Source organism: Lissotriton vulgaris, chromosome 7 (genome assembly GCF_964263255.1).
Source record: "Lissotriton vulgaris chromosome 7, aLisVul1.2, whole genome shotgun sequence".
NCBI lineage: Eukaryota > Metazoa > Chordata > Amphibia > Caudata > Salamandridae > Lissotriton > Lissotriton vulgaris.
The window spans coordinates 671,872,186-671,944,274 of NC_141695.1; the positions used below are offsets into that span (position 1 = coordinate 671,872,186).

Genomic DNA, 72,089 nt, shown 5'->3' on the forward strand with positions numbered 1-72,089 from the left:
CCAGTCCGCAACCAACAAGCAGCTCAAGCGTCGACGTCCATGCTGCCGCATCTGATACGAAGGAGTAGTCACAGTGCGGCCATTCTCATTCCTCTTCAGGGGGGAAATCACGGTGGGGCTCTTGACTGCCAGAGCCCAGATCATCTGGCGTGTCGTCTCCCTCTTGACGACAATGCGTTCTGGGTCTCCGTTCCTTTTTATTCACTGTTCGCCATCCCTCTAGCCACTCATGAGCTGCCTCCGGCGTGTCAAAAAACCAAGCCCGCCGTCCATCTACCACCCGCAGTTTCACAGGGAAAAGCATGGTATACGGTACCTCCTGCGCCCAAAGAAGTTTCTTGCCTTCAAAGAAGCTGCAACATTTCCTTGAGACGGCCGCTGTATACTCCGGGAAAAAGGAGATGGTTGAGTTCTGTATTCGGATAGGGGGGGAGATTATTGCTGCCTGCAGAATTGCATCCCTATCCCTAAAATTGAAGAGACGGGCAAGGACAGGTCTTGGGGGAGCTCCCGGCTTCGGCCGCCCCCCCTGGCACTCTATGAGCCTGTTCAATGGAGAGAGTCCCTTTGGCTGCAGCCTGGTTTTTATCAGTTCCTCAACATAAAGATCCATAGCCCGGGTCCCTTCCATCTCCGTAACGCCTATGATTCTCACGTTGTTCCGTCTTGCGCGCCCTTCTTGGTCATCCAATTTGTCTGCTAGCATCTTGTTGTCTTTTTCTAGGCGGGCCACTGACATTTGTAAGTCCGAAGTGTCCTGGACCAGGGATTTCGTCACTATCTCCACCTCCTTCACTCTATCCGCCATTTTGTGGAAGTCCGCCCACAGCAGGGAGACGTCCGTAGAGATTGTTCCAACCGTTGTTTGTACATTTTTCAGTGCCTTCATGATATCCTCCAACGTCCTTTTCTTCCCTCCATCGCCCTCCAGAGTCTTACCCTGCGGTGGCGTCGCATTCGGACCTTTATCATAAGCATATTTGTCCAGCTTACCCTGCACAGTCTGACTCCTGGGCCCTCTGTTCGCCATGTCGATGCGGATAGGAAGATACTTCACAGAGGCAAACGGCGTGTAGCTGGAAGGGGGCCCAGAGTATGGAACCGGGTTAGTCCGCAGTCTGCGCCGCGGATTCCAAAGTGCTGTGATCAGCGTGGGCCTGGAAGAATGGAGGGAGGGAGGCCAGTTAAATGGTGAGGTGAGCACCCCCTCAGCCATCGCGTGCTCACCCCTTCAATAAGCAGGAGGCTCCACAGACCGTCCCAAACAGGGCCAATATTTAAGCCTACACCTCAAGGTGGTAGGGCATGCCCGGCAATAGCAGCTGCCAGTGGCAAGGACACCGCTCAACTCCAGGGTAAACAACAGTCCAGTCCGGGGCCCACCAGAGCGCAGGGTCAGGATCACAGGGCCCGCACCCAAGGCACCCCACAGATGCCTCAATGCCCACTTGAGCCGGGGTCCATCCAGAAATCACGAGGCAGTGCAGTCCAGGGCACCCGGATCACAGCCCCCGCAGAGCAGTCTGTAACCACCAATAACGGGGTGAGGGGTTGGGGAGGACGCGATAATGCCCAAGACAACGCCACCACTCACCCGGTCCCATCCATCACAGAGAACCGGATAGCAGGGCAGGCCAGTGCCGGAGTGAAGCCCGGGGGACCAGTGTAATCTCCCAGTCCCTTACATGCAGGATCTTGATGGGCACAGTAGGTGGTACAAATGAAGTGGAGATGCCGTCCGATCGCCCCAGTGCTCCCCCGCTGCTGAGCAGCGCACCTCTGCGCGGCCGCTGTGCGTCTGTCTACGGCCTTCGCAATGTACTACAGCTCCCGGTCTTGAAGGCCGCACTAGGCCGCAGGTGTCCGGGGACGCTAACAGTAGACGTCCGCAGCCGTTCTTCACCGGAGTGGCAGTGATGCAAGCCGCCTGTGTTCCGCTGCTTGGGGAGCCCCTCAACAGACTCCAAATGGACGGATAAATGCACAGGTTTCAATATTAGGGCTGGATCGGCCCCGGAGCTCCGGGACTAGGTGGCCATTTTCATCGGCCGGTAGCCATGCCCCCCGAGGCTGCCATTTTAATAATGAAATAATTGGTCTAATTTGTGAAGCATTCAAAATTAAGCAAAAGCTGCACTGTGCATATCGCCCAGAGGCTTCTGGAGTGATAGAGCAATTGAATGGCACTATCAAGTCCAGATTAAGAAAGATGTATGAGTCTACTCGATTGGAGTGGCCAGATGCTTTGGCACTTGTTCTGATGGTACTTAGAAGTATTCTACACTGGAACACAGGCTTAAGTCCCCATGAAATACTGATGGGAAGAGCAATGAGGCAAGCATGGGTGCCAGGACACAAGCTGCTTAGTATATCTGATGATTTAGTACTGGAGTACTGCAAAGAACTGGCTGACCAAGTGCATGCTTTCTCTCACCAGGTTGGGGAAGACGCTGTCGCCAGACCAGCAACTCCAGCACATGATCTGAACCCAGGTGATTGGGTAGTGCTTAAGAAACATACTCGAAAAACTTGCCTTGCACCAAGGTGGGGAAAACCACTACAAGTAATTTTGGTTACCACCACGGCCGTAAAGTGTGCAGGAGTTCCACACTGGATTCATGCCAGTCATACGAAAAAGGTGACTGAACCTGATGAAACTGAAGCTGAAGGTTGTGCAGCTGAGGGGTCTCAAGATATCGATCCTGAAGTAGCTGAAGAGGAACAACCGAGCACCAGTCAGCATGATTGGATTCCAGTAATCAACATACCTGCAGAATATGTGAGAACGAGAAGTCAAACTTATCAAGATAGACAGAGTGATAGTGAGGACGAGACAGGTGTAGAAGAAGGTACTCAGATCATAGAAATACAAGTCAAAAGTGATTTTGGGAGGACCAGATAGGGAAAGATCAGGCAATTGACACTCCACCAAGAACTCCTGAGCCTGAAAAAAGACAGATAGAAATTTGGGCGGAGGCTCAAGCAGAAGAAAATCAAGAGTTCGAAGAGCTTGAGCAGGAGCAGACAAAAGTAGAAAATTGTGTTCAGGAAGAAGGAGGAGAATCAAACCAAAAACGAATTCAGCAGACACCTGAACAAGGCCAGCTTAGTGACCAGGCAGAAGAAATAGTAATAAGACCTGGACTTAGTCAGGCAGAGAGGAGAACAGAAGACAGCATTGAAATAGATGTGCCACAACTGAATGAAAATAAAAGAGCATTTGAAGAAGGCTAAAGCACAGTGCCAGCTAAGAGACTCAGAAAAAGAGACAAGTGGCCTAGATTTGTCAAAAGACTTAGACTGTGTTTAAAGACAATTAATGAAGAACCTGAACAAGTAAATGAAATAACAAGTCAAACTGATCAACCTGTGATACAACCAAGAAGGAGAAGTCCACGACTAAAGAGACTGAATAATAAGTACCAAGGCCCTGAGTGGACCTACATTGTTTTTGAAGATTTTGAAAACCTGGAAATAAGTGATGAAAGTAATGAAGAATTTATTACTGGTCAAACTGACGAAGAAGTGAGACCAACCTGAAATTCGCACAGGATAAAGGCTGTGTAAAAGTTACAAAGAGGGGTTGAATCTCCTTTAATCAGAAATGGCTGATCGTATTGTGAATGGAAGGCCAAAAAGAAATTGTTTAAAGACATGCTGCAGAGTATGTGTATGTAGTATCGCAATAGTACTCATAGTTTGGATAGGACTAACAATAGCTATTCCTTACATGATGAGTAAAGACATGAAGAATGATACTAATGAGCAACTGCTAGTAGATACAGAAGAAACTCAAAAAAGAGACACTCCAAAAAGAATAGAGATACAAGAGAAAGCACTTAGCATTAGACAACAAAAGGTAGACTTAGAAGCACTAGATGAGGAAGGACTGCATTATAATTGAATCAAAACAGAACTAATTTAAATGTATTTGCGAACCTATTAGTACACTATGTAGAAGCGATTTAAATAGAAGACTGCTATGTCTGTATGAAGTTACCTACTTTGGTAGCTGAAGGTGTAACTTACCACCTTTTGCCACTGACCTATGGAATTTCATGTAGTGTTTTAGCTAGTTTATTCTATAAGAAAGGACCTTTACAGTATTCTTACTCAAATTTAGAAGTGATATTTTTGGTACTTCCTATATGTAGAGACCTGAATCCTGTACATACTACTAGAAATGTAGCACGCTACATGAGTGAATATTTTCTAACTATAGGTACAATTGATATAGCTGACACACACAAGAATAATCTAACATGTTTATTACAAGAAAAAGAAAAGATATTTTTGAATATGGTTGAGAAAAGGAGAGAGAATTTCCAAAGAAAGGCAAATGATAAAAACCATACAATTCCTAAATGGACTGAAAGTACAGGGAACACTTCAAATGGTGGAGCTAATGCTGCTATGTTACTGGATTTTGAAAAGAAGGGGAAACTCTGTCTCAACAGAGAAAGAACTGGTTATTATAACAATATATTCATTGGTTCCAGTGAATGTGAACACAATTTTAAGGTAATTGGGGGATGGGGTTACAAAGATGGAACTGAACCTGTGTTTCCCGGAGTTTATTATATATGTGGAACAAGGCTTATTACAAATTACCAGATCACTGGTATGGGAGCTGCTATTTTGGAATAGTGTTCCCAAAGATATATCATGTAGACAAAATCACTGGAAACAATGAAGAAACTAATGGATTAGTACGTAGCAAAAGAGCTAGTTTTGGTGAAATAGTAGGTGATATATTTAGTGCATTGATACCAACAGTGGGAGTGGCTCTGAATACATACAGAATCAGCAAATTGTCAACAGTAGTGGATAGGTTATCAACTGACACTGCTGGAGGTTTCTTGATGGTCAATACCGAATTGGTTGCAATCAGATCTATGGTTTTACAAAATCGACTTGCTCTTGATACATTATTACCAAAAGAGGGCGGAGTCTGTAGAATGTTGAAAGCGCAACATTGTTGCATTTACATACTAAAGTGTTGAAATTAAGAAGTATGTGAGAAATATTACTAATTTTGAAAAAGAGCTTAAACCACTAGACGTTGATAGTGCATGGAAGAGACTTACTGATGGTCTCTCTTCAATAGGTTGTTGGTTTTCTAATGTAGGTAAAAGTCTTGTTAGTAGAATACTGATACCAATGGCGGGAATAGGCTTACTAGTTTTAGGAATAATAATTTGTTGCAAATGTCGAAAACATAAAAAGAAATACTCCGTAAATAGGCGAGGAGTAAAACGAAATATTGATGAACTCGAATTAGAAGTAATGAATAGCAAAATATATAAGAAAATAAAAAATTATCATGATAAAAATGAGAGGAAGCAGAATAGAAAGTTTGAAGAGATTGAATTGGGTGAAATGTGAAAAGTTGGCATCTGTTTCATTAATTGGTGATGATATAAAATATCATCATAGAGGGGATTGATGAAGCAAGGATTTGCACATAAAGCGACTTGCTTGTATTCACGAACCTCGAATAACGTTAATTAAAGTAACCAACATGTTTGTTTTATTAATATGCATATTTTACATCAACTTTAGGTGTCTGAGTGAAGCTTGCTTATGTGTTTACTAAACCATAATACGCTTGCATATAGGATGGCTGCTGCTACGCGAGGGCTTCTACTGCGCATGAGTCTGTCATACTCACGTGACATGACGTATTCTTTGCTTTGGAGGGAATCTGTTGCATCTGCACACTAGTGCTAATATGGCTGCTCTGTGTTCTCACATGCGAAAAGCTTGCACTGCTGCTTTTGCTAAGCTGTTCGTTCTGCCTAATCATAATGCTATAGTTAAATATAGGATAATGGGTATAGAGTGGAAATACATGGTATACAGTGTATTCATTTATTCTGTGTTCTAAAACTGTTTCTCTTCTACTTTTCATGTATCGAAATCTTTGGGCCTGGGAGGTGCTATTACTCCATTTTGAAAGTCCTTCTGCGCATGATAAGCTCCAGAGAGAAGCTGAAAAAATTTGTCATTGAATGGGAGCCAAAGACGGTCACAGCCAAGATGCGCCTGGAAAGCTGAACCTTAACCCTTCTAGAAGACGCTAAACTGTACTCAAAATATCACAATGTATTTCATGTTAAATTCGCCATTGTTAGGTGGAAGGAATATATCATGTGAAAATAAATTGATGGGTGGGAACGTAAAATTAATATTCAAAACTGAAGTAACAGAATTTGGGGTGGTGTGATGACCTCTCCTTCTCTCTTGTCCAATCGAAATTGGGGATCCTTACACTTGCAACATTGGGGGGTGGTAAACTAACCTGGAAAATAGTATAAATAGAGTAGGCTTAGTTGGTTAATTTGTCCGACTTGTATGAATAGCTGACCTGTCACTGACCCAACGCACTCAATAGGTGACTAAAAGCAGAGGGCTGCGGAGCACTCTGTCGGAAGATTCGCTGACACGATCGGGGTTCTGCGAAGCTGAGGTGCTGGTGAATCACTTTGTCGGTGAAATTGATAGCCCAATCGGGGTTCTGACTGTTAGCTGCAGAGAGGCAATTGAACTGCGGGTGCTGGTCTTAACCTTTGGTGGTCCTGTCCTGATCCAAATCTGGTTTTCATGTCTTGATTCTGATCTGCACCTGCTGCCCTACTGGCACTGCAACTTTTGGGGTTTCTGTCTTTCAACTGACCCGTGACCAGGTTTGGTCTTCACACCATTCTAGGTAAATATAAATCTGTGTGGGTTTTGTCATTATATTTTTTGTTCCTTCTTTTCACCCTCCATAATTGTTAAAGTTTCGAATTGCATATGTTTCCTTTTTCACCTTACCCTTGGTAAATGATAAGTTTGTTATTTGATTTAATAAGTGTGTTTCATTTTCTCACCCTTCCCATAGCTGACTGTTAAAATATTTTTTGTGATTTAAAATGTTGTGCCTTTTCTTACTCTCTTATAGCTGAATGTACAAATTGTTCTCGTGATTATATAGTATGTTCCTTTTCCTTACCCACCCTTAGAAAATTGCTTAAATACGTTTTATTAAATAGCATGTTCCTTGTTCTTACCTTCCCTTTAAAATTACTAAATGATTGGCATAATATATCTTTTGCATAGTTATACCTTATTTTTGATCTTGGGTATTGATAGTCTTATTGCCTTCAATCTTTGGATCATTACCATTTATGAAATTTACATAAAGAGTTTAAAACTTTCCTGAGTCTGTGGTTATTCTATGAGTGCACATGCTATTTTACCTTTTAAGCTAACACCCTGATCCAATAGGTTATAGGTACCAGTAACAAGAATTGGTAAATCAATGGTATAGGACCTAGTAGAATACAAATATCTGGTAGTTAGAGCAAAGGTTACCTGACTAGGAAGGTGTATAAATGATTATGGGTTCAGGTGAGTATGGTAAATTTATAGTCGGGTGACCTGCGCACTCTCTCACACGCATTCTCATATTCTGAAAATGAAATTAATATAGTAGAAATGGGTAAAGGGCACCCAAAAGAATGTCCCCAAAAACACAGGTGAGTGGATGAAACTGAAACAACAGCGAACACCCACACCAACAGCATCCTATATCAATACGAGTTTTGGGGAAAAAACTAAAACAAGGTTGACTCCTACCCATACAGCCGCTATGATCTAGGAGCAGAAAACAGTATGTGTGGCGCATGGTGACAATACACCACACAACCAAGTATCCATCAATGAAGGTTATGCAAACATAATTCGCACAAATGGGACTCGTACCCATTGGACACCCCTATGTAGAGGTCGGTATCATGAACAATTTGCATAAATGGAGCTCGTACCCATTGGACACCCCTATGTAGGGGTAGCACGAACAATTTACATACATGGGACTCGTACCCATTGGACACCCATATGTAGAACTTGGCAGCGTTAACATATAATTTACCTTCATGGAACTCGTAAAAATGGGACTATAACCTATTGCCTCCCCAAAAAATAATGGTAAAATGAAATATCAAAACATCCCCCATTAAGCCACCCACTTGCGTAAAGGTAAAGTGACTTACTGCATGGAGGCTAAAAGTATCTAAAACAAGTGTGGTAATACAAAAACAAATCTATGTAAGTTGAGCTCAACACTATGCATTTAGAAAGAAAGCACGTTCCAAGTGAGAGAACACTCAACAGAGAATACTCCACAAAACATGTATGAATAAATAGGCTATTCAAATATTATACATTCACGTAATTCTCCTACTAGCAGCAGAGAGAAGAAACAGGATTTAGAAGGAGCATCCAGCCGTGCTGTGTGGAAAAAATAAAACGAAAAGCAAATAGAAAGTGAGTGTTGACTTTCAAACAGCATCTGATGTTTTGTGGAGTAGAGTGTCTTCCAGCTCGACAAACTTCTAAAGCATGAACACACACAATCCTTTGAAACATTGTAGACCCAAAACTCCTGAAACTGGTTTGGAATAAGCGAAAACAGTTACTTCAGCCAAGTCTTTCACTGCTCGTTTTTAGGTCTTGTCTATTCCATCCCAAAGGGATGGTAGGCGAGATTTATTTATTTATTTATTTATTTATTTATTTTTATTTTTTGAGATTTGTAAAGCGCACAAATCCCCTGGGATGTCTCGGCGCTATGGACAGCAGTAGATAACCCTGATAGAGGTCTTATTGATTAAACAACCAGGTTTTTATCAACCTTCTAAATGTAAGCAAATATTGACAGGATCTGATCTCCAATGGGATAGTATTCCAGAGTTTAGCCGTGGTGACCACAAATCTTCTGTTGCCCCAGGAGGCTGTTTTAGTACGTGGCACCTTTAGTTGAAGAGCAGTGGATGCTATGCGTGTGAATTTTTAGGTGATTTATTAGGAATTCGGGTCCACATTTGCGAGATGCTTTAAAGGCAATGCAAAGTGTCCTGAACATTATCCGATTCTTTACCGACAACCAGTGATAGTTCTTGACAATGTGGGAGATGGGTTTAAATGTAGGCGTTCCTGATAAAATTCTAGCAGCTGCATTCTGAACTGTTTGAAGTTTTTGAATGACCTTCTTTTGAGCATTAGCGAACAGTCCGTTGCAGTAGTCAATGGAAGACATAACCAAGGTACTGATTAGCTTTTTTCCAGCGTTCAGAGTGAGGAATGGCAAAGGTTTTTTTAATCATGCGTAATTTGTGGAACGCTGCTGAGGCCACCGAATTAGCATGTGAAAGGAATGTCAGTTTATCATCAAATGTAACGCCCAGATTCCTAATCTTGGTTACTGGGATTGGTGGGGAGCCATGGAGGGGGGCCACCAGGTTTGAGACCAGCAAGGGAGTAGTTTACCAAAGGTCATGACCTCAGTTTTTTCAGAGTTTAGTTTAAACAAGTTGCTGGCCATCCAACTACTGATGGCGAGCATGCATTCCTGAAAGTTATCTGCATCCCTTTCTCCGTTGTTGTTTATGGCCAGCACCAATTGAGTATCGTCGGCGTAGGAAGTAAATGTAAATGTAAATGTAAATGTAAATGTCAAGGTATTTGTAGAGCGCACTGTCACCAAGCGGTTTCCTGGCGCTATTACTCATACCGCAGTGGAACCCCTCCTGGCGTTCCCTGTGAAGTGTCCACTCCTGGGCACCCCCAGGGTAAAGCCAGGCATCCTAGCGCTGTTGGGGCCGGTGTGGAGGTTAAGCAAGCTACTGCCCAGAGTTGCAGCGTGGGACCCATTATTAGAGTAGGCACTGAGGCCAGAATTAACAGGTCCGAGGAAATTGAGCCCAAGACCCGCCGAGGCGGGAATTGAACCCTGGTCCCGGGCCAGAACTCTGCATCAGGGTCTGCCGCTCTAACCATTGAGCCACACTCCTCCCATTAGCCTTGATGACTTTGGCTAGGACCGACACATAGATGTTGAAAAGAGTCAGACTCAGGGATGAGCCTTGAGGGACCCCACATGGTAGGGCCAAATTGGCAGAGTGGAAATTGCCTAAATTTACCGACTGAGTGTGATTGGTAAGAAAGGATTGCAGCAGTTCTTTAGCCTTATGTTGGACATGATCGATCAGAATAGTTTGATCGACCATGTCAAATGCCGCTGAGAGGTCCATCAAAATGAGCATTACCGTTCCTCCCTGGTTCATGAAAATTCTAATGTCTTCCGACGCTTCAATAAATGCAGTCTCTGTTCCATGGCCTTTACGGAACCCAAATTGAGTCTCATCTAAGAGATGATGGTCTTCTATGTACTTAGAAAGTTGAGTATTAATGAGTTTTTCTACAATTTTGGATGGGAAAGGTAGGCTAGCTATTGGCCTATAGTTTATGGTAGAAACTGGGTCCAGGTTGGTTTTTTTTAATAGAGGTTTCAAATTCGTCTTTTTCCAGGTTGTAGGATAAGTTCCAGAGGAGAACATTACATTAAAAATGTTAGCTAACACAGCTGCCACCTGCTCAGCAACTGGTATTAGTGTGTCAGGTGGACAAGGATCATTTGCTGAACCTGACTTTATAGGGGACATTGTATTAAGAATTTCTTCTGTTGTTATGTTTTCAAATTGCTTCTGACAATATTGTGGGGTATTGTTGATCAGAAGTTGATCGTTCAACTTGGTGTGTGATGCAAATTCCGAGTAGATGTCGTTAACTTTGTTGTAGAAATAATCCGCTAAGGAGTTACATAGTGACTGAGAGGGTGTTGCAAAAGCAATAGGTGTGTGACCTGATAGCTTAGAGACAACTTGATAGAGCTTTTTATTGGAGTTTTTTGCCAATTGAATTTGGGATACATAGTATTTGCTTTTTTCCTGTGCAATCATATGTTTATATTTGGTGAGCTGGTGTAGGATTTGTGCCATTGCCTTTCCCGATTTCTACATACTTTCTTTTGCTCCCTTAGGATTTCAGTGAACCATGGGGCTGAAGGGAGGGATCGATTTTTTTAAAAGGTTTTGCTCGGTGCCAGCAGATTAAAGGCATTCTGCAGCCAGTTGTTATAGTTGGCCATGGCAAGATTAGAGTCTGGAGAGGCATCTGGTCGGGTGGAGGACAACTGGGTGTTAAGGAGATGATTGTCTACTTTTATCCAAGCTTTAACTACATCTGGCCTATTTATGCTGGCTTTTGAGAAAGGGTTACTATAGGTAAGAATGTCAAATACGATTGCGTGATGGTTGGTCCGTACTAGGGGGAGTATTTTTTTTAAAGAATGTTTTGGTTATTTGTGAAAAGGCCAACCAGCATGTGACCCGCCGTGTGGGTGGCTTTAGGAACACGCTGTGACAGGTCTGCTGCTTCCAGGTCAGCAAGTTGTAATGTGGTGTCCTTATCTAAATGGTTTTCAAAAGGAAAGTTGAAGTCATCTAGAATGGAGAGGGTATCTTCAGCTACTGTGGATTCTAGAAGGTTACCTAGGCCGGAGAGAAACTCTGTTCTAGACACTGGGGTAATATTCCCTTAAATGTTTGAGATGGAGTGAGCACAATCGAGAAATATAGTGCTTTGCAAATGGAAGAGGGAATAGGATCTATTTTAGTGGTAAGATGGCTGCGAAAAATTATTGCCAGCCCGCTTCCTTTTTTATGCAGTCTATCTTGCTTTGTTAGTAGGTGGTCGTAGTTTAAGAAGTTCTGCGCGTAAGTAATGTATTTTCATTGTTTTTTGGGGCATAAGGCCAGGGGGGGTGGCCCTGGGCCCGGTCCAGGTGCGGAAGGGCGCAGACGGGCTTGCCTTTGGCGCACAGTCGGCGCGCCCGCTGCACGCGTCCGCTGCGCGTGCACATTAGCTCTGTCCTAAATAGAGGAGGGTACGCCAAAAAGAATGGAGCGCTAACCCCTGGAACCGGAAGTGAGTGTGCCTGCAAAGAGCCCTCCGCCCAACTGCACTTGCCGCATCAGACCGGGGCGAAGGAGGATAAGGGAAGCCTTATTTATGGTAAGGAGACCTAAAAAGTCTACCCACTGCGTATCGCGTACAGTTCATGTGAGCCAGGTGCGTGCACAGGAATTCGCTCCCCCTACCCCTCCCACAAAGCAAGACAAGACAAGAACATCAAAGCGACCGCTGCCGCTTTGATTCCATTTGCCACCAGCCACTTCACGCGCTCCGCAGGTCATAAACAGGACCATCTGCTCGTGAATCGGAATGCTGGCATGGTTGCCCAGCCCCCCTCAGAGTGCTAGTGGCACATGCATTCTTTTGTCGCCTCTTTTGCTGCTCAGCTTCAACCTGTGCCCGACATCGCACACCCATTTCTACGCTCCTCACATGTATCGCCTGGCCCCACTGGAGCTCTGTTTACCACCACTGCATGGCCCCAGCCCCCCTGAAACTTTGCAAAAGTGTCACTGTTGGTAAATCTACCACTCTACCGCCCTCACTCTACCACTCTACCGCCCTCACTCTATCACTCTCCTGCCCTCACTCTACCACTCTACTGCCCTCACTCAACTGCCCTCACTCTACCGCCCTCACTCTACCACTCTACCAGCTTCACTCTACAACTCTACCACCTTCACTCTACCAGTCTACTGCCCTCATGCCCTCACTCTACCACCCTTACTCTACCACTCTACTGCCCTCATGTCCTCACTCTACCGCCATCACTCTACCACTCTACTGCCCTCACTCTACCGCCCGCATGCTACCACTCTACCGCCCTCACTCTACTGCCCTCACTTTACCACTCAACTGCCCTCACTCTACCGCCCTCACTCTACTGCTCTACTGCCCTCACTCTACCGCTCTACCGCCCTCACTCTACCACTCTACCACCCTCACTCTATCGCACTCACTCTACAACTCTACTGCCCTCACTCTACCGCTCTCACTCTACCAATCTACTGCTCTCACTCTACCCCTCTACCACCCTTACTCTACCACTCTACCGCCCTCAATCTACCACTCTACCGCCCTCACACTACCACCCTCAATCTACCACTCTACTGCTCTCACTTTACCACTCTTTCGCCCTCACTCTACCGCCCTCACTCTACTGCCCTCACTCTACCACTCTACCACCCTCACTCTACCACTCTACCGCCCTCACTCTACCGCCCTCACTCTACCACTCTACCGCCCTTACTCTACCACTCTACCACCCTCACTCTACGGCCCTCACTCACTCTTTCACCCTCACTCTATCTATCTATCGCCCTCCCTCAATCTATCTATCTATCTATCTATCTATCTATCTATCTATCTATCTATCTATCTATCTATCTATCTATCTATCTATCTATCTATCTATCTATCTATCTATCTATCTATGTATCTATCTATCTATCTATCTATCTATCTATCTATCTATCTATCTATCTATCTATCTATCTATCTATCTATCTATCTAGCTGTCTATCTGTCTATCTGTCTATCTATCCATCTATCCATCTATCCATCTATCTATCTATCTATCTATCTATCTATCTATCTATCTATCTATCTATCTATCTATCTATCTATCTATCTATCTATCTATCTATCTATCGCCCTCCCTCACTCTATCTATCGCCCTCCCTCACTCTATCTATCTATCTATCTATCTATCTATCTATCTATCTATCTATCTATCTATCTATCTATCTATCTATCTATCTATCGCCCTCCCTCCCTCTATCTGTCTATCTATCGCCCTCCCTCTATCTATTTATCGCCCTCCCTCCCTCCCTCTATCTGTCTATCTATCGCCCTCCCTCTATCTATTTATCGCCCTCCCTCTATCTATCTATCTATCACCCTTCCTCTATCTATCTATTGCACTCACTCTATCTATTGCACTCACTCTATCTATCGCATCACCACAGCATCACTCAGCACCACCACAGCATCACTCAGGGGCAAAACAACATCACTATGCGCTACCACAGCATCACTGAACGCCACAGCATCACTCGTCGCCACCACAACATCACTCAGTGCCACCACAGCATCAATATGTGCAACCATTCAACAACAACTGGTTCAAATATGTTTGCTCAATGTTTCAAGCTTTATCACAAATGTCACAAAAAGATTTTAATATTTCACTACTGTTCTTGGATTTTCGCCGCAATAAAATACACTGAACAAATTCTTCACAAAAGTTACTTACAAAGGTTTAAGCTATTGCCATTATAAATTACAATAACTTTTATTTAAGTATTAATTATTTAAAAAAATTAAAAGCCACTGTTATTTGTAATATCAATACATCTAAGTCACGTAAATACAACACATATTGCATTACAAGTGCTATAGGTCTCACATTGGTGAAAGTTAAAACTATTGGAATAGTAAATGACAAAGCTATTAATTTAGCTATTTTCAAAACCAACACATAAATACAAAATTTGTCATTTACAATACCAATAGCTCAAACTTTCCTAATGCTCGACCTATTTGTAAAGATGCACTGTGTGCAGGAGTAATTACTCGTGAGGCAAAGGCAAAGGTGTATGAGTATTTATTTGTTTACACACATTCAGCAGGAGAGCGCCGAGGGTCCGGTGCTCTCCGATAATTTAACACGACTCGCGCTCCGAGCCCCAAAATATGCGCCGCACGTTCTACGTCATCACGAAGCGTGCGGCGACTAGAGCGCAACTCTACATATCTCCACCTTTTGCATTACCAATGGAAAACATACAGTCTATTATGAAGCACCCTATTTTTCTCCTCCTAGTTCAAAGTCTCAAAATCGGGTAGGCCTCACCACCGCTCTACCTGCTCGTGAGCGCCTTACCGGAGTGGTGGGAACTTCCCTGGGACTGTTCTCTGCTGGGCTCACCACCTTGTCCCCTTTTTTACGGGGCCCTTCTCTCCTCGGGGTCTCACTCTCCACTCCCAGCTGTTCTCCTGTCATGGGGATGTCACTGTCTCCAAACTCCTCACTGCTCACTCATGCTCCAGGATTCCCTTCTCTTTCAGGGGTTGTCTCCTCACTCTCCGGTGGCATCGGGTCTTGTAATGTCCTCCCACTTTCTTTATGGGACCATTGTAGAATCTTATTACATTTGAACATGCGGTCTTGGGACCATGCATTTCCGTCGCTAAGCAACGCTGCTCTGCTGTATACCTCTTTTACTTGCAGAGGTTGGCTGTATTTGCTGTCCCCTTTTTTTCGCAGCACTGCCAGTTTGACTCTAACCCATTCCTCTCTCTCAAGGGCTGTTTATTTCACATTCGGTCTCCTGTTATAATGTTCAGCGTATATAGTTTGGGCTTTCTCTAAATTGTGCTGCACCACCACTAGGGACCACTTTCTTTGTACTGTCTTTTCCTTCCACGCTAGGTTGTCTTTGGTGAAGGGGTCTTGCCCTCTCAAGATCTGGAAGGGGCTATACCCAGTGCTCGTGGCGGTGATGTGGTAGGCCCACATCATACTTTGGACCTCCTTTTCCCAATCCTTGCCCATCATGATGGCTGCTTGTATGAATCCCATTATGACCCTATTAAATCGCTCCACTTGAACATTTCCAACTGGGTGGTATATGGAGGTGTGTTTGGCTTTGATGCCATTCCTCTCCATGTACTTCTACCACTTCTCCGATGTGAACTGTGGTCCATTGTCGCTCAAGATGGATCTGGGAATACCTTCTCTGAGGTAGGTAGATGTAAGGAATCCGAGCACTGTTTCTGTGTCCATCTCTTCCTGTATGTGCACCTCCAGCCACTTCGAGTACCTGTCGACAAGGACACACAGGTATTTAGGCGTGCCCTGGGTGTCTAATATGGGTCCAAGAATGTCTATAGACACCTCCTTCCAGGTATTTATCGGGCTGGCAAACTTCCCTAAAGCTGGTGCTAGTGGCTTGCCTGGGGTTGGGCACAAGATTCTGGAAGACCCTAATCCCTTCAGGGCCTAAGTTGTGCAGGAGTATCCTCCTCTTCCTCTTACTGGGGAAAGCTTCCCCGTTCTCGTCTTCCAGAGGTTCTATGTAGTTCATGAAGTACTCTCTCCAGTCCTCCCACTTCATTAGCGGTTCTCCTGGTTTGGGCAGGAACGGGATGGGCGTCGTGAGTGAAGACGCCTGCGCACTCATTTCGGCGCGTCTTTCTGGTTCTGCCCCTGAACCTCTCGGGCTGCCCGGCGCGCTTGCGCCCTTTCCGTGCGCCTGGTTTGTTGGGGTCCCTCTGCGCCCCCTTCTCTGCTCTTCTCTGACTCCGCCAGGGCCTCAATCGTGTCCGGGTGCTATCTCATGGATTGGCCACCCCAATCTGGTGTCCCCTCCTCTGTCTCTTTAGTCCTTGTACTGATGGGGTCACTGTGGGGTCAATCCCTGGCTCCCCGCTCCTGTCGTTCTCTGCTCCTTGTACCTGGTACTCTTCTGTTTCCTTCTGCTGCTCACTCTACGTGCCCCTGTGCCCCTGCCACGCTCTCCTGCTGCTTATTTCTGTGTGTTCGTTTTCTCCTTTCCTCTCCTTGTTGCTCTTCATGGTGGTCACCTGAAATCTGTGTGCTCCACTTCTTTCCTTGTGCTGGGTTCTTCCTTTGTGTCTTTTCCTTGTTTTTCTTTTGTTTTTGTTTTTTTCCCAGCTCGTCGCCACTGTAAAGATGCACTGTGCGCAGGAGTAATTACTTGTGAGGCAAAGGCAGAGATGTACTTATTTGTATACACACATTCAGCAGGAGAGCGCCGGGTGTCCGGTGCTCTCCGATAATTTCCCCCGACTCGCGCTCGCGCTCCGAGCCCCAGAATGGCCGCCGTGCGTGCTACCTCATCACGCAGTGCACGGCGACTTGAGCGGAACTCTACACTACTGCATTGCAAATGATTCTTTAAAGAAAGGTGCAATGCCAAGGTCTTGTCTTGAAGACGGTAAGCAAACCAAACGTACTGATAAACCAGTGGATGTCTAATGTCGTTGCCCTGTTGACTGTCTCTGGGTGAAGCGGGCACTAGGTGTAGACGAGACATTCTTGCAGAAACACGGCACACCATAGTCCCTTAGAGAGTGTGCTGCACCAATCTCATGCAGTGGCGATGCTCACCAGGTGGTTCAAGGGCGTCCCTGGTGTGAAGTGTCTGATGTCAGCTTTGAAGTCGAACAGAAAGCAACGTAATAATGATGTCCTGCTGATCGACGCGTCTCCCAGCTTAAGGTAAACACGAAGTTCATTATTTTTTAAAAATGCCAATGACCTTCATGCCAAACGGTCCTTCATACCAGTGCTGTATTGCGTTTACATTTTACGAGAACCAAATAACAGATGAATCGCACACAGGCCTTTTGCGCACAGGTGGCACCTCAGCCGTACTCACGCTGAGACAGTGTCTAAAATAAATGACAAACAGTGTGGTGGATCACTGACCAGAAAGCCATGTAAAGTGGATCTATGTGATGCTTCTGTGCAGCCACTATCTGCCCACTCAGTTAGCACGTTCAGATATGCACAACATCATATAGTGAACTCGCCTTGAAAGTGTCCAGATGCTGTAGATAAAGGCTGAATTACACCGCTGTAATACCTTGCTGGGAAGACTTTTCCTCTTGTGCATAATCAGGCTCCAGACATAGACCATGACTTAACCAGTCACACACTGTACTTTGACAAATGAAATACGACAATGTAAAAGGCCCTAGGGCCGACTGATGTTGAGTTCACTGGTTGGGCTGAAAAGGTGCTGGGCATTGTGTCTCTAAATTACTAATGGTTTACTTATATTGACTTCGAAGTACTTTTTCCAGTAAATACAGTTGTAACACTCAGAGTTTCTTTACCTTCAGAGTCTTTTTAATCCAGTGATGCAGCCCCACCACGAGCAGTCTGCCTGCTGCTCAGCCCATACTCAAATTGTCACACTCAAGTATCCAAGCACCCAAACTTTCCATTCATGTACATAACACCAACATTCCATGCATCACATTCACACTGGCTGAGCAGTTAGAGAGAAAGTAACACAATAAATTAAATACAGGTTACTACACACTTTCATAAAGCAATACAGAGAATGAATTACAACCATGGCAATTGATATGTTAAGATTGCAATAATCAAGTGTACATATTTGAATTAATGTAAGAAGTTTTCGATTTATAGAAAAAGAATAAAAGGAAGGGAAGCAAAAGGGTGAAAAAGAAACAGAGAGGAAAAGGGATAAAAAAGGAGAGAAGAGAAAGAAAAGAAAGTGATAGAATTATGAGTGCAGTGAGAGACAGTTAGTGAAAGATGGCCATTATATATCAGACTAAGGGCCTGATTTAGATCTTGGCGGATGGGTCACTGCATCACAACAGTGAAAAATATCCTATCTCCCAAAACATAAATCCCATTTTATCCCTTCAGCCTGCCAAATCTAAATCAGGCCCTTAATCTTTGAGGATAGTGTTAGAGATGATACAGTATGGATTCTATGTTCATCCCGCATAATTCCACCAATTAGTTACAGATATTTTGATGAAATCTTTCCAACGTGAATGTATTACTTTGATTACAAAAGCAATAAAAAGATCCAGCAAGAAAGGTCTAGTAGTCACAGAATCCATGAATAATGAGCCAAAAAACATTTTGTTAGGAGAGAGAAATAGTACACTGTAAAATGAGAAAGCATTTAGAGCAAACTGAAATCCAAAAACTATGAACATGACAACAATTATATAACATGTGTATTAATGATCCAGTATGTTTGGAACACGACCAGCACAATGGAGAGGCTAACCATTGAACTTAACTTTCTGTTCGCTGGTAAGAACAGCTGTGTTATAGATAAATAAAAGTGATTGTGTTATATGATCTGATATAGAGGTTCTGAATAATTTAAGTCAAAGTTTATCTCAAAGTTAGGAAGACAAGGCAATATTTAAGTTTTCTTACTATAATAACTCAATCACGTTTTTAGGTTGAGAATCGGGTGGGGATAGCAGGGTTTTATATATAAAAGCAGCCTTTGAAAGAGAGGTTTTTAAAATGGTATTGAGATATGTAGTTCGTATTGGTGGAGAAACTCAAGGCTTATATTCGTTTTAAGCAAAAAAAGAAGGGAGGCTGAGATTAAATTATACACATCAAATCATATGTTGGGTAAGTGATATTTGGTTTGTAAATAAATCAAACATGATAATATGTGCACTATGTAGAAATTGATGTACATAAAAATTCTCATTTTAGTGCCAGTGTTGAAAATAAAATGATCTATTACGTATCTTGAAAAATGTATTATATCAAATCGATGAAAGTTAAAAACTGTGCTGGAATGAAAATTCATCAAAGAATAATTTAGGTCATAATTAGTGCAAGTATTTTTAAAAAGGATTTTTTTAAAAGGAAGGTACGATTGGACATAAAAAGTACATCAGTGAATGATAAATCATTCAGTAAAGATCATTTAAAAATAATACATGACGGAATAGGCTGATCTGGGTAATAGATATAATAAGATGAGATAATTTTAAATCAAAGAATATAACCCCGTCTTCATCTTTAAATTGTTTGAGTCTAGCAGTTGCAATACGTGGAGGTTTATTATGCCACAGAAATGTTATACAAATAGATTTAAGTTGTTTAAAAAAATAGGTAGGTATTTTAAAAGGCAGCATGGAATAGTGTATGAAACATGAAGTACAACCATCATTTTAACAGTATTCAATTTTCCCCACCATACCAAAAATATTGGCGACCAGTCCAAAAGTAGAGTTTATATTTCAATCAATCAATCAATCAGTCATTTATTAAGCCTGAGGGTCTCAAGGTGCTGGAGGGGGAGGTGAAGGTCGCTACTGATCAAACAGCCAAGTATTTACTATCCTCCTGAAGGTCAGCAGGTCTTGGGTCTGTCGTAGGCTCAGTGAGAGGGTGTTCCATGTCTTGGGGCGAGGTGGGAGAAGGATCTCCCGCTGGTGGTTGTTCTTCGGAAGTATTTTGAATAGTGAAATTCTAATTAATACACTCTTAGATAGTGGGTGAGAACCAAACACCAATGTATTTTATTTGTGAGGGGCACCATGCAAAATTGAACTCCGTAAACATTTTGACAGCAGAGGGAGTTTAAGGGGAATATCTCAGTTTTCGTAAAGTTAAGTTCATAGCCTAAGATGCTAGAGTACACTGAAATCTGGTCGGACTTGAAAAGCAAAGGTATAGCAGAATTTTAATGTGTACCCAGAAGTTTGGCAAATGTCTTACAATCATAATTGATAAGTGAAATCGGTCTGTAATTTTTCAAAATGTGGGATCTTTATCATTTTTAGAAATAATGGTAATCAAGACCCTAAAAAGGAGCCCAATAGCTTTAGAGCTAGAGATAAAGGATGTGAAAAGTTTATATATCTTAGGTGCAAAGATAGAAGAAAATGAGGAAAAGAGTTCAAAGGAAAACCCATCTGGACCAGGATCTCTCACTTTCTTCAAAGATTTAATGCCAGCTAAAATTTCAGGAAGTGTGATATCTGTCCCCAGATCAATAAACTGGAACATATTTTGCGTGAGCACCACAACTCATGAAGGAATCACCCGTTTAAGTGTTCAGCAGAGTGTCTGTGGACTTTGGTGGAAATATGAAAAAAGGACTGCCAGAACAGCTGCACCTATAAAGATATGTGGAACACGCCTTACACAAGTGACATTCCGAAATGGATTGGTGCCCATCACTGAGACTAGCACCTGCAAGACTACAATCTAAAAGCAAGGGCGGTAAAACTAGGGCGATAGAAAATGGCACTGTCACGCAATGGAGAGGAATGAACAACAAAAAGATCCTGATGTGTTCTGTTATTAAATCTGTCCTGCACTCAATGGGAAGGGAACACCTACAAAAGGTCCAAATAACCTTTTTGGGACATTAGTACCATAACTCAATTGGATGCTGAAAAACACATTATAACTGTAATGAGTAAACTGGCCAGTTTTGATAGGCAGTCCTTTCTCACTGTTGATAATCTTTAAGGGAACCTGTACTTAATGGGCGTCTGATGATGGTGTACATTGGCTTATGAAATTGACATGATTAATCCAGTGATGCTGAAATAAATTTGGAATACATTGACCGCTGAGTGCTCCGTTTGGCTCCTTGGGGAGCGTGGTTGGGACATATTTTGCGTGAGCACAACAACTCATGAAGGAAGAACCCGTTTAAGTGTTCGGCAGAGTGTCTGTGGATTTTGGTGGGAATATTATTCACTGTTAGTGCAATAAAAATTGAGTACAATGGCCTGGAATATGCCAATCCATGGCAGCTGAGGTAAGTAATGAATGCTTTTAAATGTGTTTTGTGTGCATGCTTGTGGGTGAAGTGTGTTTGTGTGTCAGAAAATGTATAGGTGTGTATTTGTGTGTATATGTAAGTATGTGTTTGAAAGGGCATGTTATGTTACTTTCACTACCCCTGGCATTTCGGTGAAATGACATTCCTTGACACAGAAGAGAAAAAACAGGAACAGGGATGATAACTTGCAAGAAAGGGGAGAAGGATATGTAACCTTGTTGGATAAGGAAGTCAAAGAATATACAATGCGAGTACAATAACAAGTAAATATCAAAAACGTAGTCTTAAAATGTGGGAAAAAGGGACAGACAAAGAAGAGATAAGAAGAAACATAAAAAGAGAGGCAAGAAATAAAAAAGTAGATCCTGGATAAATATCTAGATCTAAAAACACAGATAAGGAGGAAGTAAGTGAGACATGGCAACACCATAACAAGAAGGACAACAGAGCAAATAAACATAAAAACCAGATTGAGGGAAGACAAAATAAAGAACATAAAATATCAGAACATTAGTGTCCATTGCGTAAGAAGAACAATATTGGAGGAACAATTTGAGCTTAGAAGCATCATCCCCTGTCCTGATGTGCCCTGCCACTGGAATTCTGAAACCTTTCTCAAAGACATCACATTGCAAGCATGCATCTGTCTTATTGTTGCATTGGTTAGCTAGCTGTCTGAGCCTGTCTGTATTGATAGGGGTGAAAGCTAGCTGAAAGCCCCAATGCCATATGCATTCTATCATGCTCATACTTTTTCCTTGCCTTATCTTTCTTGTCTCTCTCTCTGTCCCCTCTACCTTTCTTGAGGGTAACTGGTGGGCGTCCCTCCTCCCCCAACAGGTAGAGTACACACGGATGAATTTACAAGTTGGGCCCCAGGTGCATTTATCCCGTCGTACTTGAAACATACCGCTGAGAATCCTTTAACTGGTGCTCCCCTTCCTGTTGTACCCTGATGAGTAATCTTGCACAAGCATGGATGAAGGATTCCGTAATTTATGTTCAAGTGTCCAATCTGCAGCCTCAAGGTGAGATATTCCTTACATCTGGTATTGGTAATAGTAGAAATATCTTGGTTTATTGCTTTTGGTCACTTTTGAATCACAAGGGAGATAGGTGAAGTCCAGAAAAAGCATTATAATACCTCAGCGTTTCAGTAAATGAGGATAAGGTCTACCTAGACAATCAGCAAGTTGTATTTTGAGAGAAGAGGACACTACATAAATAAGGAGGTCAGGAAAGAATTTCTGCAGAAATTCAAGAAGATTGGGACCTTCAACAGCCTCCGGCATATAAGTGAAGACTGTTGCAAAAACTTCTGTTTTCCAAGTCCTTATTATGGAGATCTTCTGTTTAAGGAGAGGTATCCTCACTGACATATCCTTCTAGGAACTGAAACGTTGTTCCATCTCCACCATCCTGCCTTCCATAAGAATCTATTGATCCTCAATCTGTTGCAACTTTTCATTGGTAACATTCATAGAAAGCTGCAGGCCTTTTCCTTCATTAAAAATAGTATCCAATATAGAGTTGGTGGAAGAGGCAATAAGTGAGGATGAATGATTCAACACATGATTTGCTTGTCATATTGAAGTGGATTCTGCATTTTTTTGAGAGACACGCAAAGGTTTGATTCTACCCATGCAAGGGAAGAATATGACTAAAACACTTGCAGATATATAGCAATAAGTATGTAAAGAACGTGTGGCACAAAAAAAAGAGGATTCAAGAGAGGCTGAAGTATAAAATGGTTGTCATTCTGCGCTGCAACTGCTGAAACCTCATAAATGAGTCAGACGAAATATCATGAGAAAAACTGCGGGAGCAATTATAAAAGTAAAACAAAATGAGTCAGCAGAGCTTTCATTATGAGGGAGAGATTGAACTATGTGCACAACAAATGGTGGTCATCCAATTAGCAGTAAGGCAACAGTGGAAGAAGAAAAAAATTATACATAAAGAAATATGGTGAACGCCAGGAGGAGCAGTTACATGACTGTAGGAAGGTGGATATCTGACTATGGTTACCCCCAAACTTTTTGCCTGGTGTTTAGCTGGTTTTTGACTTAGTTGGCCTGGGATCCTGCTATTCAGGGCCCCAGGCTGATTGCTCTCTCCTTAAAATGGACTCCATGTACCTTAGGTGCATAACACAATTGGAATTGGTTCACCTTATAGGCCCCTGTAACAGTGTACCATAGGTACCCAGGGCATAGGTGTAGCCAAGGCCTACCAGGGGCTGCAGCATGTATTGTGCCACCCCTGGCCTGGCCTCCATATTTGACACAACTGGCTGATCACTCAGCTGGGGTAAGTTGGTGTAACCACCTCTTACTTAGGTACAGTATGCCTGTGCCTAACCCTAAACTGGACACATATGTTCCTATCAGCCACTCCTAAGGAAGGCCTCATCAATCCTGGAGGCAGAGTGCTTGGAAATATGTGAGATGGTGCTCTAGCATGAGCTGAGCCTGTCTGCAGCTGTCGGGAACCACTCCCTAAGCTGTTCCGGGATATTGCCATACCATATACTCTTAAGTGCATTATAATCCTCGCGGTTAAATGCTATCTTTGGTTTGGCTTTATCAAAACATGTCGAGTAAGGTGTCATACGAATTGGAATACTATCCCCTCGCCAATTCTGGCGACGGGGATAGCATTCCACCCTTCTAGAGGGACACGACATGTGTGTAGCCTTAACCCTGGTTAAAGTTAACCAGAGCCTCAGCATCACAAAATGGATGCTGCCACCACAGACACATGTCTGACCTCCTGCTGCTGGGAGTCCTTCCAGCGAGGAGGGCCTGGACAAAGGGTTTCCTGCCTGGGGAGGTGCGAGCACCACCCCAGACAGGGTTTTGTGTATTGGGTAGGACAGGGCTGAATAGATTGAGACATGCCTGGGGCACACAAGGTGTCCCTGTGCATAAGCCAGCCCAAACCGGTTCTGGGGCTTTCCAGCCCCAGTCCTGGCGAGGAGCTGGACAAAGGAGAGGGGGTGTAACTACCCCCCTTCCTGGTCCCACCCATAGGGGAGGGACCTAGTAGGTGATCCACCCCTCAGATTGGGAATAAGAGAGGGAGCAGTGCCATTGCACAGCAGATCATCCTGAAATCAACTTTAAACTAAGAAGAAGACTGGACTTCGACTTTCTGATGAATAGAAGACTGAAGAGCATCTCCCTTGTGGCTTAGGAAGGGCCACCCTGTGAACACAGGCACCACCCAGCACCTCGACGTCTGCTTTGCCGCCGCCTCCCGCCGGAGCCCGAGCCCAGAGCCTGACAAGACCCAGCTTCCTAGACTTCTCACAGCCCGATCCACAGTCCCTGCAAAGAAGGGACCCGTGGAGGCACCGAGAGACGTGGGAGCGGCCATCTTGAAAGACCCCCGAGACGCTGACTGCGCAGCACCCGAGGCACCCTCGACTCTGTGCTTTGGGGTTTAAGAAGCCCCACAACCGAGCAGCATTTGCACCAAAGATCAGCCCTCCAGCATCTCCACGATCTGCGTGGGGCCCTTTTGCTTTGTGCCACTCGACTCGCCATCCCGGCCGCTTGTCACGTGGTCAGCGGCCATCTTGGCGACGAAACCTACAATTTACACTGTGGGTCTGGTTGCTCAAGACCTGCCCTCGCTCCTGTAGAAAGGAGTACTCGCTCTGACCTTGCTGGTACGAGTAATAAGCCTTTTTCACTTTTCCCGTGGCTTGCATTAGCCAAGGCTTGTTTGCTTCAATCGGGTTGCCGACACCGCCATCAGCTAGAGCCTTTGAGGGACAGCTCGTGATCGACTCCTGGACGTCCTTGACCTCTTCGTGTCCACGTGGCTGCAGAGAGAAGCAACACCTCATCACCTGTTTGCACCCGACTTTGCCTGGTTCCAATCTGGTTCCACGGTGGTCACTGGTCAGTGACTTTGAACATTGTCCCCTCTGCTTTCAGGTCTTCACCACTTCAGATCCACCCTTGGATCCACCGGACACTTCTCCTTCACATCGCCTGCAGCATCTTCAGCTTCAAGCGCCAAGAACCTGCGTGTCAAAACCCAACGCCACTTCGACCCTGTGCACCCACTTCCTGTGGGTGAGGTAACATTGCAAAGCCGGTGTCCCTACACTGGTACACACCTCTAGGGTCTGTGTCTTAAGTTTTGTTCCTCTAGGTTCAGCGGAAGTGCCCTTAAACTAACTTTGTACTTTTTACGCACCATAGACTTTGCATTGGAAAGTGCGTGCACTTTGAACACTGCACCCGAGTCCCGTGGGCATTCCCGACTTAATCATTGCTAGTCTCGAATAGCTCCAGCGATTCCCAAGGCCCTAGGCCTGTTCCCTTTCCTATTGGTATCTCTTATACCACTTTCTTAGTATATGGTTTAGGTGGCCCCTAGGGCTCATCCATATTGTGCAACTTTTGTGTATTTTAAACTGTCTTGTGATTTAACGCTTGTGCTTCTGTGCTCATAAAGAGTTCAGGGGATTTTAATAGTTAATAAATCAATATATATTTTCAATATATATCTGTGTGGTGTCCCTTTCATTTGGTATTCAAGGGGGTTGTGTATGGTATAACAGCTGGCTTCACATGCCTTTCAGAGTTTAGCCTAAGACTGCTTTGTCCACGTTACCACTAGGATAACTGGTCTACAAGGTTGAATTACAACCATCATCATAAGGGTTGCTTGGCATGGTACAAAGTGATCACTAGAATTAGTGAGCATTATGTACCAGGCCAACTTCTCACATTGGTGAGCAGCGGATTGGGATCTGAGCTTGCTGTTGTTTTACCATTACAATCTTTGAGATTATCATTTGAAAGATCATACAGGTACCTGCTAGGTACATATAAAACAAGACTAGTATACTTAAGTTCTACTGAACTTAGTTGTTGTAGAGCAAAGGGAGTAGCACACCCTAGCTACAACTACTAGATAGGTTTAGTAGGTAAACACCAGTGTAGGTAGATTGCAACACATCCACCCACACTAGAGCAATGTCTGGAACAGAGGGGTCCAGTGGACTTACTCCTGTTGAGAGTGACCCTCCAAGGGCACCATCCCAGTTTGCTATTTTTCCTTTTAAGGAATTAAGACAGCTTTGTGTCTTAAGGGGTCTGAAGACAGGGCCTTCCCCTACTACAGACCACATAAGAGAGCTCTTGGATCAGTCTGAGGCTCTAAAGACCTCTAAAGCAAACCCCACAGGGAATGCTGAAGGAGGCCATCCTTCAGAGGATGACACTGTAGACACCCCTGCCCCTATCATCCTAGTAGATGAGGAAGCCTCCACCACTGGAGCTCCTCAAGTAGATGTAGAGGAAGAGGAAGAAGAAGAGGAGGAGGAGGGGGAAAGCAGTGAGTCAGATGATGACAGAGATAGTCAGGTGCTGGTCAGTAGACTGAACCAGGCTAACTTAAGTCAACTTGGGAATGAATCAGGTAACAACCCATTCAGACCCCCAGGTGGACTTAACCAGGGCCATAGGAGGAGGAGGCATCACTCAGGTGAATCCAATACCTCCCATGTCTCTAGAGGCTCTCATGGTCACTCCAGAAAGGAGATGACTAGCCCTCAGAGAAGGGAACATGAGGCCAAGATGAGAGAGGCTGAGCTTAGGATTCAGAGGCAAGAACTAGAGGTTGCCCTGGCCCAAGAGAAACTTGCTAGAGCAAGACAGCCTAGAGAGAGTGGATTAGGATCCACTGGTGGCAGCACTATCCAGAAGGATAAAGACAGGTCCTTTGATACAAGAAACCTGAGTAAGATTGTGCCCCCCTACAAAGCTGGGGATGATATCCACAAATGGATGACTGCACTTGAGAGAGCCTGCATGGTACAGCAGATCCCTCGGGAGCAGTGGGCAGCAGTCTTGTGGCTCTCCTTTGAAGGTAGAGGCAGAGACAGACTCCTCACAGTTAGTGATGAGGGTTCTAGAAACTACATGGTCCTGAAGAGTGCTCTGATTGATGGGTTGGGCTTAACCACTGAACAGTACAGGTTAATGTTCAGAGACACCCAGAAGACACAGACTCAGGACTGGTCTGAATTTGTTGAGTGTGCCACTAAGGCTCTGGAGGGCTGGTTGCTGGGAAGTAAGGTTACTGACTATACAGGATTGTATAATTTAATTATGAGAGAGCAAATCTTAAGTAATTGTCAAAATCAGCTTCTACATCAGCACCTGGTTGACTCTGATCTGACCTCCCCACAAGAATTGGGTAGGAGGGCAGACAAATGGGTCAGAACCAGGATCAGGCCTAAGAACCAGGGTGGTGACCAAAAGAAAGAGACTACCAAGCCTCAAGAGAAGGGTGGGGATAAAAGTAAGGAAAAGACTTCCCCAGGGCCCCAAAACTCCAAGAATGGGGGTGGGTCCCAAGACACTTCTACATCCCAGAAAAAGCCTTATTGTCATACCTGTAAACGGGTGGGGCATTACAAAACAGATAGCTGTTGTCTTAAGAATGGCAATAAGGAGAATATACCTCCAGGTAAGGCTCCAACACCTCCTGTCACTGTTAGCAGTGGTCCCCCAGGTGGTGGGAGCACCCCCAAGAATTTGGGTGGGTTTACTTTTGGAGGACAGGTGGACTCTGGCCTATGCAGGTCCCCTAACTCAGATACTCTTGTCTATGAGACTGGCATGGGGTTTGCCAATTTCACAGCTTGCCCAAACACTTTGAGCAAGTATAGACAGGAGCCCCTCATCAATGGCTTGAAAGTGGAGGCCTTCAGAGACACAGGGGCTAGCATCACCATGGTGGCTGAATGTCTAGTCCCCTCAAGGCAACTTTTACCTGATGCCAGATATCAGGTGACAAACATTGATGGCATAGAAACCAATCATCCCATGGCAGTAGTCAATCTTAGCTGGGGAGGTGTCACTGGCCCAAAGAGAGTGGCAGTGTCAGCAAACGTGCCTGTAGATTGCCTACTGGGTAATGATTTGGAAATCTCAGCCTGGGCTGAGGTTGAACAGCAAACCCATTCTAGAATGGTAAATCCCCATGGAAAGGTTAGTGGGGCTGTAATGGCTACAGCCCCAATTCAAGATGTCCTTCCTGAAAAGGTTGGGAGGGCTGAGCAAACCTCAGCCCCATCTTTAGATAACTTCCCTCCTGGAAAGAGTAGCAGGGCTGTACTAGTAACAGCCCATACCCAAACTGAGTCTCCTCCTGAAAAGGTTGGTGGGGCTGTGATGGCCACAGCCCAAACTCAAACTGATACATGGGTAGTGAAGCCTGAAATGATGGATCACTCCACCCAAACAGAGAGCATTGAGGAGGAAGAGAAATCTCCCTCCCACCAGACTTTAGGAAAGGATCAGCCTCCTCAGGGAACTGATCTTACCCCTGATGAAGGAACTGTCCCAGAGGTTGTTAGGCCTGGCCTAACAGAGCCTCTGATGGCAGTGGACCCTTCTCAGGTGGGACCCAGTCTGGAGCAGGTAACCTGCCTCTCTCTACCTTGCCTTACTCAGCCCAGGGCTGCAGAGGACAAGAAGGACAGTGAGACCCAAAGGGCCCCCTGTCAAATAAGGCACCCCCATCCACAGATTAGGGGCACCGAAACTAGTAGCCCTAGTGAGGTGCAAACTTTAAAAACTCCTGAGGGATCCCCCTTAAAAGTAGTTAGGGACCTCCCCCAGATGGATATTGTTGGGCACAGCCAAACCTGGGACCCTAAGGGCCCAAACCTGAACTGTCCCTTCAGTAAGCCAAACAGAGGGACCCAGCCTCCAGCTTTAGGTAGCCAGAGGTTGACCCTGAGAGCACAGTGCAACTCAGTCGGAGAAAGAAAGGCACACATGGTGGAGAGTGATTGGAGGAAGCTGAGCCCTACAGAGGAAACTCACTTCAGTACTCCATCTCAACACCAGCCTTTGACTTTGCAAAGACACACCACAGGTAGAGATTCCCTATGGTGGAGACCCTCAGATACCCTTAGGGTGAGGGATTGCTTAGTGGACCATGAAACAGGGGGTTACCAAGCCAGAGCTGGTACTTCCTTATATGGCCACTTAGGCAATATAGGCTTACCTGGTCAAGGATAGCCTTATCTCCTTTCGTTTGGGGGGGGGGTTATGTAGGAAGGTGGATATCTGACTATGGTTACCCCCAAACTTTTTGCCTGGTGTTTAGCTGGTTTTTGACTTAGTTGGCCTGGGATCCTGCTATTCAGGGCCCCAGGCTGATTGCTCTCTCCTTAAAATGGACTCCATGTACCTTAGGTGCATAACACAATTGGAATTGGTTCACCTTATAGGCCCCTGTAACAGTGTACCATAGGTACCCAGGGCATAGGTGTAGCCAAGGCCTACCAGGGGCTGCAGCATGTATTGTGCCACCCCTGGCCTGGCCTCCATATTTGACACAACTGGCTGATCACTCAGCTGGGGTAAGTTGGTGTAACCACCTCTTACTTAGGTACAGTATGCCTGTGCCTAACCCTAAACTGGACACATATGTTCCTATCAGCCACTCCTAAGGAAGGCCTCATCAATCCTGGAGGCAGAGTGCTTGGAAATATGTGAGATGGTGCTCTAGCATGAGCTGAGCCTGTCTGCAGCTGTCGGGAACCACTCCCTAAGCTGTTCCGGGATATTGCCATACCATATACTCTTAAGTGCATTATAATCCTCGCGGTTAAATGCTATCTTTGGTTTGGCTTTATCAAAACATGTCGAGTAAGGTGTCATACGAATTGGAATACTATCCCCTCGCCAATTCTGGCGACGGGGATAGCATTCCACCCTTCTAGAGGGACACGACATGTGTGTAGCCTTAACCCCGGTTAAAGTTAACCAGAGCCTCAGCATCACAAAATGGATGCTGCCACCACAGACACATGTCTGACCTCCTGCTGCTGGGAGTCCTTCCAGCGAGGAGGGCCTGGACAAAGGGTTTCCTGCCTGGGGAGGTGCGAGCACCACCCCAGACAGGGTTTTGTGTATTGGGTAGGACAGGGCTGAATAGATTGAGACATGCCTGGGGCACACAAGGTGTCCCTGTGCATAAACCAGCCCAAACCGGTTCTGGGGCTTTCCAGCCCCAGTCCTGGCGAGGAGCTGGACAAAGGAGAGGGGGTGTAACTACCCCCCTTCCTGGTCCCACCCATAGGGGAGGGACCTAGTAGGTGATCCACCCCTCAGATTGGGAATAAGAGAGGGAGCAGTGCCATTGCACAGCAGATCATCCTGAAATCAACTTTAAACTAAGAAGAAGACTGGACTTCGACTTTCTGATGAATAGAAGACTGAAGAGCATCTCCCTTGTGGCTTAGGAAGGGCCACCCTGTGAACACAGGCACCACCCAGCACCTCGACGTCTGCTTTGCCGCCGCCTCCCGCCGGAGCCCGAGCCCAGAGCCTGACAAGACCCAGCTTCCTAGACTTCTCACAGCCCGATCCACAGTCCCTGCAAAGAAGGGACCCGTGGAGGCACCGAGAGACGTGGGAGCGGCCATCTTGAAAGACCCCCGAGACGCTGACTGCGCAGCACCCGAGGCACCCTCGACTCTGTGCTTTGGGGTTTAAGAAGCCCCACAACCGAGCAGCATTTGCACCAAAGATCAGCCCTCCAGCATCTCCACGATCTGCGTGGGGCCCTTTTGCTTTGTGCCACTCGACTCGCCATCCCGGCCGCTTGTCACGTAGTCAGCGGCCATCTTGGCGACGAAACCTACAATTTACACTGTGGGTCTGGTTGCTCAAGACCTGCCCTCGCTCCTGTAGAAAGGAGTACTCGCTCTGACCTTGCTGGTACGAGTAATAAGCCTTTTTCACTTTCCCCATGGCTTGCATTAGCCAAGGCTTGTTTGCTTCAATCGGGTTGCCGACACCGCCATCAGCTAGAGCCTTCGAGGGACAGCTCGTGATCGACTCCTGGACGTCCTTGACCTCTTCGTGTCCACGTGGCTGCAGAGAGAAGCAACACCTCATCACCTGTTTGCACCCGACTTTGCCTGGTTCCAATCTGGTTCCACGGTGGTCACTGGTCAGTGACTTTGAACATTGTCCCCTCTGCTTTCAGGTCTTCACCACTTCAGTTCCACCCTTGGATCCACCGGACACTTCTCCTTCACATCGCCTGCAGCATCTTCAGCTTCAAGCGCCAAGAACCTGCGTGTCAAAACCCAACGCCACTTCGACCCTGTGCACCCACTTCCTGTGGGTGAGGTAACATTGCAAAGCCGGTGTCCCTACACTGGTACACACCTCTAGGGTCTGTGTCTTAAGTTTTGTTCCTCTAGGTTCAGCGGAAGTGCCCTTAAACTAACTTTGTACTTTTTACGCACCATAGACTTTGCATTGGAAAGTGCGTGCACTTTGAACACTGCACCCGAGTCCCGTGGGCCTTTCCCGACTTAATCATTGCTAGTCTCGAATAGCTCCAGCGATTCCCAAGGCCCTAGGCCTGTTCCCTTTCCTATTGGTATCTCTTATACCACTTTCTTAGTATATGGTTTAGGTGGCCCCTAGGGCTCATCCATATTGTGCAACTTTTGTGTATTTTAAACTGTCTTGTGATTTAACGCTTGTGCTTCTGTGCTCATAAAGAGTTCAGGGGATTTTAATAGTTAATAAATCAATATATATTTTCAATATATATCTGTGTGGTGTCCCTTTCATTTGGTATTCAAGGGGGTTGTGTATGGTATAACAGCTGGCTTCACATGCCTTTCAGAGTTTAGCCTAAGACTGCTTTGTCCACGTTACCACTAGGATAACTGGTCTACAAGGTTGAATTACAACCATCATCATAAGGGTTGCTTGGCATGGTACAAAGTGATCACTAGAATTAGTGAGCATTATGTACCAGGCCAACTTCTCACAATGACAAATTCAAAAGACTCCTGAGAACACGGCTGAAAAGAAAAGAGCTGAGCGGCGTGCCTTACAAAATGGCGGCTGTGTAGAGAGACAACAGCTAAATGGTGATGAAGGGCGTTGTCAGGACGCTATCAAGTGGATGCCATCTGGAGGGAAAGAAATCTCGCATTGAAGGCAGGGACCAGGAAGCCAAAAATTAGGCTGGGCATCAGATTAAAAAAAGAAAATACCCTGTTGTGAAGATGAGCTCAACATTGCTGCTGCCATCTGTGCTGAATACACATCCCCTCCTAAATGAATTTTATAGCACAAGATTTACCAAAGCAGATGAAATACCTCATACATGATTTATACTCATGTACTTTAGAATGTTTCATTTCTAAGAATTGAGAACATAGGTTAGTGTGCATGTGAATGTTACAGAGACTGTCCTCCACAGCTCCATTTATTAATTGTCATAACTCACCTCCTCTGGATTACGATAATAGGGATATGTGAAGATCTTAAATAAGGACATCTGACAAACATGAGACAATTCAGCAGAAGAAGCCTAAATACAATGACAAGAGTATTTCCTCCGGAGCATTGAGTTTCAAATACAGAACTGAAAAAATGAGAGTTCACCAAAATATTGACTGCCAAAATATCATGAAAGTAAGTAGAACTGACAAGTATATGCTTGTGCATATAAGTACCTTGATGTAGATATATCTTCAAGGGATGTCGACAAGTTAAGAATAGTAAATCTATACTTATTATTATATACCTACCTTCAACTGTTGTATTGGTTGATATACTGGTGGTGATGCTTTGGTAGATCAGTTGCTTTGTACTCTATTGTGTGACACACGACCTGTCCAGGCAGTCAAATTGTTCAAGAAAGACATGGAACAGCTCAAGAAAATGTATCACACATATCAGTATTGCTGAAGGAGGTCCAAGAGCAGAAGGACAAACCTTAATGCACAGTCCACATGCATGGGCATCTGAAAGTAGTGCACAAGAACAACAAAGCACAAAAATAATATCAAATATGTTCAGCTTGTCAGGCAACCTAAGCTCTGCAACCATCAAATATTGCATATGTAGCATGGTGTCAACATTACAAATTGACTGAACACTTCAATCAGGTACGGTAGTATTATAATGTTTAAAGCCTGCAACTGCTGCGAAAAAATCAACCCCTAGACTGTTTAATTGTCCATGTCTAACCTCACATTTCCTAGCAATATCTGAGAAGTAGGGGAAACAACCGTTACAACGCAACTATTACAACGCACACCGTTACAACGCAAACCATTACAATGCAGATTCATTTACAACGAATGCCTTTACAACGCATGACATTACATATCAGATGCTATACAACGCATGCCATTACAACGTAAGTATAGGTAAGTATATCATTTTATTTTAGCTTTTTTTTATTACAAAAATATTAAAATTAATTAAAATAAATTAATTAAAGTAATTTTATATATATAGTTTGGGTTATGGGGTACTGGCGTATTTATAGGGTTTAAGGCTAGGTTTGGGTTTTGGGGTACAGGGGTATTTTTAGGGTTCAGGGCTGGGTTTGGGTTTTGGGGTACAGGGGTATTTTTAGGGTTCAGGGTTGGGTTTGGGTTTTGGGGTACAGGGGTATTTTTAGGGTTCAGGGCTGGGTTTGGGTTTCGGGGTACAGGGGTATTTTTAGGGTTCAGGGCTGGGTTTGGGTTTTGGGGTACAGGAGTATTTTTAGGGTTCAGGGTTGGGTTTGGGTTTTGGGGTACAGGGGTATTTTTAGGGTTCAGGGTATGGGTTTGGGTTTTGGGGTACAGGGGTATTTTTAGGGTTCAGGGCTGGGTTTGGGTTTTGGGGTACAGGGGTATTTTTAGGGTTCAGGGCTGGGTTTGGGTTTTGGGGTACAGGGGTATTTTTAGGGTTTTGGGGTTTGGGGAACTGGGGTATTTTTAGGGCTCAGTTTTAAAATAAATAATTTGAACTTAATTAAAAAAAATATTTTAATAATTTTATTATTTATTAATATTAGTTCTTTATTAATAATAGTTCTTTTAAAAATAAACTAAACTAAAATAAACTATTTTTTAAAAAATATATATATATATATGTACAAATTAATTATTTAAAAATAATTTAATTTATTAAATTAATTACATTTTATTTAATTACATTTTTTAATAAAATAATACACTTACCTATACTTACGTTGTAATGGCATGCGTTGTAATAGCATCTGCTATGTAATGTCATGCGTTGTAAAGGCATTCATTGTAAATGTATCTGCGTTGTAAAAATTGCGTTGTAACGGTGTGCGTTGTAAAAGTTTGCGATGTAACGTCATACATCCGAGAAGTAGCAATCTGTAAAGTTGAGAAACAGTGTGACTCACAAGCTTTGCATAATGTTTAAACTTGGCAGCTAGCAAAGTTAAAAAGTAAAAAACAGGCTACTTCTTTTGACATTGCCAATGGCTGACACTGTCACACCTTCACTAGTATGACTGACGGCCATTAGCCGACACGGCAGGCAGGCTAGAAAGGATCTTCTGATGCTCACACCAGAGGTTTTCTTTTTTCAAACCAATGGTTGGGGAAGAAGACAATAGAATATTTTTACATCACCCCCCCCAACCACCATCTGTAACGTCAGCACACCACAATGTACGCTGATATCATAGTTTCCCCCCCTCTCCCCCGGAGCAGCAGATTTGATTTGATTGGCAAATTTGTAGAGTGCAACGAATGCCCATGGGCGTCTCTACCCTAGAAATGGAAGATCTGAGCGGTCCAGGCAAGATATACAGGATGGATCAATTGTTAAAAAGCCAAGTTTTTAGTGCCTTTCTGAAGGACAAAAGTGAAGAGCTTCTCTTTATGGAAGTGGGCAGCTGGTGATAGATCTTCACTGTTCCCAGCAGGAAGCTTCTTCCACCCCAGCAGGCCTTCCATAATTTGGACTCTGCAGAAGTTTTGAAAGGGCAGATCTTAAACTTCTGGCCGGCGCATACCATTTCAGGTGCGTCCTCGAAAATTGCGGCACTTTACCCTGTAGAGCTTTGAAGGCCAAACATTGGGATTTAAACTCAATCCTCTTTTTCACTGGGAGCCAGTGGAGGCCTCATAAACCGTGGGAGATTGATTTGAACGTAGGAATATCTAGTATTAATCTGGTTGCATCGTTCTGCAAACTCTGCAGGCTTAGTAGATGTTGGTATTGAATCCCCATGTATAGGGTGTTCCCGTAATCCAATCTTGAAAGATTGTAGTTTTGATTGCATTGGGTGGGATAAATTGATGGATTTTTCTGATCATTTTTAAGACGAACCAGATGGTGGAAGAAAGCCTATTGATCTAACTATTGAATGTTAGTTTGTCATCAAAGATGACTACAATATTTTTGATGTGGGACACAGGTTGGACAATTGCCCAGATTGGCAGGCCACTATCTGGCTGACCAGAAGAATGGATCCGAGCCCAACAGCAAGACTTCAGTCTTTCCTCCGTTCAGTTTCAGGCAGTTGGACTGCATCCATGGATTGTCATGCCGCATGCAGCCATTAAAATGTTTGGTGGTCTCCTCCACATTGATAGAGACTGACACAGCCAACTTGGTGTCGTCTGCATAGGAGACAGCCGAGAATCCAAACGGCCTGATGATCAAGACCAAGGAAGCCACATATACATTGAATAATGTGGGGCTCAGAGATGAGCCCCGAGGCACCCACAAGGCAGTTTGAAAGATTTGGAAGAGAAAGCTCCCAAATCAACGGAGAAGTTTCTATTGGCTAGGTAGGACAATTACAGTGTGAGGGCGGAATCAAAAATCCCCAGCTCCACCAGTCTACTGGCTAGTATTTTGTGGTTAACTGTCTCGAAGACTGCCAATAGGCCTAACAGTATCAAGGAGGCCTTTCCCCCTGAAGCTAGTATTGTCCTAATTACCTCAGCCGCCATCACCAAAGCTGTCTCCATTCCATGTCATTCGAGAAACCCGTATTGTGAATGATCTAGGAGGTTCCTGGGAGAAATGTTTGCAGTGATTTGTACATTAAGAAGTATCTTGAGTACTTTTGCAGAAAAATGAATTCTGGAAATAGGATGATAGCTGCTGGGGTCTTTAGGGTCAAGGTTCTGCTTTTTTAAAAGAGGAAGAAGTCAGACTATCTCCAAGGATCTGGGAAGACGCTTGATTGGATTACCTTATTGCACATCAAACTTAGGTGTTCACTTAGTATTTCCGGAACCAGATGAAATACTTTAGGAGGCAAGAGTCTGATGGGGCTCCTGATTTGGATGTTTTCAGCACCTGAAAAATGTGTTCTAATGTGGGGGGAGAGAAGCTGGAAGCTGAAATGGTGTCAAAGGGATCTGAGGCAGTCGGAGTAATCTTGGCGACTGCGCTAGCACTATCCCTAAAGGAATTATACACCGTTTCAACTTTATCTATGAGTGCTCTCTCCTACATCAGTGTATAAAAAAGGCAAAGAACACCGCCCTTCATTTCCACGAGGCATCACTGAAACAGTTTCCTGGCTGTAGATAATGGTAGCGCCAAAATCTCAAGCCAGGAAACCCACTAGACCACCAGGGATTAAAGTTAGGAGTCAGTCCTCGGGGGAACTGGCTGATCACCTCATCCACTCTAGGGGAAGATTTTCTTTTTTTTTTTAAATGTTTTTTTTTCTATTTATGGGGTGCAATGGCACCCGGAGCGGACTGTTAAAAGATTTTGTTTTTTCAAAAACTCAGGGGGCTGGCCTTCCCTCCATAGTGTCTGATCCCCTGTGACCCCTGTGACCTCTGTCACTGCCCCCCACGCTCTTCAAACTCTCACCATTCGTCGGGTTGTCAGCTCACGCTGACACCCTTTATGTGGACTCCTGTCCCCCTGGCATGTCATCCACCAGCTTCACACCCACCGATGTAATTTCCTCCTACCTCCCATGGTTCTGACTAAAGGCTACCTAACCACCATCATGAATGCAGACCCTATCTAGGCAATTCCTTCCTACTCCCCTACCTTTCTGCCACCCCAGCCCCCCTTTCCAAACCCCCTTTCACCCTCCCTGACCTGACCCTTTTTCTCTGCAGCACTCCCTGAATCCGACAACCCTGTCCTGAAGACGATCCCGACTCACGGGGATCGAAACGCCGTCAACATCACAGCGCAACCCTGATGCGCATCTAACGTCTTTGGCTCTTGAAAAATGTTGAAACCATGACCTAAATGACTAAAAACTAAGTCTTGCTGAGCCAACACTGTATATTTCTTTGTCACCTTGCGCCGTTCACGCTGTTCACGTTCAGCACTTGCATCATCACCTTTCACTTATTGTATATATCCCTATTCAATCAATCAATCAATGAAACTTATAAAGCGCGCTACATACCCGTAGGGTCTCAAGGCGCTGGGGAGGGGGGGTGCCGCTACTGCTCGAACAGCCAGGTCTTCAGCTTCTTCCTGAAGGAGAGGTGGTCTTGGGTCAGGCGTAGGTCGGACGGGAGGGAGTTCCAGGTCTTGGCGGCCAGGTAGGAGAAGGACCTTCCTCCTGTAGTCGCTCTTCGGATGCGGGGGACGGCGGCGAGGGCGTGGTTGGCTGATCGGAGGTGGCGATTGGGAGCGTAGAAGTTGACTCGGCTGTTGAGGTAGCTCGGGCCTTGGTCGTGTAGGGCTTTGTGTGCGTGGGTGAGGAGGCGGAAGGTGATTCTCTTGTTGATGGGGAGCCAGTGAAGGTCTCTCAGATGTCCGGAGATGTGGCTGGATCGTGGGATGTCGAGGATGAGTCTGGCTGAGGCGTTCTGGATCCGCTGGAGTCTCTTCTGGAGCTTGGCGGTGGTCCCGGCGTAGAGGGCGTTGCCGTAGTCCAGTCGGCTGGTGACGAGGGCCTGGGTGACGGTCTTCCTGGTCTCTGTGGGGATCCACCAGAAGATCTTCCGTAGCATGCGTAGGATGTTGAAGCACGCTGAGGAGACGCTGTTGACTTGCCTGGTCATGGAGAGGGAGGAGTCCAGGATGAAGCCCAGGTTTCGTGCATGGTCTGTTGGTTTGGGTGCGGTGCCCAGGGCGGGAGGCCACCAGGAGTCGTCCCAGGCGGAGGGTGAAGAGCCCAGGATGAGGACCTCCGTCTTGTCCGAGTTCAGTTTCAGGCGGCTGGTCGTCATCCACTCGGCTACCTCTTTCATCCCGTCGTGCAGGTTGGCTCTGGCGGCGGCGGGGTTGTTGGTCAGGGAGAGGATCAGCTGGGTGTCGTCGGCGTAGGAGATGATGCTGAGGTGGTGTTTGCGTACGATGGTCGCGAGGGGGCTCATGTAGACGTTGAAGAGGGTGGGGCTCAGTGATGATCCTTGGGGGACGCCGCAGATGACTTCGGAGGCCTCTGATTTGTACGGTGGTAGGCGGACTCGCTGTGTTCTTCCGTCGAGGAAGGAGATGATCCATTCCAGCGCCTTGTCCTGGATTCCGATGTTGCTGAGGCGCTGCACTAGGGTGCGGTGGCAGACCGTGTCGAATGCCGCGGAGAGGTCTAGGAGGATGAGGGCCGCTGTTTCTCCATTGTCCATCAGGGCTCGGATGTCATCGGTGGCGGCGATGAGGGCGGTCTCGGTGCTGTGTTTGGCTCGGAAGCCGGACTGTGAGGGGTCGAGGGATCCGTTCGTCTCGAGGAAGGCGGCCATCTGCTTGTTGACGGTCTTCTCGATGACTTTGGCTGGAAACGGGAGAAGCGAGATGGGGCGGTAGTTCTTGAGGTCGGTGGGGTCCGCTGTTGGTTTCTTGAGTAGGGCGCTGAGTTCGGCGTGTTTCCAGCTTTCGGGGAAGATGGCGGTGTCGAAGGATGTGTTGATGATGTCTCGCAGGTGGGGTGCGATGACAGCGTCGGCCTTGTTGAAGACGTGGTGAGGGCAGGGGTCGGTTGGTGATCCGGAGTGGATGGAGTTCATCGTGCGGATGGTGTCTTCTGTGCTGATCGGGGTCCAGGCGTGGAGGGTGGTGGTGGGGGGGGGTGGCTGGTCGGTCGTGGTGTGCGTTGGTTGGTTGTTGAAACTGCTGTGTATGTCCGTGATCTTGTTGTGGAAGTATGAGGCGAGGGAGTTGCAGAGGTCTTGCGATGGGGTGATGTCGTTGTTTCCTGCGCTGGGGTTGGAAAGCTCTTTCACGATGTTGAAGAGTTCCTTGCTGTTGTGTGCGTTGTTGTCCAACCGGTCCTTGAATGCTGTTCTCTTGGCGGCGCGGATCAGCTGGTGGTGTTTCCGGGTGGCCAGTTTGTAGGAGGTCCTGTTGTCCGGTGTCGGGTCCCTTTTCCAGACTTTCTCGAGGGCTCGGCAGTTCTTCTTGGAGCTCTTGAGTTCGTCGGTGAACCATGGGGCCTTCTTGCTGCTGGGTCTGCTGGGCGGGGTCCTCAGCGGGGCGAGCTCGTCCGCGCAGATGCTGATCCACTTCGTGAGGTTGTCGGCGGCCTGGCTGGGGTTCGCTGAGCTGGCAGGAGGGTGTTGGCTCAGGGAGGTGGCGAGCTGGTCTGCTGTGATCTTGTTCCAGCTTCTGCGGGCGGTGTGTTGCTGGTGTTGGTGGGTCGTCGTTCTCTTGAAGGTGAAGTGGACGCAGCTGTGGTCTGTCCATTGAAGCTCTGTGGCGTGGCAGAAGTTGATGTCTGTGCTGGATGAGAAGACTATTCACCAAGTGCCTTCGCGTTGTCACATGATTTCTTCTGTACAGTGCTGCCTAACTGTATTTCCATTTGAAACACCCTTTTTTGAATTTGTGAATTACAAGCTCTTAAACCGCATGAGTCTCCTTGTCTCTTTCTCGTGTAATGCTGATTGCATACATTATTGAACTGCCTTAAATTGATACCTGTTGGGAATTGTTTCTTATACACATCCTACACCCATCCCGACGTGGTTTATGGGTTTTACTCCTGTTATTCTTTCACATGATCCCCTGTGGGGCACTGACATTTGTTGGTGGGAATATGTATTCCCTGGGGGGTGGATTGTAGCCCCCAGAGAGTCAAATTTCCCCCCAAAATTATAGAAATGTTGATAGGAGGTTGGCCTCCAGCAAATAGGTCAACCGCACTTGTGTGCCAAATATATATATTTTTTAAATCTGTGTTTTTCCTGGGGGCAGATTATGCCTCATGGGGAGGATACACACTTTGTAAAACAAAATTGTATACTGTATATGCCACATAAATCTACCATCTGCAGATTATGCAGCATATGGCAGATTTATGTGGCATATGCAGTATACTGCAACAAGATGAATGATTTGCACGCAGTGGAGGGCATACTCAAAGGAAAATAGTCAACTTTCAATTGTTTATTTCTTCATTTGGTTTCTAAACTGACACTAAGGAGGTGAAATGTTTGCCCAGACAGTATTACCATGTTTTTATATCATGAAATAATGAAGTCTTGCTATCAAAAAAGAGGCACATTATTATGCTGCATAATTTCACTTTTCTTGCTGCATAATTTAGTCAATCCTGTCTCATAATGTGGTCCTCACCTGCTGCATAATTCCATTGACCCTGTTTTCACAAGGATCACAATTGTGCACAAATGTGCAAGGGTTACTATGCGAATGTGTGCATCTTGAGATCAAAGGTAAATTTGTAGCTTTGGGGAATTACTTTAATACTAGCAATTGCCCAGCAGCTCCCCAATAGTGAGGTTTTGCCAAAGCCATGACATAAGTATGCTGTGGTATTGCATATGTTACCGGGAGGAGCAATGCTGTGTCTATTATGTCTTCTTTAGTGTCTTTGGAGAACCTGCAGTTTCACTATAACAGAGAGATAAGTCTTTTTAGGTCTCGCCTATGCAGCACGCCTGCACTACTAGAAAAAAAGACCTTTGGAAATCGATTCAGTTTTGCAGTCAAAAGCGTGCACGCATTGAATTGCTTTGAAAGGCAAAGCGTGCACGTTTGGCGATTCCCTTGCGGGAGAGAGCTTTTAAACCATCTGTTTATAATTAGCAGATGGTTCCTGCTCACTCCCGCAAGGGAAACAGGTACAGGCCCCCTCCTCTTTCCCCTCTCCCTGCTGCCTCCTCGTCAAACTTGTTTTTTTAATTTTAGCGCGAGGCGTGCAATCTTGTTTAAGATCTGCATCAATTGTTTATTGCCAAGTAGCACTGAGTACTGCCGAGGATGAGTAGCGTCCGCTTTCAACCTCTGCAAGTGATGGAAGGAGGGTGTGGTTGTTTGAAGTCCCTGCGCTTTAAAGCAGCTCGAGGGTGATCTGTTTTATGAATCTTTCCTATTCGTAGCAGCCTAGCGTGGGCTGGTGAGCTTGGCACCTTTCATCCACCCAACAATGTTGTGCCAGTCTCTCCTGTTTTTGTTCGCCAGTTGACTGCCACTCACCCCCCAGGGATCTCCGGCAAGAGCCTGCTCCTCTTTGCCCTGGTCTTCCCCACCCAATACCTGGATCTGTTCAGCACATTAATTTCCGTGTACCACACAAATAAAGGTATGTTCCGCCTAAGGCAGAAGTGGACACAGTGCTGCACCTGAGAAACTGACAGAGCTGCACCAACAAAACCGAGGCCCGCAACTGCCTGTACAAAAAAAGGGCAAGCCCTGCCCTCGCAAAGCCATCTTAGAGCACTGCACCGACAAAATTGGGGAATCCCTGTCTCTGACAGTACAAGGGCTCAAGGATAAAGCATTTGTTAAAATGAATGGCCTCTATCACTATGGTCTTGCAGCATGTCTGTTAGTTGCCAGTGGCTTGCATTATGCTGCCATCTAGTGGTTGAATCTGTAATAACTTCGAAAAGCATGGAAAAAATAGTGTACACCGTATTCCTTCACTTTTTTCAAAACCCCACATTGCTCTACCAGAGTAATATATTTTTAACACAAAACAGTCACTCACATTAAAGCATTCCGGAATATTGCAGCACTGGAAACAGCAAATAGCTGTCAATACACCTTAGCGCAGCACCAACAGAATTTAAGTGATGAGAATTCAAATTGAGCTCTTCTACAACACCTTAGCCCCCGCATGTTGACTGCAGCATTCCTGGTTCTCAGAACCGACTCTTGACACTTCAGAATTGCCACTCAGATGCTGGTGGCACAAATCCTGCTTTCCTAGCCTTTCCCCTCAGATGAAGCTCTGCTGATGCACCCTAATCCCAATCAGCAGCACTCACTGCCCGGGCTAGTGAGGGACTGCAGGAAGCTCTGCTGATGTCCTACAGTCCTGACATCCGGGCACTGCAGCCACACAAACTGCTGCACATGCACATCAATCCCGACCTGCAAAACCCCCTGATGTTGAAACTCCCAGGAGGCTCTTACTAAGCACCCTAACGATGACTTGCAGCACCCACTGCTATATCCATGCTTACTCTTAAACACAGTTCGACCATGTTCTCCAGCACCTGTGACATGCCACCTTTAGCATGCAGGTGCATCCCAGTCTGCTGCAGCCCCTGTTACTCTCATACTGAGACCCAAGCACAGTTCTTAGAATATACCCTACTCCACCAATGAGGCCCATGCACTGCTCTGCCAGGGCATCGGAGCTCTAACCTGCTGCTATTCCACACATGGAGTGAAATTGAGTGTTCTCTGCTTCTCCCCACAGATCGTCTTCCTTCTGTGCAGCTATTTCACCAAATATATAATCTATAGAAGGCTTCGGAATACCTACAACAGCGATAATGGCACCTTCCGCATTGAGTTCCGGCTGGTACCAGTTATTGGCCTCTTATTCCTGGAGAACAACGAGTTTGCCCCCTTGGAGGTACAGGCGCAGCAGTCTAAAAGACACCATGTCACAGTGTTTATAAGTTTAAAGATTTTATGAATTATGCTTTTAGTATGAAGTGTAACCTCTCCCAATGGTCAATGCTTCTTCATCTTCTCAGATCTTCTGGACCTTTTTCATATACCTCGAGTCTGTGGCCATCCTCCATCAGCAAGACGGGTGAGGCGGAAACCCTCACTACCCTCTACCTCTTCTTCCTGGGCCTCTACTGTGCACTCTTCCTCGCCAACTGGATCTGGCGCTACCATACTGAGGGCTTTTACAACCAGATCGCAGTGGTGTCCAGGGTGGTGCAGACCATCTTCTACTGTGACTTCTATGTTACTAAAGGTAGGAGGACGGGGGCATGGGAAAATTAGGTGGGGAACAGAGACTGGTTGAGGTGGTGGGACAGAAGAGGAGGTAGCAATGTAAGTTGACATAGAAAGGGAGGACAGGCTGCAGCAAGTAAGTGGAGTACACAAAGCATCTTCAGAGGTAGGGAAAGAGAAATAAAGTTACTGGCCTGTAACCAGAGTTCTCCCAAAAAACACTTCCTGAATTGATAATCTGCAATTATACTCCACTGTTGTTAGAACTCACTCCAGCAGGGTTTGAGGGTAAACCCATACCCATAGTGCTGTCAAGACTTCCACTGAGAGCAACGCACAATTTGGCAACAAAGTTATTCATAATGTATTTATGTAGCTCTAATCTTGCCAGAGCTGCCAGCTCCTTCGCCCTTTTTGAGTTGCTATCAACACATTGAGAGTGGGTGAAAGGCAGAACAAGCAATCTTCATCGTGATTTAGTTACTCTCAGTCCTTGGCCATTATTAGCGCCCTTGAGTCCCAACAACACCGTGACCATTTGCCAATAAATTCCCACCAATTCGATTATTTGCTGAGGAAACCGTCGGGAGAGTGAATATGGGCCGGGTTAGCGGGCTTGTCCACTTAAATGCACAAAAATGTGCAAACGCTGAGAACAGGAAGCTCTTCTATAACAATAGAAGCATTTTCATTTCCACTACTACTTGTCGGTTACCTATAAGTTGATACCTTTATGGTAGCAGGCTCGCACAAAGATAACTTTATCCTTTGTCACAATCTATATATTTTATAAATTCACATGACCATCACTCCCTTCCCTAAAAGGTGATAATAACTGGATGGACTTGCTAAAAATGTAAATGGGATTTGTGTGTGGAATTAGTTATTGTGCTGGGCCAGTAAAATACGGTGAAAAGAAGCTCTAGTTACAGAAGAAAAAATCCAAATGTAGGACTTGTATTTTACCTAGGTTTTGCCTGGGGGTGATGAGCAATAAGCATGTGTGTCTATAAAGTATCCCAGTTAAAAAAACTGTGCTATTGGCTGTAACACCACTAAGTAAAACATAATTACATGTCACCTAAGTACAATCTTTTCAATAAAACATAAATACACTCCACATAATACCACTCACTGACACATAATTAAACACAACACAATTACACTATACTCAATGCAACATAAATACAATCCACAAAATACCACTCAATACCACATGATTACAAATCACATAATTACACTCTTTTTAATGCAACATAAATACACTACACATAATACTCGATACCACATAATTACACACCACATAATTACACTACACTCAATGCTCAAAATAAATACACTCCACATACCACTTAGTGCCATATAAATACACATCACATAATTTCATTCTATTCAATGCAACAAATACACTCCACATAATACCACTGTAACACATAAGTACAAAAAAAACATTTTTTTTGTTAAAATATGTTTTAATCAGGTTGTTCAGTTGTATATAATGTCGTCTTGGTTGGTATAAAAGTAACAAAAATGCTTAACACTTTTCATTATAACTTTTTACATAATGGACATCAGCCACAATGCTCTACAACATAGCCAAAACTTCAGGATAAACACATAAGGTCCCTGAGCACTTCTCCTTCATAATCACGTGCTCGGCATCCCCACGCAGCAGATCTTAGCGCTGCCGCGGGTTACAAACTTCTTGCCGCCATTACCCTAGAGCCCACAGGCCACGGCCGCGAGGCCACGCCCCCCCTCACCGAAGCTATTTAAGCCGCGCTGACTACAAGTGCAAGTCAGAGGACACCCATCTTCTGAGGCGGAAGCCGGGAGAAATGCTCTACGAAACTTTTTAAAATTGATTGTAATACTGTGTTTTTACTTACCTATTCTTTTCTCTCTGAGCACTTCTCCTTCATAATCACGTGCTGGGCATCCCCGCGCAGGGGATCTTAGCTCTGCCGCGGGTTACAAACTTCTTGCCACCATTACCCCAGAGCCCTCAGGCCACGCTCACGGCCGCGAGGCCACGCCCCCCTCACCGAAGCTATTTAAGCCGCGCTGACTACAAGCGCGAGTCAGAGGACACCCATCTCATGAGGCGGAAGCAGGGAGAAACGCTCTACGAAACTTTTTAAAATTGATTGTAATACTGTGTTTTTACTTACCTATTCTCTTCTCCCTGAGCACTTCTCCTTCATAATCATGTGCTGGGCATCCCCCCGCGGGTTACAAACTTCTTGCCGCCATTACCCCAGAGACCCTGCCACACGATCCTGCCTAACGGCCAATAACATCTGCCTCCTCCAGCCAGGCCAGACCTCCACTGGCAAAATGGCCCTTGACTCTCACTATACTAGGAAAACCTTGATATCCAAAGACCTCACGCTCCGCTGTCTATAACTGAACACGCGGTCTATGGTAAAACACCAACTGGACATCTTTCTACTTCTTAATTCAGACAGACCGGATATGTTACTTATCACCGAAACCTGGCTTACCCAAGACTCCCTATCGGATGTCCTTGCCGCTCTCCCGGCAGATTATTACATACTGTCAGTGAATAGAGAATCTGGAAAGCTCCTCCTCCATTTGGATTTCTCTCAATCAGTCCTGAGCCCCACCCACGAAAAAGGACACAACCTGGACCAAATCTGGTCCCATAATGTCCATTTGTCTATCCCGACTGCAACCCCCTGCATTTGGTCTGATCACTATTTAATCCAGTTCTCCTGCACTCTACACGGCCATTCAAAGACCTCTATCCCACTGGGAGGGGTAGTAAAGAAATGGAGATCGCTCAACAATCAAGATTTCTTGTCCTCCCTGTCAAACTCAATCCCAGCGCCTACTCACGATATTAATCTCTTGGAAAAAAACTCTCTGACTGGCTCTTGGCAGCCTGTAATGAGAATGTACTGCTATCCAAATTCTTCCTTGCCCACCGCATGGATGCTCATAGGTTTACGGCAGACTTAAAGACACAAAAATTGGAACTGCGTCAATATGAGAGGAAATGGAGACAGGGGTACTCTGATGTGGACAGATTGTCATACACGACTGCCCGTAGGAACTATAAGAACTCCATTCTAACCACTAATGCAGCATTTTTCTCTGACAAAATCTTGAACGCGCACAATAAATCAAGAGAAATCTTTAGGGTGGTGAACGATCTCTGCAACGATGAAAGAACTCCCCCCCCCAAGCTCCAACGCAAGAACTCTGTAATCAGCTCAACAATTTCTTCATGGATAAAATAGCTACCATAAAAGAAAGTATCCCGGAAAGGCCGAGTACGGCAGCTATTGAGGACATCTGCAGAAACCCATCAGAATTCAAGGTTTTTCCTCCGATTGACCAGCCTATTTTAGTGGAACTGATGAATCGAGTGAAGTCCGGTTCACCTAATGATTGCTGCCCCCCTCACGTCCTAAGGGACGTCTTTTCAGCACTCCTGCTAGGCATACTCCCCCTTTTGAATGAGTCCCTAGCACAGGGAAGGGTCCCCACCGCGTTTAAAAATGCAATGTTGGTCCCGTTAATTAAAAAACCGGGGGCCGAACCAGCTAATCTTTCTAATTACCGACCCATATCCCCTCTCCCTTTTGGAGCAAAGATCTTGGAAGCCCATGTGGCAAGCTGCACATCCAATTTCATCGAAACATCGGATAATCTGGAGCCCAACCAAGGCGGCTTCCGCCAGGCAAACTCAACTGAAGCCGTGATTCTCGCAGTGCTGGACACTATGAGGTCCAACGCCGACAGGGGTATTCATCAAGCCTTGGTGCTCCTGGACCTGTCGGCAGCGTTCAACACGGTGGATCATACCATCTTATTACACCGTGTCGAACAGGCTGGTACACCGTGTCAAACAGGCTGGTCTGCGAGGCTCTCGGTTGGGTAAAATCATTCCTGAGGAATCGGACCTAGGATGTTAAACTTGGGAACTTCACTGCGCCCAAATTGATTACCACATGTGGTGTTCCGCAAGGTTCATCATTGTCCCTCCTCCTGTTCAATCTATATCTCAAACCCCTTTTACATTCTCTAAAGAACAGGAGGGTAACGATTTACAAATATGCTGACGACCTGCAGCTTATTTTCCCACTGGACTTTACTGATTCTGTCATGGAATTCCAGGCAACCATGCTGCACATTCAACGGTGGATGGAGTTGAACCACCTAAAACTCAATCCAGGGAAGACCGAGCTAGTACTCCCGGGCAAAAGTGCGATCAGCTGGGGCCCCCACTACTGGCCGTCTACAATGGGATCTCCTCCCTCCCCCTCTCTCTCTCGGTGAAAAGCCTTGGGATCACCATTAACTCTGATCTATCTCTGAAAGGCCAGGTTGGAGCTGTGATTTGTTCCAGCTTCCTTCAACTGCGCAAAATCAGAAAAATCGCTCATTTACTTACTCACTCTGCGCTTATTCAAGTGGTACTCGCCCTGGTCTTGTCCCGACTTGACTTTTCTAATTATATTTACCTAGGCCTCCCCTTGTTCTTGTCTAAACGCCTGCCAATTGTGCAAAACCAAGCTTCCAGATTGATCTTCAAGCACCGCGGAGGGAGCTCGGCAAAACCACTGCTGGCTAATCTCCACTGGTTACCCATAGCCAACGGGTAATATTTAAAGTAGGATGTCTGGCCTTTAAGGCTCTTTACGGGAAAAGCCCCATGTTCATCAATAACCTAATCGTCAAGCATGAGCCTTCCCGCAATCTTCGTTCTGCCCATCTGTCCCTTCTTACCCTGCCCTCCTTCAAACGGAAGCGCCAGGGCGGATGTCGATTTGCTTTTCTTGCCCCAAAGGTGTGGAACTCTTTCCCTCTGTCGCTCAGGAATTGCACTAATCTTATGGAGTTTCGGGGAGCCCTGAAGAGCTGGCTTTTCAAACAAGCTTCGGGATAGGTTAACTGCTTCTCACTCTTTCCTCACTTCTAGCGCCATGAAACCCCTGGGTGCCCGTGCGCTTAACAAGTTCAGAATAACATAACATAACAAAAGCGAGACCTATTGGCTATGCCAATGCTTTTTTGATTATTTACTGTAGCACACATCTTACAAATGCACACACCCAACGACTGATTTAGAACAATACTTCTGCCTTCTATTTAGGGCAGTGTTTTAGAATGAAGGTTTTAGGCAGTCAGCAGAGATGGTGTCTCAGTGGATTACTGCTGCCCCCGCACAAACTCTGGTTATGGAGGACAGCTCTGAGGCAGGATCAGAGACTGAGACAGCGCATACTGAGGCTACTTCTGAATGAGAAGACATTTTAGCTGAATCTGAAAGTGATCTCTCAGTCAGTGGAGTTCCATCCAACAACTCATCTTCCAGTAATTCTGAGGGCATGATGATGGCAGTTGTGCTGTACTTTTTCAAGCACAGTCAGTGAAGCAGAGTGACTGTACCAAGTTAGACCATGCAGTGGCAAGCACAAATGAAGTGGTCTTGATGGAGCAGATTTCATCTGCAGTCAGGCATTGTTTTATTTTTTGTGCTTCAGACAGACTGCATTTAAATTGCCACACACATTTTGGTGCAAGTTAAAAACATGGCACATGAAAAACATGAAAGTGAGGCCTATTCAGTCTGAAATGCTTTTACTGAATTAACATGTGTTTTTGCAATGTAGAGAAAAGTGGCCTTTTTAGCTTTGAAGAATAATAGAATATGTTTCTCTCTTTCCCAGCTCATCCCTTATAATCTACATTCACTATTTCTGTCTTAAGAGACTTTGACTTGTTGCATATTTTGATAAATATTTTCAGTTAATAACACCTCTTTTTATAATGTGTGTGAATTAATAATGCACCAAACACTACACAGGGGGCTAAATGCTTTTTTGCATGAAAAGCTATCTAAAACACTAAAGCATGTTGCTGTGTGCGCTGTATTAACTGTGTGCGCTTAATTAACTGTGTGTGCTTTTAAATTTTACACTAAAGCATAAAAATGCTATGTTGCACATTTATTTTGCATGTTGTCATAAATAATAGAAAAGCTGCTTTACACTAATAGCTTGGCTAGGTAAACATTGATAAGGGGTATTAGTATGGAGTTGGGAAACATAATGGGCTGATTTACATGAAATTAATATTCTATTTGTGTTTGTTTTATTTTTGGGCCTACCATTAAATGGCTGCCTGTGAAACCAGCAAGGCTATGGCTTGCTTTGAAAGAGAAGAGAGCATGCGCAGTCACCAGCTTGACTTAAACCACGAGGGAGTCAAGGACATCTTGAACTGTACATTCATGTGATTGTGCCAATGTACCAGCTAGATAAAGTATCCGTCCTACTGCGCTGTGAAAGGAAGGAAGGAAGAATTAGAATGAAACATTTTTCCTAGTAAATGTTGCAAATGTTTATAAATGTATTATTCATGTATGCTTCTTTTGTTAAAACTGGTAAAGTCAGGTTTTTAGAATGAGTCAGGGTAGTGAGAACTCATGCAATTTTGGCTGACCAATCACGTACAGATTTTCCTGAAGATGCAACATTTTTGTGTAGTCTTCCAAAAATTGGAGTATAAAAGCCTTTCTGGAGGGGCTTTGGCTTCTAGGCTCATTAGGGGGGGGTGTGAGCTCTTGAGAGAAGGAACAGATTAGACCAGACATTCTATGGGTTAGGTACGAGAAACGTCCCGGGAGATTGCTGAAGGGAGGAGTGGCGTCCGAGGAGTGTCAGGGGGAGGTTTCTTGCTTCCACGTCATATTTTGGCACTGCAGGCCACATTCCTTTGAGGCCTGTGAAGGGCGGGCTGTCTCGCTCCTTTTTCTCTTTAGACACAGAGATGCACAGAGCAGCAACAGATAGAAAGGCTTTTAAGATTTAGATGCTAAACTATAAGTTTATGGTTTGAATAATTAATTAGGTCTGAAAAGATTTATTTGACTTATGCATTTATTTCTCTTATTGGGAGATTTTTGCAAACTATTTGATTTTTGATTAGCTTTGTAAGACTATTTTTCTTAGAAACTCTTTAAGAGTTTTGAATGACATTTTGCGCCACATTTTCTTTCCTATATGTAATGCTTATATGCAGACTGTAATATGTTCTGTATTAATGCTATTTTTCTTGTTTTCCAAATTCTGTAACCTGATTGATATTTTACTAATGAATAAAGGGTCAGAGAAAATTTACTTTTGACTAGAAAATAAAACCCTTTAAATACTGAACAACTCTCTTTATTGGCTTAAAATAACAATTGCATTTTTGACTGTTCATCTTTATTTAAAGTCTCCTGAAGGTAATACATGGTGTGAAGGGCCCAACACCTTTTTCAGTGTTAAATTAGAGGTAGCATAAGGGTTTTACATTGAGAAATAACCAATAGAAATTACCGCTCCGTCACTCTCTTTGCAGCTCCCAAATTTAATTCCATCCCAAATTCTGCTTTTCACTGGTGATGCTGGATGTAAAGTCGACACGGCCAATTTTCTGTCAATTGACAATGTCCATCTCTTTTTAGATATTGCCGTCTTTGAGTAAATTGTGCAGCAAACAAATGTGTTTGCTGAACAATTTCTGAGGGAGCCTGTAGGCACTCTAGGTCCTCAATCTAGGGCACACCATTGGGCTCTGACTTCATTTGCGGATTTGAAGATATTTTTGAGACTTACGATCAAACTGGGGTTAGTGCACAAGCCAAGCTTGCAGTGCTACTGGTCTACTTATGCAATTTGGGTAGTCCCCATCCTCACTTCGTACATGAGCAGAAATAATTTGTTGCTATTGTAGCGTTTTAATGGCATTTTAATGGCAATTCTGCTGCATTACCTCGTGACTACCCAGACCATGCCAGGTTGTTCAAAATGTGGCCTTTCGTGAAACATTTGTCTGCCTGGTTTCTAGCAGATGTATACTCCTGAAAAGAGTATAGCCAACAATGAGTCTTTGATCCTGTACAAAGTGTGGTTAATGTTCACACAGTACATTGCAAGCAAAAGAGCTAGATATGGCATCGAGTGGTACATGCTATATGAGAGCTCTGCTGGTTATGTGTACACCTTGAGAAGGTATACTGGTTGTAGAAAGCTGAACAAGAACCAGAGGAAACAACGAGCACATCCAACCCCCAGAAGCCAATTAGGGCCTCAAGCCAACTAGTCAGGAAACACCTGGAGAAGGTGAAAAAAAGTGTGAAAGCTGTTTAAAAACATGAAACAGCAATAAGAATTGAATAGTCCCTACTATTGGATTCACCTCCTCTTACAGAACACACAAAACAATTGACTAACAAAATTCCAACAGTTCTAAATAAGCCTACATTTGGGACCAGCAATAGGAATAGAATGGTTCCTATATTCAGATTAACCTTCTCTTATGGAACACAGAAAACAATTTACTTACAAAATCCAACATAACTAAATAAACCTACAGGAGGGACCCAAACAATTCCAAAGCATCCAGTACCCCGAACAACAGCCAAAACCCCATGCCAATATAGCACAAAGGGGAAAGGGATACAGGCAACTGGTGTCCCCAAAGGGGAGATAGAAAATCCCCAAACTCTATGAAAGAGAATGGACTGTGACTTGGCTCAGAGCCTCAGCATGTAAACTCGGCTGGAACAGACCCAACGTTGGGGAAACACAAAGAAAACCTCCAGCCCAAAAATCAGCAAGGGCAACGTCTAAATCAATGGGAAGATCATTAAGACTGAAATAGACAACAAAATAGTTATTTTCCCTGAATACAACGCAAGAGGCAAATGGGATGTCCTCAACAGAGAAAATATTGTGAAACTCTGTGGCAATTTATCAGGTCTGGAGGTAATTATCTCCCCTGACATCAATACCTTGACCTTCCTATCCCCAGAAAGTGGGGAGATAAATGAACGCACCAAAATCATCTTTACTAGTCCCACCCCAGTGACCATCTCGAAGGAGAACGTGGCCTAGCTTGAAAAATAGAAAATAAAATAGACAAATTGCAGTCACCAAATATCCAGTGTTTTTCATAATAATAGAGGCAAGCAGTGGAGGGGAAGGGCGCTGCTGCACAGCCCAGCAAACAAAAACTATGGAGTGGGTATGGCTACCAAGAGCACTAAGTACTTGGTCCTTGCGCACGGACCCAGACAACGCGGACCACCCTGAAAATAAGCTCATGGAATATAAGAGGTAAAATTGACTCTGAAGTAAAGAAGGGTGCATTAGCACAGTTACAGAGATGTCACATCATTGCACTCGAAGAAACATGGGCACTCAACTCATCACCCTAGCATGAAGCATATGAAGTTCCGACAATGGCAACTTAGATAGCCTCAGGTGGCGTGTTGATATACATAAAAAGTTATCTGATGGCAATAGGAATAGTGCTCAACATGGGTAATGGTAATACATTATCCTTTTGGTATCTTTGTCTAATAGTGGAAGAGCAAGGTGTACTCCCCTGCTCATCATAGGGTACATCTACCTCCAGCCAGCCAAGGACACATGAGAGTCAATACTGTCAGCACTAGGGGTGGGCGGAATTTGCAAAATTGACTTTCGCAAACTATCGCGAAATTGCGCAAAATCTCCGTTCGCAATATGTTTTGCATGCTTGCGGGGAAATGTACCTCTAACCTGCCCATGCGGTCGCTAATGGGCACGGCCATCTTGCTTGCAATGCTTATTTCCTGTTCCGGGATGAATGACGTGTTCACGATCGCAAACTTGTGTGGGATAGTGCGACTGGTTACTAACAATCCAACATCTCATGGTGCACGTGAATGGATAGGAAAACTCGTCAGTGAACGCAGGGACCAGGTAAGTCACTACCGCGCGTGGAAGAACACCTTTTTAAAGCGTGAACAAGAAAAAACTTCAGTTTCGCGGCAGATTGCGAAAGTTTTGACATTTTCGCGATCTCCGCGGAACGCGAAAATGTCAAAATATCGCAAATTCTGCGAGCGTAACTAAATTTACTGCCCAGGCCTAGCCAGCACTTACCCCAATACTGAGAAAGTTAAAAATATCCCATCCGGATGCTATGAGGAAAATCATGGGAGACTTTAACGCTACCTTAATGGGTGCAGGATCAAATGATACTCAGCCTTGTGCGTAAAATTCCTCTCCACTTGGGAGTTAGCAGATTTCTAGAAATCCGCACTATGCAGAGTTCCCGATAAATTCCACCTACCATGAATTTGCTTTTGGTTGGCGCGAGTCGTGGTTTTGCATGCATGACGAGTCTTGTCGGTCACTCGTGAGAGCCGAAAGATTTTGAGGCTGTCTGCGAACTACATTGAGATTTGCCACCCACAGCGAGTGCTCAAGAGAGATTTCATTGCTGATAGCGTGGCTTTAGGCCACACTAGAGACTTCTGGTGCCTTTTTTCTGACAACAACAAGCCCAAGCAAGTGACTGTGGCTCATCCTCAAGGAGACTTTCTCATGAACAAGCCAATAAATCCGCTCGAAAAGACATTTTTGAGTTAATATTCTACTCCAATGGACAGTTCAAAGTTGTTCTTTAGGTCAAGGAGCCGTTTTTTTATTTACTTTTTTTCAACAATGAGGAAGTGCTCCAGAGACTTCAACTTCCTGTTCCTGTCCAGCAGGCTCCTCCCAGTGTTTAGTTCATGTCCGGGTCACTTTTTGTTTGGATTTAGAGCTGGAAGGATCTATTTGTCTGCTGCATATATACCATTGGATTTAAGGACTTTGTTTTTCTGGTATCACAAGTAAGTTCAAAAACTGTTGGCTAACTGTAAGGATGTTGTTTGTTTGAAAGGTGGGAGGCACCACAATGTATTTGTACGTAAATTAAATGTGTACAATGCTAATATGGTGGGTGGCCTGCATTTTCAGTTTTGTAACTAGTAATTTTTTTTGCATATACTCTTTATTCTCTTGTAAAGGAAAATGGTGTACAGTTCAATACATTTGCAATGTTCATTTATTTTACTATGTGGCCTAGTCTGCTTATGGGTCACCCAGCCAGCAGCCCGGTATTAGTCATGGGTGCATGAGAACACTGTTTCTGTGGTGTCTTTTGAATGGAAATTTCATGTAGGCCAGAAATGGCAGTGGATTATTTTTTTAAAATTTGTTTTCTCTTGCTTATCTCACGTTTTTTTCAGCAAAAATTGTATTGTAGGGTGGTATATATTTGATGTCTTTGGAAGAAGTGTGTTGTAACATTTTACAGCTCAGTTAATTTTCATTTTGTGCATTGCTGAATTATTACAATCCTTTTTTTCAGTGCTACCATGCCTCCTTTGTCTGGCCAGTGTGTGAGTGTGTTTGCCATAGGCCACCATTTGTCTTTGTTCCCATGCCAGGGGATATTTTGATATAGCTAGGTTCATAGGCCTGCATGTGTTCTTTGTTTTCGATGCCTATTTGCCTTTTGTTTGGCCATGTGGCCGGTGGTCATTTTGTGTAGCCAGCCAGTGTGCTTTTGCCATAGGCCTGCATGTGTTCTCTGTTGTCCATGCCTCCTTGCATGGTGTTGTTGTTTCAATATTTGGTTGGCAGAAATTTTTTGGAGCACCATTGTTCCAGTTTTCAAAGCCATTTTCTTCACAGATTGATAGGACAATTCTAAGCCATTTTGTTTGTGTTCATTCTTTTACTTTTCCCATAAATCAGTTTAATAATATGTGTGAGGCCTAGTCCCTCATAGTAAATGTATTGCATGATTATAAACAGTGCTTTATATTATATGCTTTTTTCCATTTTTCACCTGCACCTCCTTACCTCCCAAGACTCAAGTGTGTTTCTTATAGTCCACTAGCACATCAGCAACTTTTTTTAATGTAATTTTCTTTTGTCAATTTATTTTTTCTATTTATATCTCAATCTTTTTTGCTTTTTTCGTGTTTTAATTACAACACTTTCTTCAATTTGAATAATTTTTTCATTTGTTTTTAATTTTTCTCCTGACTTTTCTTTTTTTTAAACATTTCTATTACATTTTCCCACTATCCATTAACACCCTGCCTGCAATAGGCACACAACCACACAACAGGATTTATTTTCTAAGGATTATTCCATTTCCACCTCCACCTCCCGGAGTGCCACATGTGTTTCCCTAGATGATGCTCCTAAAGCAAACAGTTCCCCTTCCTGATTGTAAATTTAAAATGATGTTATGTTGGTGTGGTTTACTTTGGAATGGATACACTGTAATTTTAATTATTTATTTATAACTTAAATAACCACACTAAATTATATTGACTTTGTCTGTACTTATTCAAACTACAACAATTGTATCTTTCACTAATGTTTTTCTCACTGTTTTCTTTTAGGTAAGCAAGAGAAGAGGCCTCATCCACAGTACTGCCAGACAGAAGGCCAGTATTTGTGACCGCACAACAATACGTAAAGTGAGTCCTCCAATATCTTCAGGTTGCACAGCTTAGTGCCACTCACAACTACCTGCTTCAAGAGGGCCCCAAAGAAAGATGCTGCCAAGAAAGTGGCCAGTGAGAAGAATAGACATGGGCGGATTTTGCGGGTCCACGATCTGCGGATTTTGCGGATTTGCGGATCGTGGATTTGGGGCGGGGCTTCCATGCGAGTGCACATGCCTCTTGTGTGCATAAAAGGTCAGAGAAAGATCAGTTCAGCAGATGAAGAGAAAGACGCCCCTGGTCACAAGAACAGCACGGGTATTGTGCTCGTGAAAGTCAAGGATGCAAAGGCCTCTATACAGCATCACAGCTGATTTTCCACGGTAGAGTTGGGAAAAAAGGCACACCTGTCCAGCCTCGACGACGCTCACGATTGTTTTTGGGCTAATGAATGAGTCACTGAATTTGAGCATCAACTAGTTCGAGCGACCATGTGTGTGTTACTATGCAATCGCCCCGAAGGGCGCAGGGGTCCCTTGAGTGAGCTGTCCATCATAGTGGGTGAATGGCGGGAAGACGGTGCAAACCGCGAGTGTGTGCGCGGGGCCAAACTTGCGGGGCTTCCATGCGAGTTCACATGCCTCTTGTGTGCATAAAAGGTCAGAGAAAGATCAGTTCAGCAGATGAAGAGAAAAAGCTCCTAGTCACAGGAACAGCACGGGTATTGCGCTCGTGAAAGTCAAGGATGCAAAAGCCTCTATCCAGCATCACAGTTGATTTTCCACGGTACATTTGGGAAAAAAGCACACCAGCCTGGCCTGTTGTAACTATTTTACGATGGCGCCGGCAAGCTGCCAGCGCCATCCTAAAATAGTTACTAAATTAGCTTCAACAGGAAGCTCTAATAGATAAAATCGAGCACCTGCTTTATTTTATCTATTAGAGCTTCCTGTTGAAGCTAACTTAGTAACTATTTTAGGATGGCGCTGGCAGCTTGCCGGCGCCATCGTAAAATAGTTACAACAGGCCAGGCTTTAACTTTTGCCCCCGGATCCGCCGCTCGCGGATTTGCGAATTCTCGGTAAATTCGCGGGAGTTCGCTGATCGCGAATCTACCGAAAATTCGCAAAATCCGCGAGCGGAACGGATTTTAAGCTCATACTTAGAGAAGAAGCAGCTTAACACCACTGGAGTGCCAGCCCAAACCTTTTCCGGGCAACATCTTGTGCCTGCTGCACCGGCTTATGGGGAGCAAGCTGGGAGCAGCACTCCTGCATCAATTGCCCCACCCAAACCTCGGCCCAAGCCCATGTCTGGCATAGAGGCAGCCACTGTAATCATGGCAACGCCAACTAGCAGTGACATTGAATTGGATTTGTTTCTTTCAAAAAGCAGTACCCAATCTCTGCCAGACAATCAGTTAAGTGGACAACACCAACGGCAGCCAGCAATAGTAGATCTGCCCAAATTAGGAACAGAACAGGAGATTGAGCTTCATGCGGAGCAAGTAGAACTCCTCTTTCAGAAGATCCATTGGCTTCCAGAGCTCCAACAAGAAAATGGAAGGGTACTCCATCATCTTCTCCAAGCCCCCCTTGTGATGATTTGGACATAGATTTGTTCCTGTCTCAGTCCCAGACATGCCAGGAGAGGCAAGGGAAAAGGAAAGTTCCTGGAAGCCTTACAGTTATGGATGAAGAAGAGACAGATGACAAGCCAGTCATCACCATGGACACTACCCCTGCCCTAGAGGAGACCAAATGTACCCCTTCTCAACATGCTCCAAGTGATGTGGCACTGATACCACCACCTCTGCCAGTTACCATATTTGCAAGGCCCCTGCAACCTGCATCCACAGCTAGCTCAGTAGAAGTACACACTCCAGAGAGACGACCATCAACATGCCCACCTACCTCCACTGTGGCCCAATGAGAAAGCTGACCTCTCCAGTTTGGGACTTCTTTACTGTTAGCAAACAGGAGCCTAACATTGCCATATGCTCCATTTGCCATGAGAGTGTTCATCGAGGTAAGCCTGGTAGACACTATAGTACTGGAGGCCAAATGAGACATACGAAAAAACTTTACTCAATCCACTGGAAGACACACATTCAAGAAAATGCTGCAGGTGGTGTTGGTGAAGGGGATCAGAGCAGAGGATCTTCTCTGATCATGGTAGCAGGTGAGGTGATGTATGGCCGAATTGGAGTTGGACCAGTGTGCAGTGAAGAAGTCATCCCCCATTCCCTTCAAGGACATTGGAGAGACAATGCCTGCCTCTGTCCTGTGCCTCTCCTTTTTTTATCCCTTAGCAGGATTGCCAAGGACCATTTGATTTACAAGACTGCCCAATGTGTATCACATTCATCAAAGAGGATCGACAATTGTGTACCACCGTGCTTGGATTGGACTACTTAACTATTGCACCGATGAGTGATATATGAGTGAATGTGAGTGTTGATTCATGTGGTAACAGACAGTGAGGGACTAATATAATTCGTTTGGCTTGAGTATAATGATTTACAATGTAGGTGGCCTGATAAGTGATCATTTTTCCTGAAGCTGATTGGCCTTTCACCTTTGACTCTTAGCATGATATCTTTCCAAGGTCTGCTCCTTTCTGTTCTTGTTCACACACTTCAAAGAACAGACCAGTCCATTTAGTTAACAAACACAAATCTATACAAACAAATACTGAATGCTTCCCTTCTTGTTCATCAACAGAAGTGCACTACAATTCGATCTCTCTCATTTAGGTTGGTTGGAACCTAATTGTACAGATTAGTTACTCGGAATCAGTCGAAGTATGTTGAAAGGACTCAAGCGGGACTACCTGAACAACAGCCAAAAGAAGGAAGTTCCAACCTCAGAAGAAACCAACATTATGATGATGATGATGACTCTAAGAGTCCTGCTCAGCTCTGTGAACTGGTGCAAAGTGCCATTATTTGGGAAATGCAGTTCTGCTGATTGTATCTGTTGGCTCAAATTTAAAACTCCTCAATTATGTGGTCGGCTAGGGGGGTCTGTTGTTGTAACTCAAGTAACTGTATCCAGACATGTGATGTCACATCATCACACTATGCATTCGCTTAACTAAATGTTATGAGAGTTGTGAAATTGATCAGCCCGGTACATGCAGACACTTGTCTATGGTTAGTTGAAATTTCCGCTCACTTCACAGTTAATCAATCACACATGAGTCTTAAAATTAACAATAGCGCAGACTATGCTCCTTCTCTGCCTCTGAGTCTTCTTGATACACTGCTCATGAACCTTCATTATGTTGTTCTCCTTGAATCTACAAAATCATTTCTGTTTTACAATCTGCTGGCCTTATCTTCCCTTGAACAAAAGGCAAAAGCTCCAAAACACTCCTGCTTACTTTATTGGACCACTTCAGCCAGGAACCCAAGATTGATGAACAATCAGAGTAGAATGCAGGTGCACTGCCTAATTTGGTAACACATTATCGTTGTTCTTTTAAGAATAATGTTTTAGAACTTTGTGGGTTCACTTCGCTCCTCAATAAGTTGTATTTTTCAAACCTCGATGTCAAAACATTTAGATATATGTATATAATAATAACATGGGTCTGTATGGCCACAGGACTGCTTGCTATGCAATTTACTGAATGGTGTCCTACTCATTCCTTCTTTTCCTTCCACAACAAATTGATGATGTGCTGCTTATTGCCCAGATGAATGTTGTATCTGTGTAGCATTTGTCTTTCTCACATCTTTCCTCAAATCCCCATTCCCATTCATTCATCAAACCCCTAACCCTCTTCCGATGGGCTGTGTGATTTATTGAGGTGTGACTTAATTTACACCACAAATAGATCACACACTTGGTGGAGTGGATGTGGTGAAAGCGACAACATCACACTACAGAATCTTCTGTTACGTGAGCAATAGCCCACATTTGCTCCATTTACCCACCAACACAAAAAAAGGATCTATATTTTAGATATAGAAAAGCATGATTTGTCAGCATCATCATTCAGGCTTTGTATTGCACAAATGCTTAACTATTTTTGTTTTTAGATGATGCCCTGCTTTGGGTGGGGGTCAGCTCTTGCTTTCACTACACTGCCCGCTCCACATGCTGAAGCACAAGTAGCCCATCTGCTCTCATTAAGCAATGATCCAACTGTGGGGGAGGGACGGCAGCAACAATACAATCCCAGAGGCTCTGCTCCACCAGTGAGCATTAACCCTTTTACTGCAGACTGTGGGAGAACAGCGCAGGTTAGAGGAGCTGGGATCGATGACATGTGCATGGACCTGTGGGTGAGGTTCCCCGACCTGGTATGCAGAGAACATGGGTTGTCCTAAGCTCGGGTCTCAACCACCTGGTGGGCGTCAACGGTGATTTCTTCTGTGAGGCAAGTTTGAAGTGCCCGGCACACATGAGTGACCCCTCCTTCTCCGGGCTGCTGCAGAGCAGCTAAGGAGGAGGCGGCCTTAACATCACACACCTCTGCAGTGCAGACATAACCAGGTGCTAGAATGTACAGGTATGGCTGGGATTTTTCATTTTTTCAAGTAAAGGTGGCTGTGGGAATGTTCAGAGGATCCAGGTGAGGTTATTGCTGTGCTCTAACTGTAATAACTACAACCTTTTACCTCTCTTGTTGTTCATAGTAGGGTGGAGCAGTACTGGGTGGAATTCCACATAGCCAACTCTCCGAACTCCACCCCCCCTACTAAAAACGATGCATTTTATCCAGGCCTTAGATTCATACCATCGATTAGAGGTGATGGTTGTTTTGAGGTCAGACAATAGTCTTTAATGCAGGCCTCTTAATTTAACATGCTGCTAACAATATGCACTTTACCCAGTTTGCACTTTATCCAGGCCAATATCTTCAGGTTGCACAGCTTAGTGCCACTCACAACTACCTGCTTCAAGAGGGCCCCAAAGAAAGATGCTGCCAAGAAAGTGGCCAGTGAGAAGAATAGACATGGGCGGATTTTGCGGGTCCACGATCCGCGGATTTTGCGGATTTGCGGATCGTGGATCCGCAAAATCCGCGGATTTTGCGGATTTGCGGATCCGCGGATTTGGGGCGGGGCTTCCATGCGAGTGCACATGCCTCTTGTGTGCATAAAAGGTCAGAGAAAGATCAGTTCAGCAGATGAAGAGAAAGACGCCCCTGGTCACAAGAACAGCACGGGTATTGTGCTCGTGAAAGTCAAGGATGGAAAGGCCTCTATACAGCATCACAGCTGATTTTCCACGGTAGAGTTGGGAAAAAAGGCACACCTGTCCAGCCTCGACGACGCTCACGATTGTTTTTGGGCTAATGAATGAGTCACTGAATTTGAGCATCAACTAGTTCGAGCGACCATGTGTGTGTTACTATGCAATCGCCCGAAGGGCGCAGGGGTCCCTTGAGTGAGCTGTCCATCATAGTGGGTGAATGGCGGGAAGATGGTGCAAACCGCGAGTGTGTGCGCGGGGCCAAACTTGCGGGGCTTCCATGCGAGTTCACATGCCTCTTGTGTGCATAAAAGGTCAGAGAAAGATCAGTTCAGCAGATGAAGAGAAAAAGCTCCTAGTCACAGGAACAGCACGGGTATTGCGCTCGTGAAAGTCAAGGATGCAAAAGCCTCTATCCAGCATCACAGTTGATTTTCCACGGTACATTTGGGAAAAAAGCACACCAGCCTGGCCTGTTGTAACTATTTTACGATGGCGCCGGCAAGCTGCCAGCGCCATCCTAAAATAGTTACTAAATTAGCTTCAACAGGAAGCTCTAATAGATAAAATCGAGCACCTGCTTTATTTTATCTATTAGAGCTTCCTGTTGAAGCTAACTTAGTAACTATTTTAGGATGGCGCTGGCAGCTTGCCGGCGCCATCGTAAAATAGTTACAACAGGCCAGGCTTTAACTTTTGCCCCCGGATCCGCCGCTCGCGGATTTGCGAATTCTCGGTAAATTCGCGGGAGTTCGCTGATCGCGAATCTACCGAAAATTCGCAAAATCCGCGAGCGGAACGGATTTTAAGCTCATACTTAGAGAAGAAGCAGCTTAACACCACTGGAGTGCCAGCCCAAACCTTTTCCGGGCAACATCTTGTGCCTGCTGCACCGGCTTATGGGGAGCAAGCTGGGAGCAGCACTCCTGCATCAATTGCCCCACCCAAACCTCGGCCCAAGCCCATGTCTGGCATAGAGGCAGCCACTGTAATCATGGCAACGCCAACTAGCAGTGACATTGAATTGGATTTGTTTCTTTCAAAAAGCAGTACCCAATCTCTGCCAGACAATCAGTTAAGTGGACAACACCAACGGCAGCCAGCAATAGTAGATCTGCCCAAATTAGGAACAGAACAGGAGATTGAGCTTCATGCGGAGCAAGTAGAACTCCTCTTTCAGAAGATCCATTGGCTTCCAGAGCTCCAACAAGAAAATTGAAGGGTACTCCATCATCTTCTCCAAGCCCCCCTTGTGATGATTTGGACATAGATTTGTTCCTGTCTCAGTCCCAGACATGCCAGGAGAGGCAAGGGAAAAGGAAAGTTCCTGGAAGCCTTACAGTTATGGATGAAGAAGAGACAGATGACAAGCCAGTCATCACCATGGACACTACCCCTGCCCTAGAGGAGACCAAATGTACCCCTTCTCAACATGCTCCAAGTGATGTGGCACTGATACCACCACCTCTGCCAGTTACCATATTTGCAAGGCCCCTGCAACCTGCATCCACAGCTAGCTCAGTAGAAGTACACACTCCAGAGAGACGACCATCAACATGCCCACCTACCTCCACCGTGGCCCAATGAGAAAGTTGACCTCTCCAGTTTGGGACTTCTTTACTGTTAGCAAACAGGAGCCTAACATTGCCATATGCTCCATTTGCCATGAGAGTGTTCATCGAGGTAAGCCTGGTAGACACTATAGTACTGGAGGCCAAATGAGACATACGAAAAAACTTTACTCAATCCACTGGAAGACACACATTCAAGAAAATGCTGCAGGTGGTGTTGGTGAAGGGGATCAGAGCAGAGGATCTTCTCTGATCATGGTAGCAGGTGAGGTGATGTATGGCCGAATTGGAGTTGGACCAGTGTGCAGTGAAGAAGTCATCCCCCATTCCCTTCAAGGACATTGGAGAGACAATGCCTGCCTCTGTCCTGTGCCTCTCCTTTTTTTATCCCTTAGCAGGATTGCCAAGGACCATTTGATTTACAAGACTGCCCAATGTGTATCACATTCATCAAAGAGGATCGACAATTGTGTACCACCGTGCTTGGATTGGACTACTTAACTATTGCACCGATGAGTGATATATGAGTGAATGTGAGTGTTGATTCATGTGGTAACAGACAGTGAGGGACTAATATAATTCGTTTGGCTTGAGTATAATGATTTACAATGTAGGTGGCCTGATAAGTGATCATTTTTCCTGAAGCTGATTGGCCTTTCACCTTTGACTCTTAGCATGATATCTTTCCAAGGTCTGCTCCTTTCTGTTCTTGTTCACACACTTCAAAGAACAGACCAGTCCATTTAGTTAACAAACACAAATCTATACAAACAAATACTGAATGCTTCCCTTCTTGTTCATCAACAGAAGTGCACTACAATTCGATCTCTCTCATTTAGGTTGGTTGGAACCTAATTGTACAGATTAGTTACTCGGAATCAGTCGAAGTATGTTGAAAGGACTCAAGCGGGACTACCTGAACAACAGCCAAAAGAAGGAAGTTCCAACCTCAGAAGAAACCAACATTATGATGATGATGATGACTCTAAGAGTCCTGCTCAGCTCTGTGAACTGGTGCAAAGTGCCATTATTTGGGAAATGCAGTTCTGCTGATTGTATCTGTTGGCTCAAATTTAAAACTCCTCAATTATGTGGTCGGCTAGGGGGGTCTGTTGTTGTAACTCAAGTAACTGTATCCAGACATGTGATGTCACATCATCACACTATGCATTCGCTTAACTAAATGTTATGAGAGTTGTGAAATTGATCAGCCCGGTACATGCAGACACTTGTCTATGGTTAGTTGAAATTTCCCCTCACTTCACAGTTAATCAATCACACATGAGTCTTAAAATTAACAATAGCGCAGACTATGCTCCTTCTCTGCCTCTGAGTCTTCTTGATACACTGCTCATGAACCTTCATTATGTTGTTCTCCTTGAATCTACAAAATCATTTCTGTTTTACAATCTGCTGGCCTTATCTTCCCTTGAACAAAAGGCAAAAGCTCCAAAACACTCCTGCTTACTTTATTGGACCACTTCAGCCAGGAACCCAAGATTGATGAACAATCAGAGTAGAATGCAGGTGCACTGCCTAATTTGGTAACACATTATCGTTGTTCTTTTAAGAATAATGTTTTAGAACTTTGTGGGTTCACTTCGCTCCTCAATAAGTTGTATTTTTCAAACCTCGATGTCAAAACATTTAGATATATGTATATAATAATAACATGGGTCTGTATGGCCACAGGACTGCTTGCTATGCAATTTACTGAATGGTGTCCTACTCATTCCTTCTTTTCCTTCCACAACAAATTGATGATGTGCTGCTTATTGCCCAGATGAATGTTGTATCTGTGTAGCATTTGTCTTTCTCACATCTTTCCTCAAATCCCCATTCCCATTCATTCATCAAACCCCTAACCCTCTTCCGATGGGCTGTGTGATTTATTGAGGTGTGACTTAATTTACACCACAAATAGATCACACACTTGGTGGAGTGGATGTGGTGAAAGCGACAACATCACACTACAGAATCTTCTGTTACGTGAGCAATAGCCCACATTTGCTCCATTTACCCACCAACACAAAAAAAGGATCCATATTTTAGATATAGAAAAGCATGATTTGTCAGCATCATCATTCAGGCTTTGTATTGCACAAATGCTTAACTATTTTTGTTTTTAGATGATGCCCTGCTTTGGGTGGGGGTCAGCTCTTGCTTTCACTACACTGCCCGCTCCACATGCTGAAGCACAAGTAGCCCATCTGCTCTCATTAAGCAATGATCCAACTGTGGGGGAGGGACGGCAGCAACAATACAATCCCAGAGGCTCTGCTCCACCAGTGAGCATTAACCCTTTTACTGCAGACTGTGGGAGAACAGCGCAGGTTAGAGGAGCTGGGATCGATGACATGTGCATGGACCTGTGGGTGAGGTTCCCCGACCTGGTATGCAGAGAACATGGGTTGTCCTAAGCTCGGGTCTCAACCACCTGGTGGGCGTCAACGGTGATTTCTTCTGTGAGGCAAGTTTGAAGTGCCCGGCACACATGAGTGACCCCTCCTTCTCCGGGCTGCTGCAGAGCAGCTAAGGAGGAGGCGGCCTTAACATCACACACCTCTGCAGTGCAGACATAACCAGGTGCTAGAATGTACAGGTATGGCTGGGATTTTTCATTTTTTCAAGTAAAGGTGGCTGTGGGAATGTTCAGAGGATCCAGGTGAGGTTATTGCTGTGCTCTAACTGTAATAACTACAACCTTTTACCTCTCTTGTTGTTCATAGTAGGGTGGAGCAGTACTGGGTGGAATTCCACATAGCCAACTCTCCGAACTCCACCCCCCCTACTAAAAACGATGCATTTTATCCAGGCCTTAGATTCATACCATCGATTAGAGGTGATGGTTGTTTTGAGGTCAGACAATAGTCTTTAATGCAGGCCTCTTAATTTAACATGCTGCTAACAATATGCACTTTACCCAGTTTGCACTTTATCCAGGCCAATATCTTCAGGTTGCACAGCTTAGTGCCACTCACAACTACCTGCTTCAAGAGGGCCCCAAAGAAAGATGCTGCCAAGAAAGTGGCCAGTGAGAAGAATAGACATGGGCGGATTTTGCGGGTCCACGATCCGCGGATTTTGCGGATTTGCGGATCGTGGATCCGCAAAATCCGCGGATTTTGCGGATTTGCGGATCCGCGGATTTGGGGCGGGGCTTCCATGCGAGTGCACATGCCTCTTGTGTGCATAAAAGGTCAGAGAAAGATCAGTTCAGCAGATGAAGAGAAAGACGCCCCTGGTCACAAGAACAGCACGGGTATTGTGCTCGTGAAAGTCAAGGATGCAAAGGCCTCTATGCAGCATCACAGCTGATTTTCCACGGTAGAGTTGGGAAAAAAGGCACACCTGTCCAGCCTCGACGACGCTCACGATTGTTTTTGGGCTAATGAATGAGTCACTGAATTTGAGCATCAACTAGTTCGAGCGACCATGTGTGTGTTACTATGCAATCGCCCCGAAGGGCGCAGGGGTCCCTTGAGTGAGCTGTCCATCATAGTGGGTGAATGGCGGGAAGACGGTGCAAACCGCGAGTGTGTGCGCGGGGCCAAACTTGCGGGGCTTCCATGCGAGTTCACATGCCTCTTGTGTGCATAAAAGGTCAGAGAAAGATCAGTTCAGCAGATGAAGAGAAAAAGCTCCTGGTCACAGGAACAGCACGGGTATTGCGCTCGTGAAAGTCAAGGATGCAAAAGCCTCTATACAGCATCACAGCTGATTTTCCACGGTACATTTGGGAAAAAAGCACACCAGCCTGGCCTGTTGTAACTATTTTACGATGGCGCCGGCAAGCTGCCAGCGCCATCCTAAAATAGTTACTAAATTAGCTTCAACAGGAAGCTCTAATAGATAAAATCGAGCACCTGCTTTATTTTATCTATTAGAGCTTCCTGTTGAAGCTAACTTAGTAACTATTTTAGGATGGCGCTGGCAGCTTGCCGGCGCCATCGTAAAATAGTTACAACAGGCCAGGCTTCAACTTTTGCACCCGGATCCGCCGCTCGCGGATTTGCGAATTCTCTGTAAATTCGTGGGAGTTCGCAGATCGCGAATTTACCAAAAATTCGCAAAATCCGCGAGCGGAACGGATTTTAAGCTCATACTTAGAGAAGAAGCAGCTTAACACCACTGGAGTGCCAGCCCAAACCTTTTCCGGGCAACATCTTGTGCCTGCTGCACCGGCTTATGGGGAGCAAGCTGGGAGCAGCACTCCTGCATCAATTGCCCCACCCAAACCTCGGCCCAAGCCCATGTCTGGCATAGAGGCAGCCACTGTAATCATGGCAACGCCAACTAGCAGTGACATTGAATTGGATTTGTTTCTTCAAAAAAGCAGTACCCAATCTCTGCTAGACAATCAGTTAAGTGGACAACACCAACGGCAGCCAGCAATAGTAGATCTGCCCAAATTAGGAACAGAACAGGAGATTGAGCTTCATGCTGAGCAAGTAGAACTCCTCTTTCAGAAGATCCATTGGCTTCCAGAGCTCCAACAAGAAAATGGAAGGGTACTCCATCATCTTCTCCAAGCCCCCCTTGTGATGATTTGGACATAGATTTGTTCCTGTCTCAGTCCCAGACATGCCAGGAGAGGCAAAGGAAAAGGAAAGTTCCTGGAAGCCTTACAGTTATGGATGAAGAAGAGACAGATGACAAGCCAGTCATCACCATGGACACTACCCCTGCCCTAGAGGAGACCAAATGTACCCCTTCTCAACATGCTCCAAGTGATGTGGCACTGATACCACCACCTCTGCCAGTTACCATATTTGCAAGGCCCCTGCAACCTGCATCCACAGCTAGCTCAGTAGAAGTACACACTCCAGAGAGACGACCATCAACATGCCCACCTACCTCCACCGTGGCCCAATGAGAAAGTTGACCTCTCCAGTTTGGGACTTCTTTACTGTTAGCAAACAGGAGCCTAACATTGCCATATGCTCCATTTGCCATGAGAGTGTTCATCGAGGTAAGCCTGGTAGACACTGTAGTACTGGAGGCCAAATGAGACATACGAAAAAACTTTACTCAATCCACTGGAAGACACACATTCAAGAAAATGTTGCAGGTGGTGTTGGTGAAGGGGATCAGAGCAGAGGATCTTCTCTGATCATGGTAGAAGGTGAGGTGATGTATGGCCGAATTGGAGTTGGACCAGTGTGCAGTGAAGAAGTCAACCCCCATTCCCTTCAAGGACATTGGAGAGACAATGCCTGCCTCTGTCCTGTGCCTCTCCTTTTTTTATCGCTTAGCAGGATTGCCAAGGACCATTTGATTTACAAGACTGCCCAATGTGTATCACATTCATCAAAGAGGATCGACAATTGTGTACCACCGTGCTTGGATTGGACTACTTAACTATTGCACCGATGAGTGATATATGAGTGAATGTGAGTGTTGATTCATGTGGTAACAGACAGTGAGGGACTAATATAATTCGTTTGGCTTGAGTATAATGATTTACAATGTAGGTGGCCTGATAAGTGATCATTTTTCCTGAAGCTGATTGGCCTTTCACCTTTGTATAGGCATTTATATAGCGCACTACTTACCCGTAGGGTCCCAAGGCGCTTCGACCGCTGCGAAACCCTTCCTGGCTTCCCTGAGAGATGGTCCCTTAATGGGTATCTCCAGGGTGAGACCAGGCATCCCCGGCGGTCTGGTGGGGCCGTTAGTGAAGATGAGGCAAGCTAATGCCCAGAGTTGCAGAGTGTGATCGCTGATCAGAGTGGGCACCGAGGCGAGAGAATTATCGAGTCCGCTGACCCTGGTCCAGAAACCTGCCGCGCCGGGAATCGAACCCTGGTCCCAGGCCGTCCTCTGCTCTCGGGTCTGCCGCCTCTAACCAGTGAGCCACACTACTTCACTCTAACCAGTGAGCCACACTACTTCACTCTAACCAGTGAGCCACACTACTTCACCTTTGACTCTTAGCATGATATCTTTCCAAGGTCTGCTCCTTTCTGTTCTTGTTCACACACTTCAAAGAACAGACCAGTCCATTTAGTTAACAAACACAAATCTATACAAACAAATACTGAATGCTTCCCTTCTTGTTCATCAACAGAAGTGCACTACAATTCGATCTCTCTCATTTAGGTTGGTTGGAACCTAATTGTACAGATTAGTTACTCGGAATCAGTCGAAGTATGTTGAAAGGACTCAAGCGGGACTACCTGAACAACAGCCAAAAGAAGGAAGTTCCAACCTCAGAAGAAACCAACATTATGATGATGATGATGACTCTAAGAGTCCTGCTCAGCTCTGTGAACTGGTGCAAAGTGCCATTATTTGGGAAATGCAGTTCTGCTGATTGTATCTGTTGGCTCAAATTTAAAACTCCTCAATTATGTGGTCGGCTAGGGGGGTCTGTTGTTGTAACTCAAGTAACTGTATCCAGACATGTGATGTCACATCATCACACTATGCATTCGCTTAACTAAATGTTATGAGAGTTGTGAAATTGATCAGCCCGGTACATGCAGACACTTGTCTATGGTTAGTTGAAATTTCCCCTCACTTCACAGTTAATCGATCACACATGAGTCTTAAAATTAACAATAGCGCAGACTATGCTCCTTCTCTGCCTCTGAGTCTTCTTGATACACTGCTCATGAACCTTCATTATGTTGTTCTCCTTGAATCTACAAAATCATTTCTGTTTTACAATCTGCTGGCCTTATCTTCCCTTGAACAAAAGGCAAAAGCTCCAAAACACTCCTGCTTACTTTATTGGACCACTTCAGCCAGGAACCCAAGATTGATGAACAATCAGAGTAGAATGCAGGTGCACTGCCTAATTTGGTAACACATTATCGTTGTTCTTTTGAGAATAATGTTTTAGAACTTTGTGGGTTCACTTCGCTCCTCAATAAGTTGTATTTTTCAAACCTCGATGTCAAAACATTTAGATATATGTATATAATAATAACATGGGTCTGTATGGCCACAGGACTGCTTGCTATGCAATTTACTGAATGGTGTCCTACTCATTCCTTCTTTTCCTTCCACAACAAATTGATGATGTGCTGCTTATCGCCCAGATGAATGTTGTATCTGTGTAGCATTTGTCTTTCTCACATCTTTCCTCAAATCCCCATTCCCATTCATTCATCAAACCCCTAACCCTCTTCCGATGGACTGTGTGATTTATTGAGGTGTGACTTAATTTACACCACAAATAGATCACACACTTGGTGGAGTGGATGTGGTGAAAGCGACAACATCACACTACAGAATCTTCTGTTATGTGAGCAATAGCCCACATTTGCTCCATTTACCCACCAACACAAAAAAAGGATCCATATTTTAGATATAGAAAAGCATGATTTGTCAGCATCATCATTCAGGCTTTGTATTGCACAAATGCTTAACTATTTTTGTTTTTAGATGATGCCCTGCTTTGGGTGGGGGTCAGCTCTTGCTTTCACTACACTGCCCGCTCCACATGCTGAAGCACAAGTAGCCCATCTGCTCTCATTAAGCAATGATCCAACTGTGGGGGAGGGACGGCAGCAACAATACAATCCCAGAGGCTCTGCTCCACCAGTGAGCATTAACCCTTTCACTGCAGACTGTGGGAGAACAGCGCAGGTTAGAGGAGCTGGGATCGATGACATGTGCATGGACCTGTGGGTGAGGTTCCCTGACCTGGTATGCAGAGAACATGGGTTGTCCTAAGCTCAGGTCTCAACCACCTGGTGGGCGTCAACGGTGATTTCTTCTGTGAGGCAAGTTTGAAGTGCCCGGCACACATGAGTGACCCCTCCTTCTCCGGGCTGCTGCAGAGCAGCTAAGGAGGAGGCGGCCTTAACATCACACACCTCTGCAGTGCAGACATAACCAGGTGCTAGAATGTACAGGTATGGCTGGGATTTTTCATTTTTTCAAGTAAAGGTGGCTGTGGGAATGTTCAGAGGATCCAGGTGAGGTTATTGCTGTGCTCTAACTGTAATAACTACAACCTTTTACCTCTCTTGTTGTTCATAGTAGGGTGGAGCAGTACTGGGTGGAATTCCACATAGCCAACTCTCCGAACTCCACCCCCCCTACTAAAAACTATGCATTTTATCCAGGCCTTAGATTCATACCATCGATTAGAGGTGATGGTTGTTTTGAGGTCAGACAATAGTCTTTAATGTAGGCCTCTTAATTTAACATGCTGCTAACAATATGCACTTTACCCAGTTTGCACTTTATCCAGGCCTTTGAATTGAACTTCAGCGGAGAGGTATAGCTAGCTTCTCGGATATTGGCTCCCGGGGGGATTGTCGACATTTCAACCCAATTGCCAAAGGGTAAGTAGACTCCTCGGCTGCGGATCTTCCTCAGGACTGGGAATGGGGGAACCTGACCACGGTCATGGTCTGACAAATTGGAGTCATTCAATAAGTCAAGGTTCAATCAATAAAGTTGTAAAATACAAAAGGACGAATCACCCCAGAGTTCTGCTGAGATCATGCGGTGTGAGACCTTCTATCAAGTCGCTGCAATAGGATTAATGAGGCATAGAATTCTTGAGCCAGAAGGAGATGAACCGCGTCCGTCGGTATCTCTCAAAGATGTATCACCCTCTGGGATCATGCGGTGTGGGTCATAAATCATATTGTTTTAAAGGCAATGATTCCTTATGTGAAGCAAGAAGGGGACTAACTGCATCCGTCGGTGTCTCTCACAGCACTTCTGGCTCAAGAATTCTACGCCTCATTAATCCAATTGCAGCGACTTGATAGAGGGTCTCACGCCAAATCCTCCCAGGGGCCTACACCCAACATCCACTCCCCCTACCACTGCCATCAGAGATTAAGTTTCACCTTACAGATTAACAAGTGATATTGCAAATGTAACTAGGGGGACGCCTGTCTTTCTTGGGGGTACCAGCGTTATCAGTAATATTTTGGCCGGATCCCTCGTGTTGGAAATATTTTAATGTGTTCCCTGTAAATATCCCTTGATGCACTCTTACTTCTCCTTTGCTATCTCACATATGAGCACTTATCTTTCACTTTCTTCTCTTGCCTTGGAAATAACCTTACAACACACTATGTCCCATGGATGTTTTCCATGTTTTGGATATAAAGAATACATTGATGTTTGCAATCTAATTGATGTCCAGTGACCATTTAATTGCCTGTTGAATGTGTTTATACTTTGTAATCTTGTATTAGATGGATTAAATCCATGATATATTACTAATTTGAAGTATATTCAGGTGTGTCAGGGACCATTTGTTTTTCTTACTTGATGTTAATATAGGGCCCAGTGTCTGTGTGTGGGATTGACAAACAGCTGGGTGAGGTCGATGTTATTCATTTTCTGTTAGGAGGTTGGTAGAGGTAGTGCCATAGGGGTCATCCAGGTGGAAAGTGAAGTCTCCGCAGAAGATGTAGTGTTGGACTCGAAGGCAAGAGGGGTGTTGTAGTCTGTGATAGTGTCGCAGAGGTTGGTGCATGGTCCTGAGGGTCTTTAAGTGAGGTTGCCTCTGATGGTTGTTTTGCCATTGGTGTGGAGTTGGAAATTCAGGTGTTCCATGATTGGTGTGATGGTGTCTTCGATGGTGGTGCAGAGGATACTTTCCTTGTGGATGAAGATGATGCCTCCTCTGTGTTTGTTGATGCAGTCCCGGTGTGTCATATTGTAGACATTGAGTGTTGTGGTGGCAGGGTTGGAGGCAGAGGTGGGGGTGAGTTTGTGATGGTCACATTCGGGCGAGGATGGATATGGTGTCCCAGACTTCGGTGGTGTGTTTGCAGAGAGCTCTGGCATTGATCAGAAGGCATCTGAGTGGTTCAGTGGTGAACTCGGTCAGTGACGTGGGAGTGGCATGGATTTCTGTGAGCGTGGGTGGCTCTATGTTGCAGGTGAAAAGGCAGTGGTGGCAGGTGAACAGTGCTGCTGTGGAACGAGTAGATGCGAGGCAACAGTTGTTAAGGCGTCTGGGGCCAGGG

General features: G+C 45.0%; 1 pseudogene; it reads left to right on the top strand.

Moving 5' to 3' along the window:
- The first annotated feature begins 21,107 nt into the window (after positions 1 to 21,107).
- Positions 21,108 to 57,296, top strand: LOC147702217 (ER lumen protein-retaining receptor 3-like; annotated as a pseudogene).
- The last annotated feature ends 14,793 nt before the right edge of the window (positions 57,297 to 72,089 follow it).